The sequence below is a fragment of the Prunus persica genome, chromosome G6 (genome assembly GCF_000346465.2).
Source record: "Prunus persica cultivar Lovell chromosome G6, Prunus_persica_NCBIv2, whole genome shotgun sequence".
NCBI classification, from domain to species: domain Eukaryota; kingdom Viridiplantae; phylum Streptophyta; class Magnoliopsida; order Rosales; family Rosaceae; genus Prunus; species Prunus persica.
In genome coordinates, this window is record NC_034014.1 from 21469871 (window position 1) to 21541959 (window position 72089).

The 72089-nt window shown below is 37.7% G+C and overlaps 3 protein-coding genes and 3 pseudogenes across 3 annotated transcripts; 1 reads left to right on the plus strand and 5 right to left on the minus strand.

Annotated features, from left to right (window-relative positions):
- Window positions 21673-24074, minus strand: LOC18773263 (probable mannitol dehydrogenase). The gene is made up of 5 exons (XM_007206480.2): window positions 23983-24074; window positions 23594-23722; window positions 22920-23433; window positions 22663-22816; window positions 21673-22541 (listed from the first exon to the last, which is right to left on the minus strand). Exons 1-5 carry the CDS (start codon window positions 24072-24074, stop codon window positions 22336-22338), a joined length of 1095 nt encoding a protein of 364 aa, XP_007206542.1. The 3' UTR covers window positions 21673-22335.
- Window positions 41146-42603, minus strand: LOC109949829 (annotated as a pseudogene).
- Window positions 43514-45387, minus strand: LOC18773562 (probable mannitol dehydrogenase). The gene is made up of 5 exons (XM_007206625.2): window positions 45145-45387; window positions 44859-44972; window positions 44251-44764; window positions 43986-44139; window positions 43514-43821 (listed from the first exon to the last, which is right to left on the minus strand). The coding sequence occupies exons 1-5, from the start codon at window positions 45243-45245 to the stop codon at window positions 43604-43606; spliced, it is 1101 nt and encodes a 366-aa protein (XP_007206687.1). The 5' UTR covers window positions 45246-45387; the 3' UTR covers window positions 43514-43603.
- LOC18773602 lies at window positions 54539-57555 on the plus strand (annotated as a pseudogene).
- On the minus strand, window positions 57485-59406 carry LOC18775625 (probable mannitol dehydrogenase). Its single transcript, XM_007208656.2, has 5 exons — window positions 59247-59406; window positions 58933-59046; window positions 58136-58649; window positions 57905-58058; window positions 57485-57812 (listed from the first exon to the last, which is right to left on the minus strand). The coding sequence occupies exons 1-5, from the start codon at window positions 59345-59347 to the stop codon at window positions 57607-57609; spliced, it is 1089 nt and encodes a 362-aa protein (XP_007208718.2). The 5' UTR covers window positions 59348-59406; the 3' UTR covers window positions 57485-57606.
- LOC18775594 lies at window positions 59922-61469 on the minus strand (annotated as a pseudogene).

The window sequence follows — 72089 nt, forward strand, 5'->3', positions numbered from 1 at the left end:
AGTCTCCCAGCAGTCTACATACATGGGCAACCCTTGGACTTTGTCGTGGTTTTGGCCTCCAACCACGTGCTGGAGACTTTCAGATATTTTCTTGGTCATTTGGGCATTCCTAGGGTGATGGGTTAGTCTACTAAGGGAATGTGCCAACTTCTTAAAGTGATGGACAATTTTTATTAATGTGATGAACCAATTTTCTAAAGTAATGGACTACCTTTTTATGTCTTTTATGCTTACCCACATATTTGGGCTCAAGAAATGAGCTCGAGTTTTGGGGCTCCTAGGTAGCCCAAAACTTCCATTTCTTGGCTCATCAATGGGCCTCATATACTCATTACCATCCATACCACAACCCACTTAGCAATTCGCATGACATGTCGATTGGTGTGCTCATGCGCGGATTTCATCGTATTGTAAAGGACTATGGTCGAGTCAAAAAGGCGCTTGGTGGGATAATTAGCATGGGTTCATAAAGCCGGTGCATTTTATAGGCTTGCTACAACTCTTAGCGTGACAAGTTACACATTTGCTTGGTGTGGCACGTCGATCGTGACTCGTGCCAGAGTGTATGACGAACTTTCGTGAGCCCAAATCAAATTTCCTCTTAGTAAGGTTCGCATTAGGCCGGGTACCTCATTCCGGCCTCGGTGAAGATGAGGATACCGAGCCCTGTCGAGTCCCTCAGTGACCCAGCAAACGGCGAAGTGACCTTCTTCACCGATGTTCTTCAGCAAGGGGTTCGGTTGCCGTTGCAACCTGCCGTACAGAAGATCCTTGCCCAGATCGGGTATGCTCCTGGCCAGTAAAACCCCAACTTCTGGGTGGCCTTGATAGAGGTAATTGCTGCGTTCGGGATTGCCGAGGAGGGGGAGCCTTCCTACGAGCAGTTCTCATACTTATACAGCATTACCAAGTCCAAGAGCGCCGATCATGGCGGCTGGGTTCAGGTGAACTGCCTGAAGGCTTCTGAGCGGGGGCACTTCATCAGCTCGGTGCCGACTTATCAAAAGTCGTGGAGGAATCGGCGGGTGCTGTTCTCTGGCGATTAGGAATCGCCATCGGGAACACCCCCCCGGTTCCCGTCCCCAAGACATTTCAGATTGCCGGTAGGTTTCTGAAATACCGATTGATAGGCTGACTTCTCTTCTCTCTTCTTTTTTCTTGTTTTATTTTACTAATTTTCCTTCTTCTGATAGGTAAACTCAAGCAGCCGAGCCCTAAGCAGAGTGAGATCCGGCAGCTCGACAGAGTGAGGCTGAGAGTACCCGCTGCCGAGCGAGTTTACCCACGCTTCCTCTTCACCGACAACCTCGTCAGAGCCGGCCTCATCAACCCTGCCGAGAATAAGTATATCTTTCCTCTTTTTTTTTTCGTGTATTGCTTTTGTCTGCCGATTGACCAAAAGCTTTTGACCAGTGACGGACGCCAGGAAGGCTGCCGAGGCGAAGAAGATGAACGAGTCCTCCAGGAGGCGCCTTACGATGGGCCTGGAGGGCAAGAAGAAAAAGAGGTTGCCCGAAGAGGCTTCCGCTCGGCAGGCGGTGGCGGATCCTGAGGATCAGACTCTCGCCGATCGTATGCGGCAGCTGGGTGCCGAGCCTGTGGCAAGGCGGGTCAGAGATGAGAACTCCGCACCGAGGCGGATGGGTATGGAAAACGCTGCTTCCAAGGCTGTCGGCAAACGGCCGGAGACGGGCTCGGTGGAGACGGTCGATCTGGAGGCCGAGCTAGTCTCCAAGCGCCCTCGCCAGTCGGAGGTCCCGAGGGCCGTCCTTGCGGTGGAGGACGAGGATGGTCCTTCCGAGGCTGTCACCATTGCCTGCCCGGCGAAGACGGTCCAGTTCGTCAACCATATGATCCTCGGCTCTCAGATGGAACTGCCGGAGATCGACGAACTACCGAAGAAGTTTTTTCGGGAGGAGGCTGGACGCGCCTTCCGGCTTCAGGCCTCGGTAAGATTGTCTTTCTTCCTTCGTCCTTTTATTTTTTTAAGTGGGGCACGCTTCTGACTTTGTTTGTTTTCTGCAGGCGTCCATGGACATGTGACTCTGTGTCAAGCGGGCCATTGCTGCTACCGAGCGTGCCAAGAAGGCGTACGAGGACGGTAGGGCCAAGGTTGCCGAGGCTGGCAAAGCGCTCCAGGAGCATGCCCACCTGCTGAAGGAGAAAGAGTCTGCCGAACGGCAGGTTCTCGCTTCGGAGGAGAAGGTGGAGGAGATGAGGGGTCTCCTGGAGGCAGCGCTGGCGATAGCGAGGGATGCCGAGGCCGCCAAAGAGGCAGTGTAGGTGGCCTTGGAGGAGTCGGAGAGGGCCAAGGCTGCGAAGATCGAGGCTACCGTTCAGTCAACCATCCGGGGGTACCGCTCGTCTGAAAAGTTCAGTGTTCTCCTGGATAAGGAAGTGGGCTCGGAGATGGCGGACCTGTTGTACCGATTCAAACGGTACAACCCTGGTAAAAGCTGAACCTGAACTTCATCGCCGACCCTCCCCCCCTACCGGAAGGGATAACTGAGGAAATGATCGAGGACTACGAGGGGGAGGACGCTGCCGAAGGCTATGGTTCTGCCGAGGCTGCCGCCGCCGAGGAATCTTTTGGCTCCCTGCCGTGTATTTGTAATAGTTGTATTAGTTTTTTTTTTCTTAATTTCATGTACTGAACATATTGATGCCAAGGGCATCTTTAATTCAAATGCATGTTTTTATCTACTGTTGTTTGAACAATCTGAGTTTGTTTCAATTGCCGATCGTACTTATTGCCGAAAGGTTCGGTATAGGATTTATAACGTTAAAGGGACATTTCGAAATTGATAAGTTTCGATGGAATCTGTAGGGTATCAATTTCGAAAAACATTTATTGACGTAGGCTAATAAAGATGCCTTAGAAAGTTAACTTGCCACTATTGGCAGCCGTGGGCTAGTAGAGCAATTTTATTAATCTCTGCCGAAGGGCAGATACATTCCAATCGGTTACAACTTTGTCCTACCGTAGGCTAGGTTACAACTTTGTCCTACCGTAGGCTAGGTTACTTGAAATAGTATTTGAGATGTTCCACGTTCCAAGGATGACCGAAGGTCTTGCCGTTGGAGTCTCTTAGGCAGTAGGTTCCCGATCGAAGGATACCGATGATCTCATAGGGTCCTTCCCAGGAAGGTCCGAGAGTCCCTTCCGTGGCATCCTTGATTGCTAGGGATACCTTTCGCATGACCCAGTCTCCGATTCGGAATGAGCGGTGTTTGACCCTAGAGTCGTAATACCGAGAGACACGTTGCTTGTAGGCTTCATTCCAAAGGTTGGCACGTGCCCGGTGCTCTTCAAGAAGATCGAGACTTAGAGAAAGTGCTTCTTCATTCGGCTTCGGTGCGAAGGTTTCCGTTCGGTACGAAGGTTTCCGTTCGGTAGGAAGGTTCGCCAATTTCCACAAGCACCACGGCTTCCGAACCGAAAGCCAAAGAGAAAGGGGTCTCTCCCGTGGACGTTCGGTAAGATGTCCGAATGGCCCAGAGTGCTTCGGGAAGCTTTTCTGGCCAGGCTCCTTTGGCTTTGTCCAACTGCCGTTTCAGTAGTTTCTTGATGATTTTGTTTATTGCTTCCACCTGACCGTTTGACTGGGGATGGGCCGGTGATGCGAAAAACAAGTTGATTTTTAGGCGGGTGCAAAATTGCCTGAAGAGTTCCGAATCGAACTGCCTGCCGTTGTCGGTAACGATTGCATACGGGATACCGAACCTGCAACAAATGTGAGTCCAGACGAAGTCTTCCACTCTTGCTGCCGTTATGGTTGCCAGAGGTTCGGCTTCTACCCATTTGATGAAATAGTCGACGACAACCACTGCGTATTTCACCTGGCCTTTGCCCTGCGGCATCGGACCGATCAAGTCCAGTCCCCATTGTGAGAAAGGCCAAGGACTCACGATCTGTGTCAGAGGTTCGGCAGGGATGTGCGGTATGCTACCGAAACGCTGGCATTTATCACACTTTTTCACTAGCGAATTAGCGTCCTGGTGCATGGTCGGCCAAAAGTATCCCTGCCGGAAGGCTTTGTGGGCAAGTGACCGAGACCCGGAATGGTCGCCGCACACACTGTTATGGATCTCCCAAAGGACGTAGTCCCCCTGTTCTGCCGTAAGGCATTTGAGATATGGAGTTGTGTAGCCACGTTTGTACAGGACGTCGTTGATGAAGGTGTACCTTGCTGATTGGTACCTAAGCTTTCGGGCCTGGGGCTTGTCTTCTAGAAGGGTGCCGTTGGTCAGGTACGAGTAGATAGGAGACATCCATGTATCTTCGTACCGTACGGTACATGTTTCGGAGGCTACCGTGCTCGGTTGGGCAAGAATCTCCACTGGCACCTTTCTTCCGATTTTGTCGTTGATTGCCGAAGCCAGACGTGCCAATGCATCGGCATGGCTATTTTCGCTCCTGGGATGCTTGATCTTGTAAGCTCGGAAGCTTTGGAGCAGCTGGTGGGTAGACGAAAGGTAGGCGTGCATGAAGGCGTCCCTGGCCGCGAAGTCTGCCGTTACCTGGTTCACAATGAGCTGGGAGTCGCTGTGAATTCTGATTTGTTTGGCATTCATGCTCTTGGCTAATCGAAGGCCGGCCAAGAGAGCCTCATATTCCGCTTCATTATTGGAGGTTCGAAAGTCGAATCGGAGGGCGTACTCGATCTTGAGTCCATCCGGTGTTGTCAGTACCAAGCCTGCTCCGCACCCTTATTGGTTTGCCGAGCCGTCGACGTGCAAACTCCATACGGGAGTTGAGGTGTCAAAGCGTTCGGTGTCAAGTTCCTCCGGCAACCCGGTCTCGGGTACCTCCTGTGCTGTTGATGGGGTGAGCTCGGAGATGAAATCGGCAATGGCTTGACCCTTTTCGGCGGGCCGTGGCATGAATTGTATATCGAACTCTCCGAGTTCGATCGCCTACTTGATCAATCGGCCAGAAGTCTCTGGTTTTTGGAGCACCTGCCGGAGCGGTTGGTTAGTCAGAACTTTGATCCCGTGTGCTTGGAAGTATGGCCGAAGTCTTCGTGCCGAGACCACCAGGGCTAGTGCAAGCTGCTCTAATGGGGGATACCGAAGTTCAGCACTCTGGAGTGCCTTACTGACATAGAAAATCAGTATCTGCTTTTTGTGGTTTTCGAATCAATATCGAACTGACGGCAGTGCTAGATACCGAAAGGTATAGGGAGAGAATCTCCCCAGGTAGTGGTTTTGATAGAATGGGTGCTTTGCTCATGTAGTCCTTTAAGTCTTGAAACGCTTTATCACATTCGGCAGTCCATATGATATTCCGTTTGCCCCCTTTCAAGGCTTTAAAGAACGGTACACATTTGTCGGTGGCCTTGGATATGAAGCGAGTCAAGGCTGCCACGCGTCCGGTAAGGCTTTGAATGTCCTTCATTGTCTTCGGCCTCTCCATGTCGATGATTGTCTTTATTTCTTCGGGATTCGCTTCGATACCCCTGTGACTAATCATGAATCCGAGGAATTTCCCGGAAGATACACCGAAGGCGCATTTCATCGGGTTCAGCCTCATCTGGTAGTCTTTCAGTATGCCGAACATGATTGACAAATTGTGCAGATGTTCTTCGGCAGTTCTGCTCTTTACCAACATGTCATCGACGTAAACCTCCATGATGCTGCCGATGTATTTGGCAAAAATTCTGTTGACAAGCCTCTAATATGTTGCCCCTGCGTTCTTCAGGCCGAACGGCATGACATTGTAACAGTACAACCCTCTGTCCGTTATGAAGGCGGTGTGTTCGCTGTCGGGAGGGTGCATGAATATCTGATTGTATCCCGAATAGGCGTCCATGAAGCTGAGCAGTTCGTGTCCGGCGGTGGCGTCCACGAGCTGGTCTATCCTCGGCAACGGAAAGCTGTCCTTCGGGCAGGCCTTGTTTATATCGGTATAGTCTTGGCACATTCGCCACCCGCCTGTAGTTTTTCGGACCATTACCTAATTTGCCAACCATACTGGATATGTAGCCTCCCTGATGAAGCCGATAGTTTGAAGTTTGTCAACCTCCTTACGCATGGCTTCGTATCGCTCGGTATCGTACTAACGGCGCTTCTGTCTTACAGGCTTATAAGCGGGAGAGATGCTGAGTTTATGGCTGATGACCTCTGGGGCGATGCCGAGCATGTCTTCGTAGGACCATGCGAATACTTCCGAATGGTTCCGCAAGAAATTTATGAATTGCGTTCAGAGGGCAGGAGCGAGTCTGGTGCCGATTCTAACCCGACGATCGGGCTGCTCCTCGCTCAAGGTTATCCTCTCCAGTTCTTCGGCGGGTTGTGTGTGAGGAGTCGGGGACTCATCTCTTGGGTCGTCAACTGGTCCTGTACCGTTCGGTACCCCTTGGACAGACATGGTTTCGCCAGGGAGTTGGAAAGAAGTTGACTTCAGGGCCGTGGCGTAGCAAGTCCGCGCGCTTAGCTGATTTCCCCGGACAGCCCCGGTGCCGTTGGGGGTCGGGAACTTCATCAATAGCCTGTGGGGGGAAAGATGTGCCTTGATCCTGGTGAGTGCCGTCCGTCCAACTATAACGTTGTACGCAGTCGGGCAATCAACGATCAGGAACTGATCGTATACTGTCGTTTTCCTTGGCGCGGTGCCGAAGGTAATTGGTAGTTTTACACTACCGACCGATTGGACCAGGTCCCCAGAGAAACTTAACAAAGGCGTCAACTGCCGGTTGACCTGGCTGTCCTTTATCCTCATTTCTCGGAAAGCTTCGGCAAATATCACGCTCACGGAACTTCCGGTATCGATCAGTACCCGTCCTACATCGTAGTCGGTAATTTCTGCTCGAATGATCATCGGGTCGTCGTGGGGATAGAGGATGCCCTCTTCCTCCTCTTCGCAAAATGTGATTGGTTCCCAATGAACTTTCAGTATTTCAGGGTGCCGATTCACCTCTATGCCGAATGCCTGCGGAAATTGTGCGGCGCGCACGTATTGCTTCATTGAACAGTTGCTCATTCCTGCGATGGTGGGGCCACCGCTGATAGTGCTTATCATATTTATCTGCCGAATTGGATTCGGCACCGTCGCCGGTGGCTGCCGGGCGATGTACTGATCTAGCTTCCCCTCTCTGATCAACCGTTCGACAATTTTTCTTAGGCTTATACAGTCTTCCGTATTATGGCTGTTATGCTGATGGTATCAGCAGAATTTACCGGTATCCCGATTGTCTTGCCGATTGGGTCTTCGTTGATTCGGCTTCGGTATTATCTCTTGTTCGTTCATCAAGACTATATGTTAGTGTTAATCAGTATATATAATGGATGTAGTGACCGAGTGACAGTCTGAGAAGCAGCAGTATTCCCAAGTGGCAGTATGAGGGAGTTTATGCGCTGTCTGTATAGAGAGGATGCGGCAGCAGGGTTTGGTGCATGCTGCTGAGCTGACGCATTTTTGGTGAAAAACAACAATGACAACAGGAAATTATCATAAATTTCCATGAAAGAGAAAGCTGTTGTTGATAGCCATGTCAGAATGATTGTGAGTAGAGAATGCCACGTTAGAGCACTTCCAGCGTCAAGGGGAAGTCTGGACAGGAGAGGGCTTAGGCCCGCGTGACAGTGCCAGCGTGTAAGGACAAGCTCGGGCAAGGTGTGGGGCTCATCAACCTGGACAAGCCCGCAGGTAAATTTAGCTTGTGTTATTGTCTGAGTAAGTGGCATAATGCTGACGTCAGCAAATTCATGACTAGTTGTTGACTAGTCATAATTATATTTGGTTAAGTTTTAAAGTGTGTGAATATTATTATATGTCTAAATAGCATTTAAATTTATCCCTCGTCACCTGAGTACCAATTTCAAAAAGGAACTCCTCCTCAAAATAAATAGGATTCTCACATTTGTTAAATTCTTTTAGCTGTTTTTAACTTTTGAATTCCTTTAATTTTTTTCTTTTGAAATTTAGTAAGTGTTAAAATTCCATTAATTCTAAAGAAGAGTTCCTACTTAATTTTAAGGTGCCAAACCATGCTCCCCGTTAATATATGCTCCTCATTACTACTGCCTCAGGTATGCTCCTCGTTACTAGTGCCTCAGGTGGATCAACAAACAATTGGCTCTTCAAGATCTCTGATTTGATAATTGGAAGCATTCAGATCTTAGGTTATTTGTGTAAGAATTATATATTCGCAGAAAAAATTGGCTAATTTGAGATATTTTTAGTTAAACTGTTATCTACACTCCAATAGAGAGATAAAGAACATAGCCCCAAAAAGGATTCTTGCAAACAATAGAATAAGATGCAAAACAATAAACACAACCATTGCAAACATACAGTGAGCAAAGTCAATTCTCATAAAGAAATTAGATATAAAAAATTCTTAAAATTCAACCTATATTAATATTTGAAATTGTAAACAAGATCTGTAAACGAGATCAGTTATCAATACTGTCCTCTCACAAAAGATTGTTTTTCAAACTATTGAATTGGTGGAACTGGAATCCTTGATTGGAACAAACCAAACCAAATTCCCAATCCCAAATCAGCAAACTTTTCCATTTATTCTCTCTTCAAACTTCAAACACAAATCGACTGATAGCAGAGTGAGAGTTTGTGTGAGGGACAGATTGTGAAAGTAGCAATTTACAAGTGGCACTATGAGACTTCATGCACGTATATGTAAAGATGATGTGCCAACAGGTTTGGTGCTGAGCTGACGCATCGGGTGAGCAAAGGGCAGAGAGGGAATCTTTCTTTGCTGACCAGAAAATTTTCTTGCAAAAGTACACGGTAATCTTCACAGTGCCTTTAAAATCTCTTGTATTCTTTATAAAAAGCTTGACTCCTTCAAAATGAGGTGCTCGTTCTAAAAATAAATGGAATTTTGTCATTTATTAATTTTTTTTTCTAAAATAAATGCTGCTCTTTTCATTTCTATTTTATTTTCCCATCTACCGTATTTTTCCACCTACAATATTAATTTGAAACAACACAATCTTATCTTTCCACTTATCATTATTTCTAAAATATGCTTTAATTAGATTCACTATTATACCCAATATAGGAGCCCAAATTATTTTTAAAAAAAACCCTATATAAAATAGACTTTATAACACACCCAAAACCCATTTAAAATATAACAAAAAGGCTTTTAACTTCTTTTAAATTATAAAACTACCATTGATTTCTTAAAACAAACTCAACTCCAAAACTTCATAAAAAGCCCAACACTCAATGGGACATCGAAGTCATTTAATAATCAAAATTAAATCCAATTGGGCCAGCTATCGTTTTTTGGGTTTGTTTATAGAAATTAAATGATGTAGGGTTTATCTATAATATTAGTGCTAAGAATGGGTATATGACTAAATATCTCTTATTTTTTAAACCTTTAATTATTAATTCAAGCATTTTCTATTTCCTAAAATAATTTTATTTGATAAAAGTTCAGTAGTGGAAGTGAAGGTGGTGGTGAAAGAGATAAAGGTGAAGGTGGCAGTGATAGTGGAAGTGGTTGTGGGTGGTGATGAAGCTAGAGGCGGTGGTTGTGGTAGTGATGGTGGTGGAGATGGTGGTTGTAGAGGTGAAAGTGGTAGCGGTGGCGGCGTGGTGGTGTAGGTGGAGGTGGAGGTGGAGGTGGTAGAGTTGCATGTGGAGGTGGATGTAGTGTCACTTAAAAACAATTATGATGGTATTTTGGGAATTAAAATAATTCATTAAAGACTTATCTCTGCTTCTTTTGAAAGTAGCTTTGAAAAGCAACCAAGAGCTTACTTTTAAAAGCTGCTGTCAAAAGGCCACTACTTTAAAAATAATCGAGATATTTTATTTTCACCAAACACCTTAAATTGCTTAACTTTAAAGTGAAGCAGGTTTTTGGCAATTAAAAGCAATCCTAAACGAGGCCTTACACTTTCTTCTTTTTTTCTTTTTTTCTTTTTGTCAAATGGTAAAATAGGTGGGTTACGCGAGTTTAGGTTTTTGGATTAAATCCTTAGAAGTCATTTTACAAAGGGATAAATTTGTCTTTAAATTTTTTAAGATTAGATGGGTAAGAAAATATGACAGGTAAGTGAAAATAGCAACACTCTTCTAAAATTCTTATAACTTTTTTTGTTTGTTTTAGAATTTCGTAAGTGTCAAAATCTTATTTGCTTTGAGGAGAGTCAAACTTTACTCTTATTTTTCTCTTGACTTATCATGAAAGTAAATACTCTTTCCCCCACAAGAATTAATATTATATATGCCTAAAAAATGTTTAGGTTCGTGACGAGCCTGTAAACTGAGGACAAAAGCTTTATAGGGGAGAATTGACAACAAAAAAAACTTTAGGGGAGAATTGACCAAAAAATAAAAACCTTTACAAAGGAATAAATTTGTCTTTAAATTTTTTAAGATTAGATGGGTAAGGAAATATGACAGGTAAGTGGAAATAGCAACATTCTTCTAAAATTCTTATAACTTTTTTTTTTTTTGGTTTTTGAATTTCGTAAGTGTCAAAATCTTATTTGCTTTGAGGAGAGTCAAACTTTACTCTTATTTTTCTCTTGACTTATCATGAAAGTAAATGCTCTTTCCCCCACAAGAATTATTATATATGCCTAAAAAATGTTTAGGTTCGTGACTAGCCTGTAAACTGAGGACAAAAGTTTTATGAGGAGAATTGACAACAAAAATAACTTTAGGGGAGAATTGACCAAAAAATAATAATAATAATCTTTAGGAGTTGTTTGTTATGCATGACTGTCTTGGCATGGACTAAGCTTAAATACTGTCATGGATTGACTTGGCTTGGACTAAACTTAATAAGGCTTGTCCAGCGTTTGGTATAATGCTGGACTAGGATTGGGACTTGAATAAAAATATGTTTATTTAATTAATTAAAAAAATTAAAAAACTAATAAAAATAATTTTTTATTTAACCCAAACCCACACTCACCCAAAACCATCAACAAGCAGCCACTGGATCTCTGCAAGGGAAGTGAGAGTTCCCCAAAAATTATTACCACTTTTTCTCTCCCTCTCTCTCAATTTTGGTTCTTCCATTCCATGGCGATTTCAGATTCGCCGAGGCATTACTGGCACTAGCACGAGCCCTCGCACGGACTCATATCCATGGGATTCGCTCGGCGATTGGGTCCGAGCTCGACGACACTACATTGTGTTCTGGAGTCGTTGTCGATCAAGAACTCGGCTGATTTGACGGATATGGGGAGTAGAAGGATGAGCATCCTCAATTTTGATTTCAATAAGTGAATGATGATGATGATGTTAATGGTAAAGCCAGTGTGTTGAATCGGAATGGGGATGATGGTGATTACATGACTTGAATTGAGTGGCTGAGTATGAGCTAGCACAAAATGCAAGGGATTTTTTTTTTTAAAACTTCTCCTGAAAATGCATAGGATTGTTCAATCCTCTCTTTTTGCACGGGATTAACTAACACCTTCTAAGGAGGTGTTTTTAGTGGGCCCCACATTAATAATTCCTGCTTAGAATTAGAATTAGGTGAACTAAACGTGGGCCTAATTTTAATCTAATCCAATCCAAGCTTGAGAGGTGTACCGAACGAGGCCTTAGGGGAGAGTTCGTATATGGTGCAGGTTTCATAGGTGAAAATTGGTACTTAGGTGACGAGGGATAAATTTAAAAGATATTCAACCAAGAACGCAACAAACTTCACACACTTTAGACCTTGACCAAATACTCTTATGACTAGTCAACTGTTATACATGAATTATACCAAACAATAAAATACACAGAGCATGCCAAGATGTACCTGCATGAAATGACCCGCCCCGAATTTCCCAAAACCAGAGGCGAATCCTGTGGAATTCTTGACATCCCCCTGATGTCGGGCTCACTTACTAAGGATCGAGACTTTCTGCCGAAATTTTGGCAGAGTCTCCCCTGTAAATTGAACATTTCCCAAAATTACAACCTGCATAAAACACAATTTAGTATTCCCAACGGGCAGCGTGCATAATATAATTTCATGCTACCAAGCATGCTAGCAAATCAATTCATGCTTTAAACAAGGCAAACGATAAATTCAAATATAAATTTATGACTACTAAATTTCAACATACAACATCTAACTTTTTCAATTTCAACATACGAGGTTTGAACCTCCTAACACAATCACATCTATGTCCGCGGCTGCACCTAATGACCTTAGGCTGCCTACGTATCCTCACTGAGGGATCAAGTCACACATAGTTCTTCCATAAAACCCAATTCCACACATAAGCAATACCTTATTTCATTTCTCTGTATTTCACATAATCTTCCCATACGCCGGTACTACCAATACCACGTATGGGGCCTGTCAACACGCCGGATAACCTACGCCACATGCGACCATACCATACTATCACAATATCTCCTCATACGCCGGTACAACCAACGCCACGTATGGGGTCTGTCTCAACGTCGGATAACCTACGCCAAGCGAGACCTGCACATCATATCACATATCTCCCCATACGCCGATACAACCAACGCCACGTATGGGGTCTGTCGACACGCCGGATAACCTACGCCACGTGCGACCTCAACATATTATCACAATATCTCCCCATACGCCGGTACAACCAACGCCACGTATGGGGTCTGTCTCAACGCCGGATAACCTACGCCACGCGAGACTTGCATATCATATCACATATCTCCCCATATGCCGGTACAACCAACGCCACGTATGGGTTCTGTCGACACGCCGGATAACCTACGCCACGTGCGACCTCAACATATTATCACATAATCTCCCCATATGCCAATACTACCAATGCCACATATGGGGCCTGTCCGCACGCCGGATAACCTACGCCACGTGGGACCTAACTTTCATAGGGTGGTATTTGTAGAGTAACTAAAATCCTGGGAGGTGCCTAAGGTAGTGTGTATAGCACTTCAAACTGACATTCTAGACTTCTTTTTTACCTTTACAAACGTATATAAATATATAATTTACTTCTAATATTGTGTAAGCCTCAACAATAGTGTAGCACCCGATAATCCCCCTAGAAAGGTGAGATTACTCCGGGAGACTCACGGTCAACCAAGGGTTAAACTACCCTACCCCTGGTCAAACGGGCCTGCGGGGCCCATGACCTCCCAATTCCGATCCGAAAGTTCCTATGGGTTCTACAAGGTATAGGACACTAGTCCTACAAGTTTGGTCCAGATCGGACGGTCAGATCGCTCACGATCGCACAATCTGACGATTAATATAAAACATAAACTTTATATTTATAAATCGGAACATCCGGGGCTCCGATTCACAATCCGTGAAATCTTACATGATCCTAGAAATACCTAGATTAACATATATTAAATTTAAGACCATCCAACGGTCCTAACCTATCGAACTCGGATAACGCGCAATATGCGATATCCGTTCGATAGCCAAACGACGTCCGAATTGAGATCCGCGAAATCCTTCACACTCGTGACAACCTAAGGATCTCATCAAGACATAGTGCGACTTCACTATCCTCTCCCACGTGCCGCCACACGCGTCGGCAGCGTTGGGTGTCCAAAGCGATTACGCATCGCCGGAAAATCTCAAAATCACGGCTCCAAACTCCTACCCTAGGTATACACCCTATTTGGAGTCACTTTTGTTCTTGGACCTACCCCCAAAAACTGACCAGAAGTGGCCGGAATCGCGATCCCAAAATCGGCCGAATTTCAATTCGAAAATCGAATTGCCTACACTAAGAATCGATCCAATCCTACCCAACAGGCAGCTCGGGCATGAAGAAGGGATGAATTTCCATACCTTGATCGCCAGAAATGGCGGCTGGAGGAAGGAGATCGGAGCCGGCGAAGTTCGAGCGAAAATCGGGCGAAAATCGCCTTTTTTCAGCGGCTGGAGCGGCGGCCAATGTCGGGGGAGGGCCAGGTCGTGATGCCGAGGCCGAGCCGGTCCTTTTGGCACCGGTCCCGTCCAAAGCCGCGGCCGGTGGCCGGAGAGACAGGAGAGAGAAAGAGACCGACGGGGAGAGAGAGAGAGAGCACGGGGGAGGGAGAGAGAGAGAGAGAGAGAAAAAAAAATCTGATTTTTATAAAAATCCCATTTCGAAGTAATTACGATTGTGCCACTAGGTTTCTTTTGACCATATCTCTCTCGTTACAACTGCGATTCGAGCCCACTACGTGTCTATGAACTCGTCTCAGTACGACCTATCCAAAAATACTTGCCACTGCCCCAAACTCTCTCTGGATAAGAAAATGACCAAAATGCCCTTATCTCAAGGGTAAATTTGTAATTTCCCTTAAATAATTTATATAAGGGGTTTAATTTGGAGTCGGGGTGTTACACTGCAAGCTTAGAGAATTACTAGTGACAACCTAGGCACTCAGAAGGACCCATCAATTTAGGCATCCCCTGTGCTAGCAACAACTATGGTGAAAGTGTGTGAAGACAACATAATCAAGCAAACACCAAACAGCAGAAAAAGATGACTAGTCAACCGCACAAATTTAGATGACTAGTCAACTATCAAGAACACAAACCCAGAAAATTTACAGAGATGGAAACCAGAAATTGTTCACCCAGAAACCCACCATTGGGAAAAACTGGGGGTCATCAACCGACCAGGCAATCCACTAAGCAAAAAGATTCTTACAAAGAACACTAGCAAGCTCAAGAAATTCTTAGGTCTATTTAGGAAGATGAGCTATACCTCCTTTGTGCAATCTTCTTCTCCAACTTAGCAAAGCTTGAAGCTCAGTTCTTCATGGCAATGGCAGCTCCTTCTCCAGCTCTTTCATCACATGGCACTAGCTTGCAAGCTCTAACTCAGACAGAAATGAAATTTGGATTCATGGAGAAAATGACAATTTCTTCAAGAAACCATACTCTCGAAGAAATCAATCTTGAATCTGACCTAGATATATATGATAGAGTGTTTGATCTAGCAAGAGGAAGTTTTCATATTTCAAATGCAGTTTTCAAAAAGAAATCATTTGGAAAACTCAAAGATGAAAAATATGAAGGTTACTCTTGAAGAAGAAGAAGTGAAAGTTTGCTATGAAACTTTCCAAAACTTGTCCCCCAAAGTGACGGCTGCCCAAAGAGGAATTCTTTGGTATTTACACACAAAAGTTCCTTAGGTCAGAAAGACACATGGTAGCAGAGAGAGAAAGGAGAATATGACAAAAAAGTTAGTTATCTAGCTGGAAATCCTATAGAGCAAGGATGATTAATCATACGAGAAACAGATGACTAGTCATCATTTTATGAAATCAATTTAATGCAATGTGATGCAATGCACAATTTACCTTTGCCAATTTGCTTCAACCTCTATAGGATAGTTGTTAGTTAAGAACACCTAGAGAAGCTATTCTCAATCTAAACTTGAGCTTGATAAATAACAATAGAAATTCTATTACAAAGTTGTCAAGGAAATCCAAAAGAAAAACTCAAAATGCATACATTAACAATAGGGCCATAAGACTTCTGCTTATGTTTTATTTAGGTTTATTCAGGATGTATGATGCTTCACATGTTAGTATCTTATTTTATTTATGAATATGTTTATTGGGACTTACAAATGGTCTAGAAATTGGTTAGAAACCTATGCATATTTTAGGGTTCTGGTTCATAACCAAATTAGAATTCTTTTGATATTGTTCGCTTGAGGATTGTTCAGGATTTTTTTTCCCTCAGTTTCGGATTGCTGGGCCATGCCATGTTCATGCATTTTTACATGAGTATAATAAGGCCACCAAAATCAATGCGAACCAGAGAAGTCATTCTATAATGAGGGTCTAAGGGTTTTAGATTTGGCTTTATCTCTTAATCATTGCATTAAACTAACTTTATTTATATGATTCAACAACTAAAAAGATAGGGCTGTTGTAAATGTGGAGCCCAAATGCCTATAAATAGGGCTTCTCCATTTGTAACAAAACACACATAAGAAGAGAAAAACTTCTCTCTCTCTCCATCTAAATTCTCTCTCAATTTCCTCTCCAATTTCTCTCTTGATTTATAACACGTTATCAGCACGATTTATCTCTAAAATACCAGCTGGGAAATTCGATCAAAACACTCTGCTTCATGCTTTTCTGTGCATCAATATAGCTTCTGTGTCACTCTCTATAGCTTCAAGCCATAGCCAGAACCACAGAGCAAAAGCCATCGGTTTGCAAACATTTCTTTTGCAAACTCAAAAGAAAGCTATTAGTTTACTGAAGCTCTCAGTTCATATCAGCAGACAGGGTTTGCATCAAAAAGTGCTGCTCCACTGCTTCAAAATAAATCCCACAGAAAAAGAAAAAGCCCAGAACCCAAAAGAAAAAAATAAAAAAAAAAAAAAGGATTTCTCGGTCTCTGTCTCTCTGTCTCCTCCGCTCTTCAGCCTTTAGCCACGGTTGGAGATTATAAAACAGCAGCAGCAGCAGCAGCAGCTACCACATGAAGCTGAAGCAGCCCTTTGGTGTTCATCAACACACCCAAAGCCAACGACTCTTGCAGACATGGTTGAAAGCTCTGCAACGTCTAGCTCCAGAAGCAGCAGCGGCAGCAGCAGCTACCACATGAAGCTGAAGCAGCCCTTTGGTGTTCATCAACACACCCAAAACCAACGTCGCCTCCGATGAGAACCCAGCAACCACCTCCTCGCCGTAGAGCTCGACGACTGCCTTTGCCTGCATTTTGATGGTGGTGGTGCTTTCTTCTTATTCTTGGGCTCCGTCACCATCATCCTCTCCGCCGACGCCGAGCTCCGCTCGAATCCGAACGAGTGCGACCGCTTCAGGACGAAATCTCCGCCGTTGATCCGATAATCCTTCCAGTGACAGGCGTGTTCTTGCCTCGCATATACACCAACCCTGCTCCTGAGCCTCGCAAGAAAACAGTTTTCCCAACTGTTCTGCTCCCAGCCAAGGTAGTTCAAGCCCTCAACTTGAACTTTGAGGACTGGTATTTCATGGTCCAAACCCTTCAAAGAACCCTGTGTCTGGGGCTAAGAGGGGCTTCTCTGAGACCATTGATCTCAAACTGAACCCTCAGTCCAAGGAAGATCTGAACGACAACGTCAAAAAAAAAAAAAAAAAAAAAAAAAAAAAAAAAAAGAGAAAGTTGTGGGTTGGCCACCAGTGCGATCATACCTGGAGGTTACTGGCGAGATGGTTGCACCAAATGAGGGGATGCCAAAATGATGAGATTCTCACCATCTTTTTTACTTATTATTATTCTATATTATTTAATATTAATATTAATGCATGTGCTAATGGCAGGTCAAATGAAAATACAGTGACAAGCATGATGCCTTCCACAAACGATAATAATATTATCTGCTACACTATTTGATCGTGGTGTTGATGAGAACTCACCAATAATTGCCTTTACTTTATCGCAAATTTACTATTATTAAAAGTATGATGTGGAATTAACCCTCATACTTTATGAATTTACTTTACTGCACATTTACTTTTACTTAAAGTATGATGAGGAATTACATACTTTATGAATTTACTTTACCGCACATTTACTTTTACTTAAAGTATGATGAGGAATTAACCCTCATACTTTATGAATTTACTTTACCGCACATTTACTTTTAGTATGATGAGGAATTAACCCTCATACTTTATGAATTTACTTTACCGCACATTTACTTTTACTTAAAGTATGATGAGGAATTAACCCTCATACTTTATGAATTTACTTTACCGCACATTTACTTTTATTTAAAGTGTGGTGCGGGTTTATCGTCCATACCAGTAATTTATTTTATGGATTAAATGTGCTGTATGATGAGTTTTTACAGTATGCATATCAGGACCAGAAGTTCCTTGATCCTCATCATACAATTACATCAGGACTTGAAGATCCTTGATGATGATGTTAATATGAGAGCTGGCAGTCTCTCCGGTACTATATTTGTAAACATGTGATTGGACTTGAGGGTCCTTGATCCCTGACATGTAAATAAGGACCTGGGGTTCCTTAATGATGTAACAGTATCGTATTGTTTCATAATGCCGTACACATGGATGATAACTGTACTGGCAAATGTACTGTCCACATGAATAGATACGTATTCATGACTTGATGAATAGTACCGGATATATGAATAGTGACGTATACATAAATATTAACCATTTTGGGTAAACCGTCACTATATTCAAAAAGGGAACCTGCAGTTCCTTCAACTCATGAATAAGCAATTAAATGAGATGCCAGAAGTTCCTCAAGATATGGACAATTATGTAAGGACTTGAAGTCCAGAAATATGTACAGAAAATTGTAAAAATGTTCATACCATGAGAATATGTAATTTTGGCTTGAGGTTCAAAATCTAACAATGTTGAGAATCTGAAGTTCCAACAATTAAATGGACAACTCTTGAGGTATTATTGCAAATTGTGGTACGCCACATATCTCTTTGGCATAAGAGAATGATGAATTGAGGCTCCCCACATATTTTGTTATATCTGGGCCGGAAGCTCATGAACCCAAATATATGAGATATTAACGTGGCTTTTACTCAATTCATATTTCATGACCATTTTGAAAAGGGCAAATAAATTCTGAGTTTTGTGTTTAGCCCAGGCCAAAAGTTCCGGGCTTCCATACATTGAAATATGAAATTTGGGAGAGTTAATATGGTTATTTGAACCTATAAGGCACAAGGTTCCAAACCGTCATTTTGAAAAGACGTAAAAACCACAGGTGCAAATTTTAAGAATGTGCGCAATTATTATAACAGGAAAGGAGCAAGTTGTAACACAGTTGCTCCAATCAAGTTTTGCAAAGGCCATATCTATAGGAGGAAATATGGCTACGGTTTCCAGGATCCCAATATTATCTCAGATCCCCATATTATCTTTTTCTTTCCCAGATTCCAAAACTTCACGTGGCCTCCATTAAATGTCTGTCGGCACTTTCGGCGTTTTCAAAGTATTATTTTCGTCAAAAGCCGATCTTGCTTTGCGGATTTCACGGAGCTACTTTTTCAAAAGTACCCCGAGAATCTCGCAATTTTCCTATGATTAATTTGAAATTCACCGGTTCTACCTATTCATTGTATTTGTGTATAAATGTGTTACTAACGAAATTTTCTTTGCAGAAGACATCCAGTTTTCTCCATACCTAGTGATGCGATATCTACTTGTTTTTCTTATCAGTGAGCACTTAATATGCCCGAGAACCAAGGCTATCTCTGATCACCCATTCAGGAAGCGAGACTATCCCTGATCACGTTTCCGCTACATCAGGAAACTGTGAAGGCGATCTTATGCTCTAATCTCCGGAAGTCCTTCTAGACTAGGAGATATGAGAGCTTATTGTCTGCTCCCACCAGCTTCCTTCCCTGATTGCTTACCTTCCCTTTTTGCATTTTTTCTCTTTCTGTAACTCTCTGAGGATTATTTGTTTTTGACAGAGAAAAGAGTTGTGATATTACTCTTGCAGGATATAACTACATCATCAAGCGCTACATTTACTGGGCCGATACAAGCTTGAATGATACTTGAGAAAAGTTTCTCCCACCTAAGGATGTAAGCAATACTTGTGTTATTTTATGCTTATATACTCATTTGATATTTTATCTTGAAAGGTAGCCAAATGGGAAGATAAGTCCGTTCCAACAGAATGGCTTGTATGTATCCATGAATTATTAATACAAATTTTACAGATTGTAAGTTGGATACATTGATAATACACTGCACAGATTAAAGTCCCATAAGAACAGAATATGGGTATAGCAGTGATCAATATGATGCACGCCTGTTGCGTAGCAAATGATATGGATTGAAGTCCCGAAAGGACAATCCTTTGACATGTCAATATTGATATTATGCACGCCTAATGCGTAGCAAATTATATGGGTTAAAGTCCCATAATATGGGTTAAAGTCCCAGAAATTAATTGACATGTATGTATTAATCTGTGGCATGCCTGCAGCATGACAGATATATGGGTGCACGCCTGTTGCGTAGCAAATGATATGGATTGAAGTCCCGAAAGGACAATCCTTTGACATGTCAATATTGATATTATGCACGCCTAATGCGTAGCAAATTATATGGGTTAAAGCCCCATAATATGGGTTAAAGTCCCAGAAATTAATTGACATGTATGTATTAATCTGTGGCATGCCTGCAGCATGACAGATATATGGGTTCTAAATGTTCCAACTCTCTAAATAGAGATTATCCACGCCCTACTGTAAAATAACGCTCCATTGGAGGTTATAACCCACATTCTCACATAATAAAAGCCCCATGAAGTGGCTTGGGTACCCAAAAGCAAAGAAATGCTTATAATTGATGCATGCGCATGCACATGAGAATGGTGGGATCATGAATTGATGAATGACAATTTTTAATTTTGGAGTAGCTACTCAAATCATCAATGGGCTGTGTTGATTGGAACCACGTTCAATTATTAAATGTCGACAATATCATTGGCCAAAATGGAACGAGGTAATTCCATTATAAATGAGAATGAACGTGAAAGAACAAACCCATAATACGAACCCCAAAATTTGTTAATACTGAAAGTTATACTTGGGTGTTCGGAATAAAAGGGAATATACCTACTTTGTATGACACACTGTTTCTGGCAGAAACAAGGAATGTTGGGTTTTCTCCATATTTACAGATTCAATTGTGCCCCCCCCCCCTTATTACACAATTACGGAGACCAACATATTATCTTTAAGGGTTATTAAATGCACGGAGCATATCGCCAGAAGCGATTCCCTAAAGATGTATAAATAGCTGGGTTAAAGCTATATAATGTGTCATAAAGCTTAATCCCTTTTAGACAAAATCCGTTGAGAGGATTGATATTGCATAAAGCAAGTCCCTAAAGGACATGTGCTTGAAGCACAAAATTTGTACTCAATATTAATATGCATAAATTACCTCAGTGAGTACATTGATTATAATGTGATTGCAACACATTAAAGCTTCTGCAGAATTCATGAAATATTTGTCTCGATCGAGCATTATACCAACGAGATTCTTGCTTATACTAAGAGAGTCTTATCTGTTGGTCCTTAAATGTTTTTTCCGGAAGTATACTAGACCAGATAAAGCTCAGCTCCACACTGTACTCTTTTTCCTTCATCCAGGTTTTTATCCCATTGGGTTTTTCCTGGTAAGGTTTTAACGAGGCAGTGTCGCTCAAGGGTTTAGGGTATACTATGAAAATTTTTATGGTCGCTTACTGGACAAAAGCTAGTCCTAAATTTTTCAGGGGGAGATATTCACAAAGGGGGAGCATGGTTTTAATAAAGACCTCCATACACTGTACTATTTTTCCTTCATCCAGGTTTTTATCCCACTGGGTTTTTCCTGGTAAGGTTTTAACGAGGCAGTGTCGCTCAAAATTGACTCACAGAAGCAGTGTCAACTACGATGGTCAGAAAGGTGATCAACAACATGACTTAAAGATATTTTGCCAAGCATCAGGGGGAGCGTGCTATCAATACAGATCTTCAAAACACTGTACTCTTTTTCCTTCGTCCAGGTTTTTATCCCACTGGGTTTTTCCTAGCAAGGTTTTAATGAGGCAGTGTCGCACGTGCGTCAATATACATGGAATTTTATGTTACACACTATTATGTACTCTTTTTTCCTTTGACTAGTTTTTGTCCCACTGGGTTTTTACTGGCAAGGTTTTTAACGAGACATATTCTGTATCATTTGTGGTCTCCAAGGGGGAGTGTTGTAAATGTGGAGCCCAAATGCCTATAAATAGGGCTTCTCCATTTGTAACAAAACACACATAAGAAGAGAAAAACTTCTCTCTCTCTCCATCTAAATTCTCTCTCAATTTCCTCTCCAATTTCTCTCTTGATTTATAACAAGGGCATATAAAACCATCAATATAGAATTCTACTATTTAACACATGCAAGTTTCATGGTCAAATAAATAAAGAGCCTTGTATTTGTAAGGCCGAAAACCTTGTTTGTATTTGTTTGTCTAGAACACTAAAATAATGAAGTAAAGAAATAAAGAGTAGAGGGGCGACTGATGAATAAGAATAGCTAGAAAATAAAAAAACACAAAAGCAAAAAACAAAAGTTGTCTGGGAAGATTAAAAAATGAAACAAAAAAGTTGTCAAGCAACATTAAAAAAATAGGATGATTGAGAGAAATCATGCCCTGGCTTAAATTTGTGAGACCACTGGTTTATTATGCCCTCGCTTAAACTGCAAGATTGTACATAGCACAAACCAAAACCTCATACGAAAAATTTAATACTGAAACAAGCAAATTAATCAAAACAATATTCATCTGATGTGATAAAACCAAAACAGATGATAGCAAACCTCAAACAATCGCGGCTACAAAAAACATAATTTAAATTTCGATATCCTCCCTGCCATAATAAGGGATGCAAAACTTAAGAGCTAGGCTTCAATGTGTTTCCAATGTCAATGACAAAGCGATATCTAACGTCTGTTTTAGCAAGACGCTCCATTGCAGTGTTCACATAATCAATAGGGATAACTTCAATATCAGCTGTAACGTTGTGCTTGGCCGCAAAATCAATCATCTCTTGTGTCTCCTTCATACCACCAACGCAACTACCAGCTACTATCTTCCTTCCTAGTAAATTTCAGAATAAATATAAATAGTTAGGTTAATTAATGGAGAAAAAGAGCCAAAAATATGTACATATATACTTAAACGCAATGAGACATTGAAGGGAGTTTCATCATATGCTTACCCATCAGCAGAGGAAAAACCGGAAGCTCGGGACGCTTCTCCGGTGCACCAACCATAACAAGCTTTCCATGAGACTTTAACAAATCAATGTAAGGTAAGAGAGGATGGTTTGCAGAGACTGTATCAATAATACCATCCATCGTGCCCATGGCAGCCTATGCATAATGAAGCAAAAATTTAAAAACTTGTCAGGTCATCTACTATTTTCTTTGTACGGTCTCAACTGATCATGTATTGTAATGAATCGTACGGTCTCACCTGCATCTGATCTTCATCACGACTGACCAAAAACAAGTCAGCATGAAGATGTTTAATAGCTTCCTCCTCCTTTCCAGGGGAGGTACTGATCACAGTAACCTTAACCCCCATAGCCTTGGCAAATTTCACAGCCACATGGCCTAGACCACCAAGGCCAGCGACACCTACATGCATACCGGGTTTGTCAAGTCCGAAATATCTCAAAGGGCTGTAAGTTGTAATCCCAGCGCATAGAAGAGGAGCAGCTCCATCAAGAGGTAGGTTATCTGGAATATTGACAACGAAGTGCTCATCAGCCACCATGATATCTGAGTAGCCTCCATACGTAGTCGTTCCGTCATGGTACTTGCCACCAAATGTGGGTATCCATCTGGGGCAGTAGTTCTCAAGGTTGTTTGCACAATTATCACAAGAATGGCAAGATCCCACCATGCATCCAACACCAACCTTGTCTCCAACTTTGAATTTTTCTACTTTGCTCCCTACCTCTGTCACGACACCAACAATCTCATGCCTGCATTGCCCAATTTATTAAAGTTCGCATTTTTTATTGATTAAAATGGATGTCATAATCCAAATTCATAACTTTTCAAATTGTTACTAAAATTTGTTTTTGAATTGATAAAATAAGTTCTCTCAATAAACATAATTTCTTCCTTGCATTTCATGCTTACCCAGGAACGAGAGGATAGGTGGAAGCACCCCATTCAGTGGACTCCAATTCATTCTTGATTAGGTGAAGGTCGGAATGACATATCCCACAGTATGCGACTTTGAATGTCACGTCTTTCTCTCCCGTTTCCCTGCCACCCAAATCAACTAATTAATTTCTCCAACATACTCAAAAACTGAGACTTGCTTTTAAGTAGAGGAACAAACTTTCTGTTGCTCCTAACTTATGAACAACTTAAATAGAAATGAATTTATTTTTTGATTTAATAGATTTATGTATATAATATTTCATCAGAAACTAGTAGAGACAAATACTTAGTTACATAATTCCACGACGAATAAAACGATAAATTGAATAAGAATTGGATAAAGGACATGATTGATAATGTACCTTCTTGAGAAATTGAAGGGAGAGAGAACACCTGATGAATCTCTGGCGGCCCATCCAAAGGCCTTCTTGGGGTGTTCTTGTTCTGTTGACATTTTCTCTCTAATAAGCAAATAATATTTGCAGGCACCGAGTAATAGTACTCTGAATTAGTATGAGAGTCTGAGGGAGTGCATGCATGATATGTAGCAGGGGGATTTGGTGAAGGCTGACGTACTGGGTGAGCCAATTTGAGGTCTCTTTCGAATGAACTAAATTTTGTTGGCTGACCAGACAACTTCCTCGGATAAAAGTACACTGATGATGTCGTCACAATGCGTAACAGCTTACCTACAGATGTTTTGGTTGATAATTAATTTTGGTGTCGTTATCACGGAAAGCGGAATACATTGACAATAACCATGCCTATATGCCTATGCGGGTGTGCTTGGTCAACAAGTATCTGCTCCTGCTAGAAAATGCCGTTTATACCATGCCCCACACATCTATCCATTCTCTCCAAATAATTATTTAAAATAAAGGAGCAATAATCACACTTTTAGGTCCTGTTTGGTTCACGGAATGGATTTGAAGGGAAATCATTTCCCATGTCATTTCCCAAGGAATGAGAATGAAAGATTCATTTCCCACGTTTGGTAATGTCGGGAAAGTAACCTGGAGATTTCACTTTGTTTCCTTTCCCATGTTTATTTTGAGTATGAATGGAAAACAAAGTTTGTATAATTTTCCAATTATACCATATTAAATCAAATAAGAAAGAATGTCTTTAATGATACGTTGTAATTATAAATTGTTCATAGGGACAAAATAGTCATGAAAATTGTGCATTGAATGTTGGCTCATTTTCCCAAACTTTCCCATGATGAGAGAAAACAAAACCCAAGTTAAGAGGAGGGCTTCACTTTCTCCCTACTTTCTCATGTGTCAAACAACCATTTTTCATACCTGGACTTACCAAATATGGGAAAGCAATTGAATTCTCATTCCCAAGCCTCCTTTCCCATTAACCAAACGGGGCCTTGTAGTAACCAAATTAACTTTGGTGACATGGGAAGGTTGGCTATGAACTCCTCACCATTATTGGTGACATTCAAATTGAATATAATAAATATAAAATTAAAAAGTAATATAATATAATGTATCCCACACAAAGTGTACTCAACTAAAAGCATTCATAATTGGCTTCCTAAACCACCCCCTTAGACAAATTTTAGGGAGGAAATGTAAAAATGCAACTTCAACCATGCTCCCTATCCACCTCTTAAAATAGGGAGTCTTCTAGGAGCTCTTAAATCTGAGGAGAGAGAAATGACTCCTAATGACTCCCTATAATTTAATGTTGGTTTATTTAATGAGTATTTCAAACCATTATTTAATGCTAATTATTTTTTTATTTTATTTTTTAATAAACATAGACCAATCAAAAAAGAGTTATAGCATTTGAACCAGCACGCGCTGACGTCAGCGCGACGCCAGCTCCAACGGGAATAAGCCACGTGTCGCCTCCCCAGCCCTCCGATCAGCATCTCCGAATCCATCCTATGGCTGAGGCTTTTTTGGGCAATAAAAATATGAAAAAAAATCGTAAATTTTTTTAAACAATTCTAAAAAATTCTGATATTTTTTTTCTATAAATACCTATCAATACCCTTCACTTTCAACACCAATCCTCATACATTTCATTATACTTCTACTATTATTCACTCTTTGCTCAACATTTTCCTCTTTTTCATCTAGTATTTTGATTTCATATTTTTATGGCTTCTTCTATCGAAACCGGAGAGGCTTGGAGCACCATGGAAGATGTTTCCTTGTGTGAGGCTTGGCTCCAAATTTGTCATTGTCTCGTGTCCGGCAATGAGATGAAATTTTTTCATATGTGGAAAAAAATTCATGCCGAATTTTGTGAAAAAATTCCGGGGTCTACTCGTACGGAGATGGCATTATCCAGTAGGTGAAAAATTCTCAATAAAAAGTTGGGAAAATGGAGAGCTGCCCTAGCAAAAGCGATGGACAACTATAGAAGCAAGGAAAATCGTACTAACGAGGTAAGTATTTTATAATTTTTGTTTTATTAAGTTTAATCTCCTAATATATATATATTTTGTTAATATTTGTTAATATTTCTTGCATTTTAAATATTTTGTTCATATTTCTTGCATTATCAATATTTTGTTAATATTTTTTGCAATTTAAATATTTTGTTCATATTTCTTGCATTTTCAATATTTTATTAATATTTCTTGCATTTTCAATATGTTGTTAATATTTCTTGCATTTCCACTTGTTTCTTAATTTTCTTGCACTTCTAATTTATTTGTAAGGTTAATTGCATTTTCATTATTAATTTTTTTGTTACTTATATATCCAATATATTTTAAATATTTATTGCATTTCTATTTTTTTGTTAAATAGATGATTCAAGCACAAATGTGGTTCGGTGCAACCGGGGGTGGCAAAAAAAGTTTCAACCATCATGAATGTTGGGAGGTGGTGAAATATTGCAAACGCTTCATAATTATTCTGACGGGTCCGGAGGTTGTGTTAAACGAGACGCCACTCCGTGATTCAATGACAACGGATTCACCTCTCGATTCTCCTATGAGTCAAGACTCACCCATCGAAAAGGACCCGAGGCTCATTGGCCGAAAGGCCGCGAAGGCAAAGAAAGCGGGTAAATCAAGCATGACTTTATTGAACAAATGAGGTTGCATTCTAAATCGCCTTCGAAAATCAACATCAGAGTACAAAGAAGTTGGGATAAAATAATCTTCCAAAAGATTCTTACCCTGAGAATGCCTATGTATTTCCACATTCCGGCGGCGGCCGACTTGTGAACCACGGCGGCGACCTTGGTTCTCTTCATCTTCCAAAGCCACTGCTATGAGAACTTGTTCATCGATTTGTCTCTGCAACTCATTGATTTCATCTGCTCTACGGTTTCTCTCATTTGTTTCTCGCTCTTGCCTCTCCAAGCATCTCCTGAATTCTTCCATTTAGAATGAATGAAGTATGAAATCTAAACTCTGAGAAATGAAAATATAGAAAGATGTGGTGTGAGAGGTATGAGCTGAGCCTCTGGTTTTATAGAAAATTTTGGCAAGATAGACATGCCACGTGGCTTGATTTGATTGGATGAAAATCTTATCTGAAATTTGAAATTCATCCGAAATTTGAACCCAAATTTATATGAATTTTGAATTTTGAAATTCATCCGAAATTTGAACCCAAATTTATTTGAATTTTGAATTTTGAAATTCATTCGAAATTTGAACCCAAAAATTTATCTGAAATTTGAATTTTGAAATTCATCCGAAATTTGATTCCAAAAATCTTATCCGAAAATTTTATCCGATTATGAATAGTCTTGACACGTAGGAACCCGGAAATCTTATCTGAAAATATTATCCAAATTAATTATTTTCATTAAAAAAGTTGTGAAAAAAAATAAAAAAATGAATAGTAATTGCCCTTAGCTATGACAATGGGTGAAAACACAAAATACTATTTGCAAGGGCAACCACTATTCACATGAATAGTGGTTGCCGTAACTCCTCCCTTACCATGACTAAAGACAAATGAGTGAAATTGCTCTTAGTGTTGCGCTTGGATTACGTATGGGGTGATCGAATGGAAGCTCAAAAACAGTATTTTCAGAATTCATCTCACTTTGGTTGACTAGTCAACTTGTCTTTAATTTTAGAGTGATGTGGTCCCAGTCCCAATGCGTAAGAGTTTACCTCCCCATAATTTTGGTTGTTTTATGTGCTTCCACAATATATTTATCTGCTTCCACTAAGAAAATTACATGTGGTTGCAACTTGCAGCATACTAAATGAATCTTGCATAAAGTTATTGGTATCTCTCTGAATAAATATAAAAGAGTGAATGAATGATTACGAGTGGCCTGGCCATTAAGTTAGTATTCTTGGTGGAGTGGTTACACGATGCCAAAGAACAGAAGCACCTAATAAAGTTAAGGTCCTGGCCATTAACCCTAAATTTAAAATTTGTATCACCTTTAGCATCTCCACCTTTGACTGATCAGCAAGCCAAGCCACCACATGCCAATATATTCACATATGCTTATAATATGGACAGCTCCTCCATTCAAAGACTGTTTTTATTAATAATTTTTTTATCAGTAATATTGTAGGAGGGGGGGTTTTTCACACACACTGTTAAGATGTCATGGTTATTTAAACATGAGACCATTGCCCTGCAAGTCAAGACTCTTTCCTTTAGGCTACCCGTTGGCTCATTCAAAGGCTTAGTCATTAGGCTTTCAGGTCCTTTAATCTATTTTCCTCACATGTATATACAATATTCTTCAAGTAACCAGTTAGTAAGTTAATATAGCAGTAAGCACTCGTTCAACTTACTCTTTAGTATAATTTTTTATGATGAAAATTGTTCCTTTTTTAGGTCCTCATTCAAATATTAGTCCTTAAAAAATTTCATTCAATTCAGATGTTTTTTAGCCATTAAATTGCTATCATGAATATTACTTATTTATTGAAAATATTATAGTCGGTTTAATCCTCGTATTTGTTGTTGTTGATATAAGTCCTTTGACTTTTCTACCAACTAGGATTACATTTTTTTTTTGTATTTTCTAATGTAGAGCTATTATTATTATTATTATTATTAATAAAAAATTATCTAGTCGTTCTTATTATGCCCATGAAGTATAAATCGTGTAGAAATTAATTTATAAGACCATAAATACGTTATTTTATTATTATTTTAATATAGGGATATAAATAGGTTAAAAAACCCCATAATTTTGGGACAATTTATTATTTTGGAGATACAACAAAATAGCAATTTTTTATTTTTGTTCATCCTATGATAGCGGTATATTATACACTTGTAGCCCATCCAATGGCCTTCTTAGGGTGTTCTTCCTCTAGAGATTTCGCCATTTTCTCTCTTCTAAGTATTTTCTTTCTCATTAGTTATTATTTTTTTCTGATAATGTATATTAACTAATTATATATATACATATACAGAGAGAGAGAGAGAGAGAGAGAGAGAGAGAGAGAGAGAGAGAGAGAGAGAGAGAGAGAGAGAGAGAGAGAGAGAGAGAGAGAGAGAGAGAGAGAGAGAGAGAGAGAGAGAGAGAGAGAGAGAGAGAGAGAGAGAGTGTGTGTGTGTGTGTATGTGTGTAGCAGCTAGCAATTGTGACGTGCTAGTCTTTCGGGAGTTTTTGCTTAGATAAATCCAACTTCCTTGGCTTCTTCTTAGTCTGAATCCAACTTTTTGGGTGGCATATAGCTTTCCTGGGAAAATACACTAATGTCATTACAATATTTTGTTTGAGGTTACCTCTGTAATTGTGATTGATGATTTTAAAGAAATTAAACATTTTAATTTACATATATGTTTTAACAAAAAAAACATTTGACTGCTTACAAAACAAATTTTGATACTTTCACTGAATTATTTATACATACAAACCAAACAAGTGTTCCGCTTTAAGCACTAATTTAAGTTATAATCCTCATTCACATTATTATACTAGCGCATTTCATTTTCTTGGAAAGGTATACTTATTCGTCATGCTTTTCATGTATGGACTGAAATGACATTTTCTTGATAAGCTGAGGTACAATTCAGGGATTTCTCAAATAAGGTCTCATTAAAATAAAAAACAGTAAAAAAAAAACTAAATTTTATTTTTACATGCCCAAAATAAAACAATGCTACTTTTTGGCCCCTCCTCCGCTTTTTTTTTTTTTTTTTTCTTTCTGTATGTGAATCAACGAGTGAAAGTTATTATGTCTCAGCGCAAATAGAAAAGATAAGAAAGACAAAGGTCATTACAAAAATACAACGAAGGTAGCATGACTAAAAGATTACGAAGCCTAGAAATGGAGCAATACAAATACAGAAAGGTCCAAATTCCACTTGTGCAACTGAATAGTCAATGTTGCTAGTTTTTACGGAGTTATCATGTCTGTGCCTCCGCATTAATTCATGAAGCTCCCCTAATATCGCTTGGATATAAAAATAAATAAATAAATAAAAGCATACAGAGACATAAAATATATTTATATTTTTAAAATTAAATGATGAAGGTGAAAGCAGTTGTGCTTGTTTCCATCTAAATTAAGAGCGAAAGGCTTAATTAGGACCACTAGATTGAATGGAGCCAGACAATATTAATGCCCATTTGGCATTGCTTATCGTTCCTTTCAAGATGCATGCTAGTTTAAAAAATTGGAGTCATTAATGTGCTAGAAATCAAGGAGTATCAATAAGAAATCAGGGAGTTTATAACATACTTTAAAATAAATTAAATACAAAACATGAAGGTAGATGGCATATATTGTAATTTAGTTAATAAAAATAGAGGATATATATCTTACCAGTTTAGGTTTTAGTTAGATGGTTAAAATTATGTGAGTTTATGTCTAAGATATAAAAGTTGTAAAGATATCTATATGAAGAACCCAAAATGGCACAGTGCAACAAAAAGCCTGAGCACACAAAAATGACAAAAAGCCAAGATAATTTTATTCAAATAAAGAAGGGTACATAAGCTTGAAATTGGAAATGACGATCTAGTGTAGTAGGGGAGGAGCCCCCATACTTAGCCAACTTAAGGATCTTAGATAATACTTTTAATAATTAATAATATTATGGAATAGGGTCGAAAGAAAATCAACATAAGCAATGGCAATGATGACGGTTGCCTAATAGTTTGCAGATTCCTCCTTTCTCACAATCTGAAGTGCAAAATGTCCAGCATTTTCCACCGTTTGGGTTGTCATCCGCACCAGGGACACAATTTCCAAGTTCAGGATGATCAGTACAACACTTAGACCCTTCAACAGTTGCAATCTTCCAAACTGAAATTAAGGAAAAAAAAAAGGACAATTAATTAATTCGCCAAAAAAATTATAGTCTTATTATGAAATGAACCAAAAATTGAAAAACTAAAAGCCTCTTGAACAAACTCTGCAATATATAAAATTATATTACAAAATATTTACAAGAAAAACAAGTGTAGACATGAGTTTACGAGCTTGAACAAACTCTAGATTCTTAGTTTAAAAGTAATTAAAATTGATCCAATTTGGGTTTTCTATTGACTCATACATTGATATGATCAACGAAAAAGGAAAAAAAACCCTAATAGCTTGCATGCATGGACATCTGTTTGACCATATATATAGGAGATTGTAAATACTTAATTCAAAAGCCTAACTAACAGGAAAAAAAAAAATATATATATATATATATATATATGATTGAAGATCATTGAAACAAACCATTGGTGGTTGACAAGAGCACCAAAATGAGGACGAAACAAGGGATTGTAAACTTAGCCATCGTTTTTAACTAGAATTCACTTCACTTGTTCTGCTAAAAAGTTGAGACGATGTGCAATTTATATAGAGAGTTAAAATATATAGTCATAAATATATAATTACGTTCAAAATATATATGGTATTTTTTGGCAAATAGTGGGATTTTTGTCTGGAAATGGGAAATTAAAAAAATTGTTTGCGGGTGGAAATGAGGCAATATCTACAATACCTAGTTTAATCAGATATGTTTGGCTTTTGATCTTTCATACCTAATACTGACCCAACATAAATAGAAATAAATCCAATAAAGATCCCAGGTGGTTGAGAAGATGGGTTCAGAGGCCTATATTCTTTTGCAATATTCTAGGCCCATATATGTCAACTCCAACATTGAGATTTTTATTCAAGTAAAGAAGGGTATAGATGCTTCAAAGCGAAATTCTATAGTGACTAATGATAAGAAGAACATGAGTTTACGCACTTCACTTCTTCTGCCAAAAAAGTTGTGGCGATGTGCGGTTTATATGGAGAGTCGAAACAGTAAAATATAAAATATATATGGTCTTTTTAGGGAATTAGTTGACCTTAATTACGTTGTTACAAATGCTACCAATATATAAAGCTACGTTAACTATTGAAACGTTTGAGAATTAACCCAGTCTTAATCTTTTATGGGGTTTTTATCATTATTTTGAAATCAATTATCTTTCCTTTTCAAGATGCATGCTAGTTATTCCTGGTATGATACTTTCTTTTTAAAAAATTGGAGTCATTAATGTGCTAGAAATCAGGGAGTATCAATAAGAAATCAAGGAGTTTATGACATGCTTTAAAATAAATTAAATACAAAACATGAAGGTAGATCGCATATATTGTAATTTAGTTAATAATAATAGAGCATATATATCTTACCAATTTAGGTTTTAATTAGATGGTTAAAATTATGTGAGTTTATGTCTAGAATATAAAAGTAGTAAAGACAGCTATGTGAAGAACCCAAGACGGCATATTGCAACGGAAAGCCTGAGCACACGGAAATGACAAAATGCCAAGATAATTTTATTCAACTAAAGAAGGGTACATAAGCTTGAAATTGGAAATGACGATCTAGTCTAGTAGGGGAGGAGCCCCCCACCTACCCAACTTAAGGATCTTAGATAAAACTGTTAACTAATTAATAATATCATGGAATAGAGTTGAAAGAAAATCAACATAAGCAGTGGCAATGATGATGATCGCCAAATAGTTTGCAGATTCCTCCTTTCTCACAATCTGAAGTGCAAAATGTCCAGCATTTTCCACCGTTTGGGTTGTCATCCGCACCAGGGAAACACTTTCCAAGTTCAGGATGATCAGTACAACACTTAGACCCTTCAACAGTTGCAATCTTCCAAACTGAAATTATAAAAAAAAAAAGAAAAAAAAAAGAGACAATTAATTAATTCTCCAAAAAATTTATAGTCTTATTATGAAATGAACCAAAAATTAAAAAACAAAAAGCCTCTTGAACAAACGCTGCAATATATAAAATTATATTACAAAATATTTACGGGAAAAACAAGTGTAAACATGAGTTTACGCACTTGAACAAACTCTAGATTCTTAGATTAAAAGTAATTAAAATTGATCCAATTTGAATTTTTTATCCACTCATACATTGATACGATCAACCAAAAAGGAAAAAGAAAAAAAAAAACCCTAATAGCTTGCATGCATTGACATCTGTTTGACCATATATAGGAGATTGTAAATACTTTAATTGAAAAGCCTAACTAACAGGAAAAAAATAAAATATAAATGATTGAAGATTATTGAAACGAACCATTGGTGGTTGATAAGAGCACCAAAATAAGGACTAAACAAGGGATTGTAAACTTAGCCATCCTTTTTTCTTGAATTCACTTCACTTGTTCTGCTAAACAGTTGAGACAATGTGCGATTTATATAGAGAGTCCAAATATATAGTCATAAATATATAATTACGTTCAAAATATATATGGTATTTTTAGGGAATTAATTGACCTTAATTATTTTGTTACAAATGCTACAAATATATAAAGCTGAGTTGACTTCTGAGAATTAAGCCTAGTCTTCAATCACGTCGGCTGCAAAACTAGGAAAGGAAATGCATACTGTCTTTCTTTTATGGGGCTATTGTTATGGAAAGGAAACGCATACTTTCTTTCTTTTATGGGGTCATTGTTATTTCGGAATCAATTATCTTTCCTTTTCAAGATGCACTAGTTATTCCTGGTATGATACGGCCCCTAGGATCATTTTTGTTCTTGTAATTTGCTTTATTTTGTTAATCAAAAAAGTTGTCGTTTCTTCTATAAAAAGAAAATGAAAATCAAGCATAAATTATATCTTTTCCATACACTACTATCAAATTTTACACATGTTATGCATGTGAGTTCCACATTAAAATCCGTAATCTAATATATGAAAATTTTAGAATTAGATTAACTAGAGAGGAGTAGTTGATTTCTCTCTCTCTCTCTCTCTCTCTCTCTCTCTCTCTCTCTCTCTCTCTCTCTCTCTCTCTCTCTCTCTCTCTCCAGTTTCTCACTTGCCCAATTCAAGACTTTCCCTATAGATAGATATGACCCATATAGATACAGAGAGCTTCAGTTGACGAATTCCTCAAAAAATTTTATTTGAGGGACACCCATATAGGTCCCACTAAACCCTCAATAGGAGGGGATTGTATATACACTGCTACAAAAAGGGAAAAAGACGACCACAAACAAATAACGGCAGGATAAAATACCGTCGTTGTGTTTAGAAAGACGAGGGTAACAGAAAACCGTCGTGGATAAGTAACATAAACACCTAAAAAATAGAGATCCGCTTGGGTATTTTTAAAACACAACTCATCGAACTAAAAAAACGTCATCTTATTAAAAAGGTTTTCTAAAATAATGACAGCAGGTATGAAGCCACCGACGTAGAAGATTAAGACGACGGTTTACCAAAACAGCCGCCATGTTAACTCCTAAATAAACACGACCATCTGTTCTTAATTTGCGTCGTATAATTTAAACGGAATCCACGTCGTTATATTACAAAGTAGCATTGTCATAAAGCAATGTTCCATGACGGTAAAGATAAATTTATCGACGTCTTATTTGGGAGTGTACTACAACAATATCTGTAACACTTCTATCGTAAATATTAGTGGAGAACCACGTCTTTTTTTACTATATCAAGACATATTAAGTTACTACACGATGACGGTCCATATAAGTTAGTACTAACCACGTTGGTATGTTCAATTGGAGTCGTATAATATTACTTTACCACGTCGTGAAGTGAAAGGTATCGTCGTATTATTTCAATTAATACATTTGCAAATTGCTAAAAGGGTATGTTCAGAATCGTACTCGTCCTGAAGGTTGCATTGCTGAGCGGTGTATAGCTGAAGAAATTGTAGAGTTTTGCACCGAGTATTTATCTGATGTTAGTACAGTTGGAGTGCCATCAAGCTAGAAGATGGGAGTTTCAAAGCCAGTATCAGGTTGCACAGTGAGCTTAATTGATCGAGACTTGTTGAACTAGGCACATTTATATGTCTTGGAGAATACGGAGGAAGTCCTACCTTATATCGAGTATGAGTTTTATTCTTTAAGATATATGATTAATTTGCAGGTTCAAAGTGAACTTAATGGGGAAGAAAATAACGGCGTATCAGAAAATTTGAGGTGGCTAGCAGCTAGTCCAAGCATGGCAGTGCCATCATATAGGAGCTATCTTATTAATGGTGTTAAATTTAACACTAAGGCACAAGATGATGTGCAAACTGTCCAAAATAGTGGAGTTTATTTACCTACACATACTATGCAAGTTGCTAGTGCCAAGGATAAAAACCCTATTGTCTCCAATATGGATTTTTGTGGTGTCATTCAAGAAATTTGGGACCGTGACTACCAAAAGTTTAGAATCCCAGTCTTAAGGTGTGATTGGATAGATAATACTTCAGGCCTTGTAGTCGATGAACCTAGATTTACTCTTGTAGATCTGAGTAAAATTGGATATAGGAATGACCAATTTGTTATGGCTTCAAAAGTCAAACAAGTATCTTTTATTGACAACCCAATGCATTGTGGTTGGTCGGTAGTGTTAACAATGCCTAATAGAGAATATAATGATGTTATTGGTGATGATGTGCTAGGTGATATTAGAATTGAGTGTTAGCCATTTACTAGAGGGATACCAAATGTTGACACATTTGATGACCTAATGGGTAAGTTTGGGAGTGAAAATATTAGAGATGAGTGTGAAGATATATGGATTGATTGATTGTTGTAATGTATGACATTAGTTATGCAGTTAATTATATGACATTAATTAATAGCTCTATATATCATTTTAATTCGGATAACATTTTCATTATGCAAGCTTTGGGCAAACAAATTAAAAATACTGGGTTAAAGGTGTACAATACAACAGTTCAGTTAAAAAATCACAAAAACAGATGTCTAAAACATAACCAACGTCGTATTTTTATAAATAACGTGGAATGACACTACAAAAGTCCGTAAAGAAATAAAAACCGCCGTTTGAAAAAGAAAACATGTTGGTTAATTAAAATTAAATTACACAGGTTAATAAATATTACCAAAAAAGATGGTCATGAAAATAATGCACATCGTAGATTTAAGAATACCACAACGGAACAGTGCTCCAACTAACGAATTTTGAAAAACACTACTTCCACCGATTAATAATTACCGTCGTCTAATGTTGGAAATAAAGGCAACTCAGTTTCATTAACTGTCGTGACACTCTTCTGCACGTCGGTTAGGCTAAAACAATTGACGTCTCAGAGAATACACACGTCAAAGAGGGTTATAAAAGCGACTTTTAAGAGGCCAACCACGTCAAGACCTACACAAAAACCGACACGGTAAGTAACATAACAACGTCGACAAATTGGATGCTTGGGACGTAGTGAAGAACATAACCATGATCGTTGTTTTATATTAACCATCGTACAAGCACTAATCCACGGCGTTTCTTTTCCTGTTCACGCCGTCAAAATAATTTTTAATCTCTTACCACAGGAGTCATGGTTAGGAGTTGTTACATCGTTTTTCAATAAAAGGTGTGTCATGTTAAATCTTTAAGATGTCAGTGTTTTTAAAAAAAAAAAACGTTTGCTAACTTTGTCCAATGGGCTTTTTTTACCATTTAAACGTCGGTTCTCGCAAGAAACGGACGTGGAATATATTTAAAAAGATGATTTTTTCCTCCCTAGCGACGTGGTTAATACATTTTACGTCAGTTATGGTATGATTTTTGACATGTAATATACTTTAGACGTCTATTCTTTTCTGTAAGTGTCGTCTAAGTTTGTCGAAGTTTTTATTTTTTTGCATTTTTATATATTTTAGACATCAATTTTTTATTTTATTTAGTCAACGTAGTATATGTTAACCACGACGGTTTCTACCACTACTACATTTTACACTTTGCGCGACGAAGAGAATTTCGTCGCGCAAAATACATTGTAGTCGCACAAATTTTAACGCGACAGAAACTTCGTCGCGCAGAATCCGTCGAGCAAAGATCGTGAAGAAAGACTTTGCGCGACCAAGTTTTTTCATTGGTCGCGCAAAGTGACTTTGCGCGACAAAAAAATATTGGTCGCGCAAAGTAACTTTGCGCGACGAAAACATATTGGTCGCGCAAAACTTTGCGCGACGAAACACATTGGTCGCGCAGAGGTTTGCGCGACGAAAAATATTTGTCGCGCAAAATTTTGCGCGACGAAACACATTGGTCGCTCAAAGGTTTGCGCGACGAAAAATATTTGTCGCGCAAAGTCTCAAAAAAATTTATAAAAATAAAAAATTCCCGCGTCTCATTTTTGGTACCCGCCTACATTTTTAGAGTTTTGTGCGACGAATACTAATGTCTCGCAAATATTTGCGCGACGAAATATTTTTTGTGTTTTAAATTTTTTTAATTAAAATAAACTAATTTAATAGTTTGCGCTACAAAATATTTTGTCGCGCAAGGTTTTTGACTTTTTATTTTATTATTTCTTTAATATTAATTTATTTATATTAATTTATTCAAATTTTTACTTTTTAAATTTAATTTAATTGTATGATTTTTTTTTAAATCACTTTAATTTAAATTGATATTAATTTTTTCAAATCTTTACTTTTTAAATTTAATTTAATTGTAAGATTTTTCTTAATTACTTTAATTTAAATTGACATATTCAAAATAAAATTACATATGAAAAATAGTGATCAAATTATCCAAGAAATATGTTTTGATAGCTTCCTAATCCTCAACTTTAGCCATCAAAGTCTCAATGATTACCTACAAAAAAATAAATATGGTCAAATAACAACAACAACAAAAAAAAGAATGCATAATCTCCTCTAAAATTGTTATACCACAAATCCAACCCAAACTCCAATCTCTCCCTTTTACTCAACCCCAAACCCCACACAAACTCAAAACTAACTCCAAAAACACATATTAATGAAAAAAATTTCAAATTTGGAGAGAATATATCTTTTGGCAAGATTGAGAAGGAGAAGTGAGTGTGAGAGAATTAGATAAGATAGTGATAGAGAGATGAGAGAGTGAGAGATAGTGAAAAGATAGATGAGAGAGTGAGTGAGAGTGAGAGATAGTGAAGAGAGATATGAGAGATTAAGTGAGAGGAGTGAGTGTGAGAGAAAGGGTGGAATTTGGGGAGAGGGAAAGAGAGAGGAGAGGTAAGAGTAGAGAAAGACATTGAGAAAATGGTGGATGAGTAATTTCGGTTTTAAAAATCGTATCACTTTGCGCGACGAAATATATTGTTGGTCGCGCAAAGTTTTGCGCGACGAAACGTATTGGTCTCGCAAGTTTTGCGCGACGAATATAGGAATATTGGTCTCGCAAAGTCTAAAAAAAAATTATTATTTTTTTAAAAAATTCCCGCATCCCATTTTTGGTACCCGCCACAATTTAACTTTGCGCGACGAAAAATATATATTGGTCGCGCAAAGTCTAAAAAAAAAAAAATTTTTTAAAAAAATCCCGCATCCCATTTTTGGTACCCACCAAAATTTAACTTTGCGCGACGAATATAGGAATATTTGTGGCGCAAAGTCTAAAAAAAATAATTATTTTTTTTAAAAAATTCCCGCATCCCATTTTTGGTACCCGCCAAAATTTTTAAATTTTTGCGCGACGAAAAGTACATATTGGTCGCGCAAAGTCTAAAACAATTATATACAAAAAGTCCCGCGTCCCATTTTTGGTACCCGCCCAAATTTTTGCGCGACGAAAAATATATATTGGTCGCGCAAAGTTTTGAGCAACAAAAAATATTGGTCGCGCAAAGTCTAAAGTTTTTTAAAAATAATTATAAAAAAAAAACCCGCGTCCCATTTTTGGTACTCGCCCAAATTTTTTGATTTTGCACGACGAACTGTTGGTCGCGCAAACTTTTGAGAGACGAAAACGTAGCACAATATTTATAAAAATAATTATTTTTGAATAAGAAAAAATAAAAAATAATTATGATTTAAAATATAATTAAGGTGAAAGCTACTTAATAAATGTATATACTATTCAATTTCTTAACACGTACAAAATAAATAAATTTAAAGCTATTTAATAAAAATATATATATACACACACCATTCAACGATCCAACCGTAAGACTTGTTTGTATATACTTCAAGATCGTATAACCCAAAAATCGCAAAAAACAAATATTCAGAGATCTAGTAACGGGACAAAACTTTTCGATAGTTATAAATGAAAAATCACGATTTAACGGTTATTTTAACTCCGATTTTGATGATTTTTTTACAGCTACACTCCTTGACCCTATATGAATACAATGACTGAATTTGATCTTCAATTTAAAACATTTGCACTAGTGGATACCACAAAATCTTATGTTATATTTAACGAAAGTATAAATAAACTCTTAATTGTTAGTGAATATATTGTTTTGATGGCATACACATTCTACGAAACTAGTTTCAACGATCCAACCGTCAAACTTGTTTGTTTATACTTCGAGATCATATACGCAAAAATCGAAAAAAATAAACATTCAGAGATCAAGTAAAGGAACAAAACTTTTCAACAGTTATAAATGAAAATTCATGATTTAACGGTTATTTTAACTCCGATTTTGATGATTTTTTACAGCTACACTCCTTGACCCTATATGAATACAATGACTGAATTTGATCTTTAATTTAAAATATTTACACTAGTGGATACCACAAAATCTTATGTTATATTTAACGAAAGTATAAATAAACTCTTAATTGTTAGTGAATATATTATTTTGATGGCATATGCATTCAAATAAACTAGTTTCAACGATCCAACCATCAAACTTGTTTGTTTATACTTCGAGATCATATACGCCAAAAATCAGAAAAAATAAACATTCAGAGATCAAGTAATGGGACAAAACTTTTCGACGGTTATAATGAAAAATCACGATTTAACGGTTATTTTAACTCCGATTTGGATGATTTTTTACAGCTACACTCCTTGACCCTATATGAATACAATGAACTAATTCGATCGTCAATTTAAAATATATATTTTCTAACAAAAACCCAATCCGAACAACAATAATATATTTTTCTAACAAAAATCCGATCCGATCTAAAATAATAAATTTAAAGCTACTTAATAAATATATATACCGTTTAATTTCTTAAGTGTTATGCATACAAAATAAAAAACAAAAATAAATTGGTTTAGGTGACAAAATGTTTGGATTACGTCATGCAAAGATTTTAAAAAAATAATTTTTTTATTTTATTTATTTTTATAAGGACTTTGCGCTACGAAGTTTACTTTTCGTCGCGCAAAGTCACTTTGAGCAACGAATTATTTTTCGTCGCGCAAAATTGGTCGCGCAAGACTTTGAGCGACGATGTATTGTCGTTGCGCAAAAGTTTGTCGCGCGAAGTGACTTTGCGCGACGAATTATTTTTCGTCGCACAAAATTTGGTCGCGCAAGACTTTGAGTGACGAAGTTTCAAGTTTCGTCGCGCAAAGTGACTTTGAGCTACGAATAGTTTTTCGTCGCGCAAAATTTGGTCGCGCAAAGGGTTTTTTTTACTAGTGTACGTTAGACACGAGGGTATTCCTTCAAATAGAGACGTGGATAACTTTTTTTATGTCAGCGTTTATGTAGTTCTTGATATGTAACATTCTTTAGACGTCTCTGTTTTTTAAAAACCGTCGTATAATGTTGTCGAAGTTTTCTTTTTATGCTATTTATATATTAATTAGACGTCGGTTATTATTTTGGTATGATGTTGAATGTCTTAACAACGTCGGTAATTTGCCGTCGTTGTTTTATGTATCAAAAGATGGCGGTCGATTTCATGACGGTTTGAAAACCTTCTTGACGATGAGAATTCTCGTCGTCTATTTCAATTTTTGTAGTAATGATATATATATGCATTTGAAAACTAATTAATAGAGCTTTTTAGTGAAATTTATATCTCAATTGGTTCATACTTAAAAAATTAATTGTGATTGCAGCTTTTATTGTTTTTGTCATGAATTACGAATGAAAGTACTATTTTTTATTTTTTTTTAGTGTTATTTTCATCTTAAACAAATTTCTGAACTTTTACACCACCAACTCTTGAGGTAACAATCAGGTATTGATGATAGTAAAGACTAGAAGTTAACATTCACCTGAAAATTTTAAGAGGACTAGAGAAGTTTATAAGGAGCTCTCATATCAAAGAATGAGTAACAAAGTTTGCCTAGAAATTAATAGCCCAAAATTTCATAAACATCGACTTTATTTCAAGAATAAGATACACACGACAAAAAATTAAGCATTCCCTTGTGCATCTTAAAATATATTCTTCGTCTCTATGGAATTAATAAGGCCAAACATCCCATGTGCGCGATGATGATCCTTAGCAATTCATCTTATTGCCAAACAAGGCATGTTGGCTAGGAAGTTATTTTCATATTAATATGGAGATTTTATGGTGTTTGCCACATCAATGACAAAGCGGTACTTAACATCAGCCTTGGCAACTCAAGGGCAGTGTTCACATAATCCATTGGAATAACTTCAACATCTGCTGTGATATTGTGCTTTGCTGCAAAGTCTATCATCTCTTGGGTCTCTTTCATTCCCCCAATTGCACTGCCAGCAACAAGCTTCCTCCCTAGTAATTAAATCACAGAATTTAGTTTATTTTGGTCTTAGAGATAGAGTTTAGATTACGCTGAAAAAAAATAGTAATGAGCAAAACTAGGCCGAAAATAAAATGAACTTACCCAACAGCTTCCTTCTTCTTATTGGGGGAGGTACTTATCACAGTAACTTTTGCTCCAACAGCTTTGGCAAACTTCACGGCCATATGGCCAAGGCCACCAAGCCCCACCACACCCAAATGCTTACCAGGCTCCATCAGTCCAAAGTATCTCATAGGGCTGTAAACTGTGATCCCAGCACACAGCATTGGGGCAGTACCTTGTAGTGGAAGGTTTTTGGGGATTTGAACGACGAAGTGCTCATCGACTACTATCTTGTCGGAGTATCCACCGAAGGTTCTTGATCCGTCTTCGTGGTGTTTGTTGTAGGTCCACACCATTTTGGGGCAGTAGTTTTCCAGGTCCTGTGTACAGTTGTCGAATGAGCGACATGAACCCACCATGCACCCAACTCCGGCTATGTCTCCTACTTTGAATTTTGTGACATTGCGCCCCACCTTTGTCACTTCTCCTACAATCTCGTGTCTGCAAAATTTCGATGAAAATGCATATTATTTTCCGAGTTATTTTCATGCCTTCTCATTATTTATAGGGTGACATTTGAGATTAAACTCCATGTACTAAGCTTAGTTGAACCAATAAGTTAAATAATGTACCCTGGGACAATGGGATATATGGTCATTCCCACTTCGTCCTTAGCGAGGTGAAGGTCTGAGTGGCAAATTCCACAATAGAGTATCTTCATGCTGATATCATTATCACCATTACCTCTGCAAGTACCCCAAAAAATAAAAAAACCACACAAGTTTGGTGAAGCCTATATCTTAAGCATTAATAATTCAAAATGAGGTCTATAGTAAGATTTAGCGAAATGGTGTGGAAAGGAAAGAACAAGTAACTCAAATACCTCCTGGTGAAGTGGAAGGGAGAAAGAACACCAGAGGAATCTCTAGCTGCCCATCCATAGGCTTTCACTGCTTGTTCTTCGGCCCCTGTTAATTCTTGAGACATTATTGTACCTTAATCAATATTGTGTATGATCTGTATGTGTACCTTGAGAGAATTGAAATGAGGCAGAGTGTTGTGGTGTCTTGGTTGGGGGTTTACGAAGAGATATGGTTGGGTAAGCTTCAAGAAAGAAAGTAATGCACCAGTTGGCGGAAATATTATATCATATGCATATTTGAAACTGTGAGAATCAGCAATGACGTAGTGCGATCGACTTGCCGGCCATGTATGAATTTTCTGCTCCTACTTTTCAAACCATTTTAAAAGTTTTTACCCCATCCTCAAGCCAAAGAACATGCGTTGACCAAATCAACGGAGCCACCAAGACAAAATTATGTAAGGGGAGAAGAAAAACCACAAGTCTTAATTGGAAGAGTCTTGCCTCTTGGAACATATTTGATTACCTTATGAAGATAGAGGCATCCACAGGGAGAGGATTAAATCGAGAGAGGAGATCAGTTTAGGAGGAGATCGGTTGGAGTGAATCTCATTTATTTTTTTTATCTGCTAAAAGTGTAACGTTGGATTTAATATCTAGTTTGGAGATTCTCTTAGTTTGTTGGCCTCTTGGAATCGGTGGTGTAGATGTCATGTTGATGTATTTGATTGTATTATTAAAGTTTATCTAATGAAATTTCTGTTTGATAAAAAAAAAATTGTTGGATCTGATCTTATTTCTAAAGGGGATTATTTATATACATACACACATATGTTATAACATCAATTTTTAAAGATATGTTATGTATAGGCATATATAACTCTCTCAATCTTGGTGAAAATTGATCCAACAATTATATATGCGAGCATCTTTAAGAGAATCTCCAAGGGAGATGTCAAATATGAAACATTAAATTTGAATTTGATGGCTTATGTTGTAATTTGATATATAATAAAGTTTTACATTCCACCTGATATCTCAAATTAAAATATTATTTTATTATATGAGGATTGATTGATTTATTATTTTCTAGTCATATTAATTAAAAATAATAATTAAATAATTAAATAACATCACAAAGTCAAACATAAAAAAAATTACAGCAGAATGGAGACATTATTCCACTTTGAATTTAAGGAGATGCTTCATCATGATTATTTATGGTTTTTGCCACATCAATGACAAAACGATACTTAACGTCACCCTTGTCAAGTCGGTCAAGGGCAGTGTTCACATAATCCATTGGAACAACTTCCACATCTGCTGTGATATTGTGTTTTGCTGCAAAATCTATCATCTCTTGTGTCTCTTTTAGTCCTCCCATAGCACTACCCGCAATAAGTTTCCTCCCTGTTTTTTTACCCACCAAAAAAAAAACAAACAAACAAACTCCCGATATCAATTACATCAATTTGAAATCACTATTTTGTGAAAAAAATAATAATAATAATAACCAAATAACAAGAAAGCAGAAAAAAATTAATAATAATAATAAGGGAAGGGAAATTACGTACCCATAATTATAGGAAAGACTGGTAGCTCAGGAGGCTGAATTGGAGCACCCACCAAAATTAGTTTTCCACTAGTCTTGAGCAAACCAATCAAAGGCAAGAGAGGGTGAGGGGATGAAACGGTGTCAATGATACCATCCATAGTTCCCATGGCAGCCTAAAAATATTATATGAAAATTAGTATTATACTGAACACATTGGCTTTTTTTCTTTGCGCTTGAGGGCAATGTAAACAATTTTTTAATAAATAAAAAAACTTATTAATTACCTCTAGTTGCTCCTGATCATGACTGACCAAAAAAGAATCAGCACCAAGCCTTTCCACTGCTTCCTTCTGCTTGCTTGGAGAAGAACTTACCACCGTGACCTTCACACCAAACGCTTTGGCAAACTTCACGGCCATGTGACCTAGGCCGCCAAGCCCGACCACACCCAAGTGCGTGGTGGACTTCGAGAGGCCAAAATGTTTCAGGGGGCTGTACACGGTAATCCCGGCACACAACAATGGGGCAGTACCAGCTAATGCAAAACCATTTGGGATTAGGACTGCATAGCGCTCCTCCACAACCATGTTATCAGAATACCCACCAAAGGCTCTTGTCCCATCTTCATGCTGTCCTTGGAAGGTCCATAACATTTTGGGACAATAATTTTCCAAGTCTTGTTTGCAGTTATCGCATGAGCCACATGAACCTACTATGCACCCCACTCCGGCTATATCCCCAACTCTAAATTTAGTGACATTTTTCCCAGTTCTTGTCACTTGCCCCACAATCTCATGCCTACAAAAATCATCAAAAAAAGAAAAGAAAAATTTATTCATTAAATTTTACAATATAGTGTAATCCAGCTTCATCACCTGAAAAGAAATTTTACCCGGGGACAGTTGGATAGAGGGTCGGCCATATTTTGTTCTTGACCAGATGAATGTCTCCATGGCAAATTCCACAGTAGAGTATCTTTACGGTGATATCATCATCGCTGTTAGCTCTGAACACAAAAGCATGCAACGATCGTCTTGTTAAGTAAAAAATTAAGCTAGTTTTAGCGCAAATACGATAAACCAAATTGCCCATCGTAGATAAAAGATTTCGAGTCTCTCCATCCATTAACAATTGGTTTTACGTACGTTGATTATGAAAAAAGAAAAAGTTTGAGTTACCTCCGAGTGAAGTGAAAGGGGGAGAGAACTCCCGAGGAATCTCTAGCAGCCCATCCATAGGCATTGACAGGTGATTTTGCTTCAGATGCTGCTTTAGTCATTGGCCCTATGTTGAGAGATTGATGAAAGACGTGAAAGCTAGCTCCAATTTACCGAAGATTAAAAGTTGTTTTGGATTTGAGATGAGTATATATTTATAGCAATAATTTCGCAGGATTAGAATGTAGAAGTATATGCAACAGATGTGTTAAGCAATGACGTTTTTTCTACCTACTTTTCAAAACCTTTACCTTCTTATGATGTGTATGAGAGATTCAAACTCCGAAAATGGACTTAAGTGTTGGATTTTGATATTTATTTTATTATAAGATTCAAACCTTTATTATTAGTTTAAATAATAATATGAAGAGTAATAACTGTTGGATTCAAAAGGACAGTAATAATCTTTTATTAAAGATTTTCGTGAAGTCATGTCTCATGTAAATGAGAAATTTTTGTATCCTTGTAGTCTTCTCTTACTTTTCTTCTATTAATGGACAATCTGATAAACTCTTGGCATCCCGGTTACAGTGCATCTCTTGACATCACATGTCAGATCTTTCTAGTTCGATTTTTGTTTTATATAATGGTTTATATTTTATATCAATAAACATTCACTGCAAACTGTATCATAAACATGTCACGTGGCAAAACACTTAGGTCTTGCTCATTAATTTAACTCGAGATATATCATCGTCATCATTCTCAACACTTGACACATATCCATGTATAACCATTGTTTTATAAATACAAAGTAAAAAAGTTAACTATGGTTATGCCTATGGACATATGTCAAGTATTAAAAAATGTGATAATAATACACCTTAGGTTAAAGCGGTGAACAAAAATATTTCAGTTTTGAGTTTAACTTGCTAAAACACCCAACCCTAGTACTCTTGGCATCCCGATTATTGTGCCCATTCTAATAGCGTACCTCTTAATTCTGAAATTTAGAAATTAGGGAGTATCAATAACAAATCAGGAAGTTAACGACTTGCTTTAAAATAAATTAAATACAAAATATGACGATAGATCGCATATATTGTAATTTAGTTAATAATAATAGGGCATATTGAAAATGGTACTCAGGTGACGAGGGGTAATTTAAATGACACAACCAGGACACAATGACCTTCACACACTTTAGAACTTGACCAAGCACACTTATGACTAGTCAACTGATAGTCATAAACAATCACAATCAAGATTGCACACAAATCATGCCACAAGGTACCTGCAACACTAGAAGATTACTAGTGACAACCTAGGCACTCAGAAGGACCCGTCAATCTAGGCGTCCCCAGTGCTAGCAACAACTATAGTGAAAGTGTGTGAAATCATCTTAATCAAGTAAACAGCAAACATCAGATACAGCTAACTAGTCAACTACCAAGAACATAAACCCAGAAAAATTACAGATATGCAAAGCAGAATTTGTTCACCCAGAAACCCACCATTGGGAAAAACTGGGGGTCATCAACCGACCAGGCAATCCACTAAGTAGAAAAAGATTCTTACAAAGGAAACACAATCAAGCTCAAGAAACACCTAGGTCTATTTAGGTAGATGAGCAATACCTCCTTCATGCAATCTTCTTCTCCAACTTAGCAAAGCTTGAAGCTCAGTTCATCATGGCAATGGCAGCTCCTTCTCCAGCTCGTTCATCCCATGGCACTAGCTTACAAGCTCCAACTCAAACTGAAACCAGAATTTGGATTCAAAAGAGAATGAACAATTTCTTCAAGAAACCATACTCTTGAATAAATCAATCTTGAATCTGACCTAGATATATATGAGAGTGTTTGATCTAGCAAGATGAGGTTTTCATATTTCAAATGCAGTTTTCAAAAGGAAACATTTTGGAAAACTCAAAGATGAAAAATATGAAGGTTACACTTGATGAAGAAGAGAAAGTTTACAAAGAAACTTTCCAAAACTTGCCTACAAAAGTGACGGCTCCAAAAGAGGAAATTGATAGCCTTTAAAGACAAAAATTCCCTTAGGTCAGAATACCCACATGGCAGCAGAGAGAGAAAGGAGAATAGGACAAAAAGGTTTGTTATCCAGCTAGAAATCCTACAGAGTAAGGATGACTAGCCATACGAGAAACAGATGACTAGTCATCATTTTATAAAAACAGTTTTAATGCCATGATATGCAATGCATACTTACCTTTGTCAAATTGCTTGAATCTTCATAGGATAGTTGTTAGTTAAGAACACCTAGAGAAGCTATTCTTAATCTAAGCTTGAGCTTGATAAACATAATAAAAATCCTATTACAAAATTGTCAAGGGAAGCCAAAAGAAATAACTCAAAATAAATACATTAACACATATATATCTTACAAGTTTGGGTTTTAGTTAGATGTTTAAAAATATGTGAGTTTATGTCTAGGATATAAAAGTTGCAGGGTATCTATGTAGAAAGCACACCATAAAAAACAGATGAACAATTTCATTTACGGCGTGCACTGAATGCACGTCACACCATAAATACTGATCTCATACGGCGAGCGTTGAATGCACTGTGTAAATGATGCGCCGTAAATACTTAGTTTTCTTGTAGTGTATGAGAAGAACCCAAGACGACACATCGAAATTGATGGTTTATTTCAAACACCGAAAAAAAAATAAAGAAATGAGCGTATGTAAGTGAATCGGGAAGGGATGCTTGAGCACACAAAAATAACCAAACAGCCAAGATAATTTTATTCAACTAAAGAAGGGAACATATGCTTGAAATAAGAGATGACAATCTAGGCTGGGTAGGGGGAGATGACGATCCAGGCTAGTGGGGGAGGAGCCCCCCTACCTAGCCAACTTAAGGATCTTAGATAAAAATGTTAACTAAATAATATTATGCAATAGGGTTGAAAGAAAATCAACATAAGCAATGGCAATGATGATGGTCGCCAAATAGTTTGCAGATGCCTCCTTTCTCACAACCTGAAGTGCAAAATTTTCAGCATTTTCCACCGTTTGGGTTGTCATCCGCACCAGGGACACACTTTCCAAGTTCAGGATGATCAGTACAACACTTGGAACCTTCAACAGTTGCTATCTTCCAAACTGAAAATAAAAAAAATAAATAAAAACACTATTAATTAATTCTTCAAAAAGATTATAATCTTAGCGCGACATGAACCAAAAATAAAAAAAACAAAATAGTAACATTGACTTGTGCAATATATAAAATTATATTACAAAATATTTACGGAAAAAATAAATGTAAACATGGGTTTATGCACTTGAATAAACCCTAGATTCTTAGATTAATAGTAATTAAAATTGATTCAATATGAGTTTTCTATCGACTCATACACTGATATGATCAACCAAAAAGAAAAAAGAAATAATAAAAAACCCTAATAGCTTGCATGCATGGACATCTGTTTGACCATATATATAGGAGATTGTAAATACTTAATTGAAAAGCCTAACTAATAGGAAAAGAATAAAATATATATGATTGAAGATCATTGACAAGAGCACCAAAATAAGGACGAAACAAGGGATTGTAAATTTGGCCATCGTTTTTTTCTAGAATTCACTTCACTTGTTCTGCTAAAAAGTTGAGACGATGTGCGATTTATATAGAGAATCAAAATATATAATCATAAATATATAATTACGTTCAAAATATATATGGTATTTTTAGGGAATTAATTGACCTTAATTACGTGGTTACAAATGCTACAAATATATATAGCTGAGTTGACTTTTGAGAATTAAGCCTAGTCTTCAATCACGTCGGCTGCAAAACTAGGAAATGAAACGCATACTTTCTTTCTTTTATAGGGTTTTTATTATTATTTCAAAATCAATTATCTTTCCTTTCAAGATGCATGCTAGTTATTCCTCGTAGTAGTATGATACTTCTCCGTAGGATAGGATCATTTTTGTTCTTGTAATTTGCTTCACAATAACGTTTCCGTTTCTTCTATAAAAAGTAGAAAAAGAAAATAGTACCAAAATCAAGCAGAAATTATATCTTTTCCAGCTCTTCTGGTACCAAAGAGGATGATGCTGCCGTCTAGCTTTTTCAAATCCCAAACAACCAACTATAATTTCAACCATTGAACAAGCTTTTTCAAATCTCAATTTGCAATATTGATAAATAGTTGTTTGGGATTATTGAAAATTGAAATTTTAAGAATTTATGTGTTTCGCATCTAAATGAGGATTGGATTGGCTCTAGTTTGGTTGTATTTATGTGTTCTGTAATTTTCTTGCTCTGTTGCTTGTTATTTTTGTTCTTCTTCTAGGAATTTTTGCGAGTATTTCAAAATACAAAAAGAAATTTTATTACTTAATTATGTTGAATTGAATTTTCCAAATGGTTTGGTTTGTTTATCTATTTAAAACTGAAATTATTTTATGTATTTATTATATATATGAATTTATTATATTATATGTGTTAATATCTATTTGATTGGGTTTTAATTTTGTGTTATTGTTGTGGTCTTATAATTGCTTTTAATATCACAGTCCTGATCTCTTGAACTACAGGAGTCCAAAAGATTTGTGGTCACTCACCGTTGGATGTAAATTCACCGTTGGATGTAAATTTAACAGTTCACTCACTCTTGCACTCTTTTTAAGAAACTTTTTTGAACCATTGGATTAATATCTAACGGTGAGTGATCACAATCTCTTGAACTCCTGTGGTCCAAGATATCGAGACTCTTAATATCATTTCCATACCGTTGGCATCTAAATATTTGAGTCCAAAAATTACTTGTGTCAGTTTTGGTTGACCAATTTCTGTTTTGCATTTGCTATATTGGTTTTGCCAACTAACTTAAAAATTTTATAGCTATTAATTTCTGAAAAATGGGCAGAACTTTTAATGTTCTTTATTACAATTGGTTTAATGCCTTTGAGAAGCAACCAACTATAAAAAGCCTTATTTTAGAGTATGAGAAAAACGTTGGAGCAACATTGGCACCTTTCTCCAATTTGTTTTCTTTTATCAGGAGAAAGATTTGAGTTGTTTATTCGATCCAAGTACATTGCGAGTGTATACATATGAGGGTCATAAGTTGTTGTATTCAGGAGGGTAGGCCGCCATACAACTTTGCTACATCGAGGCATTGTCTCTGAGGGGCAAAATTTACATTAAAATCCATAATTTAATATATGAAAATCCAAGAATTAGATTGATTATGTGGTTTGGATCATTGAAAAAAATTTCGTAGGGAACCTTATAAAGTGTCCCTCAAAAGAAGGGGACTATATATATATAGTTCTTTTGTATCGGTGTGTATTATTGTTGAACTTTTTTTTGAGATGTTTTTACTTGTATTGATAACAAAGCTATAATGCAACGTTTTCATGATTAGAAAAATTAGTTGTGGTTATAGCTTGTATTGTGTTTATACCACGTGACTATAATTACCCGATGATGACAGTAAAATGAAAAATTAATACTTAATAATTACCTCTAGTTGCTCCTGATTATGACTGACCAAAAAAGAATCAGCACCAAGCCTTTCCACTGCTTCTTTCTTCTTAATGCAAAACCATGGGGTAGTACCAGCTAATGCAAAACCATTTGGGATTAGGATTGCATAGCGCTCTTCGACAACCATGTTATCTGAATATACCCACCAAAGGCTCTTGTCCCATCTTCATGATGTCCATTGAGGGTCCATAACATTTTGCAATGTATATCATTTCAATAGATTTACAATCTTTTGTATTGATTGATATATTATTCCAATAAATTTGCAATGTAATTTTTTTTGGGTTCAAAGAGTAAATAATAATAAAAGGTTGTGGGGGCTTTTTCTTTTCGGCAACTATGGATGGGTCTGGGTTGCTGTAAAGAGCAAATAGATGGATCTGCCCTTGTGTCTGAGTTCAAGGATGAGAGGTGATGCTTGCTCTCTCTGGATGATGTGTGTTGTCACATCCCGGGATCGACTCCGCCGTAGCACGATATTGTCCGCTTTGAGCCACCCTCTCTGCCCTCACAGTTTTGTTTCTGGGAACTCACGAGCAACTTCTTAGTGGGTCACCCATCTTGGAATTGTTCTAGCCCCAACTCGCTTAACTTCGGAGTTCCCATGACTCCAAAGCCAGTGAGCTCCTAAAAGGCCTCGTGCTAGATGGAGGTGGGCATTTACATATAAGGCACATCACCCCCTCTCCGTTGGTTGATGTGGGATGTTACAATCCACCCCCCTTAATTATCACATCCTGAGATCGACTCTGCCGGAGAACTATATTGTCCATTTTGGGCCATCCTCTCTACCCTCACGGTTAGTTTCTAGGAACTCATGGGCAACTTCCTAGTGGGTCACCCATTTTGGGATTGCTCTAGCCCTAACTCGCTTAACTTCGGAGTTCCTATGACTCCGAAGCTAGTGAACTCCCAAAAGGCCTCGTGCTAGATGGAGGTGGGCATTTACAAATAAGGCACATCACCCCTCTCCTTTGGTTGATGTGGGATGTTACAATTTACCCCCCTTAATTGTCACATCTCGATATCGACTCTGCCGGAACACAATATTGTCTGTTTTGGGCCACCTTCTCTGCCCTCACGGTTTTGTTTTTGGGAACTCACGGGCAACTTCCCAATGGGTCACCCATCCTGGGATTGCTCTAGCCCCAACTCCCTTAACTTCGGAGTTCCCATGACTCCGAAGCTAATAACTCCCAAAAGGCCTCGTGCTAGATGGAGGTGGGCATTTACATATAAAGCACATCACCCCATCTCGTGCTAGATGAAGGTGGCCATTTACATATAAGGCACATCACCCCATCTCCGTTGGTTGATGTGGGATTTTACAATCCACCCCCTTAATTGTCACATCTTGAGATCAGCTCTGCCAAAGCACGATATTATCCGTTTTAGGCCACCCTCTCTGCCCTCACGGTTTTGTTTCTGGGAACTCACGGACAACTTCCCAGTGGGTCACCCATCCTGGAATTGCTCTAGCCCAACTCACTTAACTTCAGAGTTCTTATGACTCCGAAGTTAGTGAGCTCCCAAAAGGCCTCGTGCTAGCTAGAGGTGAGCATGTACATATAAGGCACATTACCCCCTCTCCGTTGGTCGATGTGGGATGTTACATGTGTGATGATAGGTAGGAGATGCCCTTTTTTTATAGGGGTTGGAAGCTCCTTCTTCCCAAGAAACCCTAGCTGGTTCCTCCCCAATCTGCCAAGTCTTCTCTTCCCTTTCTCTTTTCCTCCTTCGATTCATCCTCATTTTTGTGAAATCCTTCTCAGTCCAAACACACATAGACAAGATTTTTGGGAGCTCTAGAGCCTTCATGCAGCTGTTCCAGTGGCTATCTCCTATCTTTGGCTATTACCTTACCTTCTTTCCTCCCATATTTCATGGCAAGAGCTAGTGGGAGAAATAAAATGGGTAAGGGCGTTGGTCTAAATGGTGCTTTTTCTCCTAACAACCTGCGCGCGCTAATATCCTTTGGTTTTTTGAATGATCTACCTTGAGGTTTGCTTTGGCCACGTGTTGGAGTCTCCCAGCCGTCTACATATATGGGCAACCCTTGGACCTTGTCGTGGTTTTGGTCTCCAGCCACGTGCTGGAGACTTTCAGATATTTTCTTGGTCATATGGGCATTCTTAGGGTGATGGGTTAGTCTACTAAGGGAATGTGCCAACTTCTTAAAGTGATGGACAATTTTTATTAAGGTGATTAACCAATTTTCTAAAGTAATGGACTACCTTTTTGTGTCTTTTATGCTTACCCACATATTTGGGCTCAAGAAATGAGCTCGAGTTTTGGGGCTCCCAAGTAGCCCAAAACTTCCATTTCTTGGCTCATCAATGGGCCTCATGAATGCTCATTACCATCCATACCACAACCCACTTAGCAATCCCAGAGCATTTGCGTGGCTTGGGCCCACTTAAGTTTGTAGCGTGGCTAAGTGTAAAATAAAGGGTTTTTCGCTTTGCATGACATGTCGATTGGTGTGCTCATGCTCGAATTTCATCGTATTGTAAAGGACTATGGTCGAGTCAAAACGGCGCTTGGCGGAATAATTAGCATGGGTTCATAAAGCCGGTGCATTTTATAGGCTTGCTACAACTCTTAGCGTGACAAGTTACACATTTGCTTGGTGTGGCACGTCGATCGTGACTCGTGCCAGAGTGTATGACGAACTTTCGTGAGCCCAAATCAGATTTCTTCTTAGTAAGGTATCGCATTAGGCCGGGAATATATTTGTACCTAGCTTTGGATTTTTTGGGCCTCAACAAAGGTAAATTGCCATAGAAAAAGGTGAGTAGCATAACTTATACTTTAGGGACATTGCAAGTCAAAAGTTCTTATCTCGATAGTTAATAAATTTCACCAGCCTTGTCTATAATTTTTACCCGGGGACAGTAGGATAGAGGGTCGGCCATACTCTATTCTTGACCAGATGAATGTCTCCATGGCAAATTGCAAGAGTAGAGTATCTTTATGGTGATATCATTATTACCGTTAGCCCTGTACACAAAATACGCAACAATCCTCATATATCAGAAATTACAAGTCATGCATAATACATAGTTTAAAAGATTTTGAGCCTCTCCATTTATTAGCAATTGGTTTTATCTTATGTAGTTGAATGTCAAAAAAAAAAACGAAGAGGTTGAATTTATTACCTCCTACTGAAGTTAAAGGGGGAGAGAACTCCTGAGGAATCTATAGCAGCCCATCCGTAGGCATTGACAGGTTGTTTTGCTTCAGCTGCTGCTTTAGACATTGTCCCTAGCTCCAATTTTCCGAAGATATCAAGTTGTTTTTTATTTGAGATGATGACATGCATATATTTACAGAATGAAAGATCGATACATCTTCAATGAAATCATATTATTTTTTGAGCTAAGAACTAGTACAAAGATTAGGTCAAAATGGACTCTTTTACCAAACTGTCGGCAATAATTGGCCAAATTCTGATACAAATGTTTCAGTTTTTTTTTTTTGGTTTGTTAAAATAATAATAACGAGTGCAATATGTTAAAATCAAGGTGAGACGGTTTATAGTTAGCTTGTAAGTTTCATTAGACGTGAGTTAGGCCAGTTGATGAATGCAGTAAACCTATTCCTTTGCACTCAACTTTAATTTAGAATAGTCTAGCGCTTGTATTTAAAGTAAAATAAAAACCACTTAAGTTTAATGCAAATTGCTACTAGGTCCAGATGCTTCTACAATTTGGTTTGTTTCATTTGTCAAAAGCAGCCCATATGGAAGATGCCAGTCCAAGACGCTGCGTTTTGCGTGCTGTTTTATTTTGTCGCAAAGTGCCACGGAACGGAAGAGAGGCTGGGTGAGCCTTCTAATTTAAAGCTGCTACTACCACAATTAATTAATTTTCCGTTTGGTTCCACGGAAAGAAACTAAAGCAAAATTTAGAAAACCAATTATAATAAACCAAAACTATGGTTTTGACGCCTGTTTATGATTCACTTATGTATATTCTTAATGCTTCTTTCATTGTTTGTTCATATATGTATCTATGCATTTGTATTTCAGTTGTTATTATGACCTACTCTTGCTAGTTCTGTGTGAAAATTGTCGTGTGGTTACAATGCACACCAACTGTTCGATGAAAAGAACTTCTATAACAACACTAGGATACATGCATGCATGGTATAATTGAATGGAAGTACGGTATATTGGAAAATAGAATTCCTTTTTTAAAAAAACCCTTTTGAAAGTAATGAAATCCTAATCCCTGGATAAGATAAATGCTCTGAGTTATCAAGGGTAAAAGCAGCAGCATTCTTGTTGAAAATGGACTCTGCGTCTGTTAACATGAAACATTTTGTTCCTTTAGATATTGGTTAAAGTTAATTATTACATTTCATAATCTTCATTCCCCTGTTATTTAGGTGCTCTGATTGAGATTGGTAGAGGGTGTTTCTGCAGCCATGTCTGCGACCAAGATTCGGACAAGTTGCTTCTCTCCCAACTTTGTAGCTGCAAACTCACCTCAATTCCCTGGACTCATGCGTGGTCCTAATGGCACAATGTTCATTTCATCTGGGATACTGGAACTTGACAGTAATCTTCTATCACTAATAGTTTATCGGCAATAGTTAAACCAAGCTGAGGTGATTAAATTGGATTTTGTTTTTTTAAAATTATTGTACCCTTTTATTTATTTTATTTGTAGAAGTTTTATAAGGTTGTCTTTGGTTTGTAGAGATTTTAGGTGATGGAAGATGCAGAAGTTTCTCATCATATGCTTTTGATTAGAAATTTTATGTCTCAAGGACTCGTTCACAACCAACCCCTTCTCTGTGCAAGCCCATCCAAGGACCCAAGACAGTTTCTCGGTACTTTGCCTTGTCCAGCTTTACCCAAAGATGATAAGTCTAGTCATCGAGATCCTGATCAGGTTGTTCTCTTCTTCCATTCTTCTCTCCATGTATTTGTTCAATAATTCTGTTTGTAGGTGAACATTAGGAAATTTATAATTTCTTTTATTAATTTTCAGGAGAAAGGGTTGAGAATAGCTTGGCAATATAAGAAGTATTTTTGGGAAAATCAGCAGAGTTTTGATAGTCAAGGTGGCAAGTTTGTCCTTATTTTATTTAGTATGAGATATGCCTCCTTCGCTCATCATAACTAGTTTAGATTTCAAGAGCGGTTTGTTATGTTGTCGTTGTCCAAATAGAAAACATGAGTTCTGCAACGAATTTGATTTTGGGAAGCCATTGGAGAGGTAATTTCTAAGCGGGACGCGTATTGATTGGTTTAGCATTCAAAGAGTCTCCAAATCTTGTTGCCCTTCATGACCATTGCGCCACATTTTAATCTCAATTTCCAAGGTATGCTACTGTTGTCTTATGTTTTCCTGCCTAGAGATATACTTATAGGATGTGACATATCTGGTTAGTAAAATTATATGCATGCCAATTGGTTTTTCACAATGTCAAACTAGCTTTGTTCATTGTGGAGACGAATTTTCAGTGATTCTATGTCATGTTTATGCGTGTGTACGTGTATTTTATGGTGGGACCAGTACAGATTTCATGAAATTGAATGTCTTTGGTATTCATTTTTGCAGCTTGTGCGAGGAAATGAAACAATTACATTTAACCTTTTATTTCTAAGAACTGTTTATAACCTCTTTGATCTTAAAAAATCAAATGAGATTGCGGCCGGATGTTGTAATTCTCTTAGTTTCTTTTCTGTTTTTTTAATGGTTCTTGTATATTTTAAGAAAATCTGAATTTGAGTCCTCAAGAGTTGTCATTAAGACTCCACTACTTGGCGTGTAATGAAACTAATAATCCATAAGGTATTTTTGGTGGCCATGGTCATATGGTTTGTTTTCCTTTTTTTCTTCCTTTTCGTCTCTTTTTCTCTTTTTAAGTTTGATCATACATTATCTCCTTCTTTTGGCTGAAAATACAGAACTGATGACAGCATTTCTTCTGTTGGTCGTATTGCAATTCAATCATTCTGTGTTCCACAATGTGAATATTCCAACATGGTTAGTGGAAATTGTTATTTGCTCTTCAACTTTATATTTGATTTAGCCTCTGAGTCACAACTGCTTCTTGTTTCCCTTGCTTCAGTTTTGTTGTTAGGGCTCTGAATAACTTCTCATTTCATTGCTGTTGGTCAAAGCAATTCCAGGTTAATATCAGCTTTAACATTTGTTTTTGTGCTATCGAATATTTTGACAATAATAATCTATAAAGAAACATTCATTCAGACGGGGACAAGGAATTGGAAAAGCTCCTTAACGGTAACATGGTTGGCCTTCTCAATGTGCACAAAGTTGCACGTATTAATACACAGGTAATGTAAAACTGTACTTCACCCATATGAATCAAATTTTCCGTCTCTCTTTTTTCGTTGGATGAAGTTAGCATGTGAACTTGCCATGAATGTGTAAACATGCACCTGCATGACCCACCTTTTCACTTAGTCATCCTTAGAACACCTTTGGTACTATAGCTTTTTCTGCTAATATTTCCATTACTATGAACTTTTGGTTGATTGTTATTCATAATTTCTAATGCGTCATCAGGTTCATGTGATTCTTGAGTCAACAACCTTCTCAATAAATTTGAAAAAGCGGAGGTTTATGGTTTTAGAATGTCTAAACCAAGTCCCTATCGATGGTTCAAGTGGAAGTTCGTATGGCACTTCTAGTAGTTGTTCTGTGTCCTCTAAAACTGGGACGCTTGATTTTTAGCTCTCAACTTATGACATTCATTTTAGAAATGTCATCGATAAGAAATGTCATCTGGGAATCATCCATCAGCCATGATTGCATATAACTCTCTGTGTGTTTCTACAAGATGTTTGATGAAGCAGTAGGAACAATTAGAATATAGGAAGTTTTTATTTCCCAAATAAAAGTACGAAAACAAGGTGTTTGCTTTTCTCTAATTTAATACACCGCCGTTATGCATTATTTACATCTCTCTCTCTCTCAAAAAATTAAGATGTAGACTTTAGTGTGTTTCCAATATCGATTACAAATCGATATTTGACATCGGATTTGGCAAGACGTTCCATGGCAGTGTTCAAATAATCAACCGGGATAACCTCAATGTCAGCTGTAATGTTGTGCTTGACTGCAAAATCTACCATCTCTTGTGTTTCCTTCATACCTCCAATCCGACTCCCAGCTACCATCTTCCTGCCTGTAATTGCACCACGTGCAAAGGGTAAGACAAAAAATATCAACAGGTAAAAGGCAGTCAACTTGTCATTCGGAGTCAAGATAGATGCTTACCCATGAGCAAAGAAAAAGCTGGAATCTGAATATTTTTCTCTGGTGCAGTAACCATCACAAGCTTTCCATTGGACTTTAACAAACCAATTAAAGGCAAAAGAGGATGGGCGGCAAAAACCGTATCAATGATACCATCCATTGTTCCCATGGCAGCCTACAAATTACCAAACAACTAAATCAATCTGCTGAAATAAAGTCATCATCACCATGGCAACTTGTTCAAACAATCACCTGCATCTGATCTTGATCATGGATAACTATAAACGAATCGGCATGAAGATGTTCAATTGCTTCCTTCTCCTTATTAGGGGAGGTGCTGATCACTGTAACCTTCACCCCCATGGCCTTGGCAAACTTCACCGCCAAGTGCCCTACTCCACCTAGGCCAACCACACCCACATGCATTCCAGGTTTGTCTAGTTCAAAATATCTCAAGGGGCTATAAGTTGTAATCCCGGCACAGAAGAGAGGAGCAGCACCATCAAGGGGAAGGTTGTCCGGAATACGAACTGTGAAGTGCTCATCGACCACCATGAAGTCGGAGTAGCCTCCATATGTTATGGTTCCGTCGTGGTACTTTTCACCATAGGTGAGTATCAGTTCGGGGCAGTAATTCTCGAAATTATTGGCACAACTATCACAAGATTGGCAAGATCCCACCATGCATCCAACACCTACCTTGTCTCCAACTTTGAATTTTTCTACTTTGCTTCCTAGCTCTGTCACTACACCAACAACCTCATACCTGAATTCAATCAGTCAGTTCCACATTTGGTTAGTTAAATGGACATCACAATGAATTCCACATACTAAGTTCAATAACATAAAAATAATGGTAAAAAATGTTGTTCTGTTGACATTCAAACCATTAATTTCGATGGATATCAACATGAGATGAAAGTAATTAACTATTAGTCTAATGATATTTCTTCTTTCAGTGTCAGAAGAGGTTGGACCTCACTTCCACGTCGTTTATCGAGATTCCCAAAAAATAAAATTAGTATATTTGTGAGACTTTGTATACGTACCCAGGAACAATAGGATAGCTAGTGGTCCCCCATTCATTTTTGACCTTGTGAAGGTCCGAATGGCATATCCCACAGTACAAAACTCTTAAAGCCACGTCTTTCTCTCCCGTTTTCCTGCAACCAAATACCTTCAAAAACTGAGTTCATTGGAAGGAAAGATTGTACCAAACACAAAATAAAGCATGGAGCTTATACGAGTTCAATATAATATTTTGTTTTAATTTTTGAAGAAACCAAAGAAAGACTGGTATTCCTAGAGTGAAAAGAAAACGGCAAATAAATAACAGGGGAGAAGATATAGAATATATAACAACCTTCTTGAGATTTTGAAGGGAGAGAGAACGCCAGAAGAATCTGTGGCAGCCCATGCAAAGGCCTTATTTGGGTGTTCTTGCTCTGGAGATACCATTTCCATGATCTCCCTCTTACAATATAATATACAGTGAGAGTCTGAGGTGGGTAGAGAAGAGATTGTGAAAGTAGCAATTGCGATGTTGTTCATATATATATATATATATATATATATATATATATATATATATATAAGGAGAGAGGGAGGGGGGGCCTACCTACCTCAATTTGGATAGGGACTCGTCCAAAGTAAACTGCTTTCATGACGCATTGGGTGAGCTAAGGATGATAAGTCAAGAGATTAATTAGACCAGAAGAAAAACTCCTCACCAAATTTAAGAAGACATATTTTAATGTTTTGGCAACTCTTTTTAAGAAGACAAATTTTACTCGTCAAAACCCTTGTGGCGAGGCAAATGTGAGTTTCCTTCCAATTTTCTTCTCCCTTGTGTTAATCGTCGTCGATCATGTTGTTGCCATGATAAATAGTTTTGAATGATAAAATGAATGTTCATTATTGAAAAGTCCTAATAAGATCTGTTCATCTAATAAATCACCTTTTAAAAATCATGAATCATCATTTAACGATCATCTCTTCAAAAAATCACTCGTACCTCATCCGAAAATTTGATTCCAAGATTCACACACCATTCCATTTTATTTAAGATCCATTCTGTCACATATGCTGACAGACCGTCTGATATGTTTACACAACAGCCACAAACGACCACAAAATCGAACTTTTAATTTCGATTGCATGAGTCAGGAGGCTTCAATGTATTTCCAACGTCGATAACAAATCGGTATCTGACGTCCGCTTTCGCGAGGCGCTCCATAGCAGTGTTCACATAGTCAATAGGTATAACCTCAACCTCGGCTGTTATGTTGTGCTTGGCTGCAAAATCAATCATCTCTTGTGTCTCCTTGACACCTCCAATGTTGCTACCACCTACCATCTTTCTTCCTATAATTGCAAAATAATGTTAATACACACTCATCAAATTCTCTCAATCAAAATATAGCTTTCTTTTGTCTAATCCAATGTTTGAACTTTGAAGAGAGTTACGCCATTTATATGCGCCTTACCCATTAGCAAAGGAAAAACAGGAAGCTCATGGGGCTTCTCTGGTGCACCAAGCACCACAAGTTTTCCGTTAGTCTTCAACAAACGAATCAAAGGCAAGATAGGGTGAACTGCAGAAACCGTGTCGATTATACCATCCATTGTGCCCATGGCTGCCTACAAAATTAAGGTGACAAAATATTAGATCATCCTCCTATATACATAAATGAAAGTCATTAATGCAACTTGACAATACCAGCATCTGATCTTGTTCGCGGCTGACCAAAAACGAATCGGCTTTTAGACGTTTAATAGCTTCCTCCTTCTTACTAGGGGAGGTACTAATCGCTGTAACCCTAACCCCCATAGCCTTGGCAAATTTCACTGCCACATGGCCTAGACCACCAAGGCCAACCACACCGACATGCATGCCGGGTTTGTCGAGGCCATAATATCTCAACGGGCTGTAGGTTGTAATCCCGGCACAAAGGAGAGGAGCAGCACCCTCAAGAGGCAGCTTATCCGGAATACGAATCACGAAGTGCTCATCGGCCACCATGATGTCGTAGTAACCTCCATACGTGGTGGAATTCCGTCGTGATACTTGGCACCATAGGTGAGTATAAGTCCGGGGCAGTAGTTCTCAAGATTGTTTGCACACTTATCACAAGATTGGCAAGATCCCACCAGGCACTCAACACCTACCTTGTCTCCAACTTCGTATTTTTGCACTCTACTTCCTACCTCTGTCACTACTCCAACAATCTCATGCCTGATTTCCCATTTAAATTGAGATAACATTTGATTAATTACATGGCTAGCATAATCAGATATCAAAGTTGATTAGCATAACCATGTGCAGAGTATGTAGCAAAGTGTGTATGTACCCGGGAACTAGGGGATAGGTAGTAATCTCCCATTCCAAATAAAAAACAAAAAACCAATATATCCAAGATTGAAATGAAAATGTAAATAAAATGAAACAAGATTTGAAGGAGAATATAACCTTCTGGAGAAATTGAAGGGAGAGAGAACACCAGATGAATCTCTGGCTGCCCATCCAAAGGCCTTCATGGGGTGTTGCTGCTCTTGAGACTTGGCCATATTTTTTTTCCTCTTACACTTAAACCACACACCGACTATATGTTAGTGTTAATCAGTATATATAATGGATGTAGTGACCGAGTGACAGTCTGAGAAGCAGCAGTATTCCCAAGTGGCAGTATGAGGGAGTTTATGCGCTGTCTGTATAGAGAGGATGCGGCAGCAGGGTTTGGTGCATGCTGCTGAGCTGACGCATTTTTGGTGAAAAACAACAATGGCAACAGGAAATTATCAGAAATTTCCATGAAAGAGAAAGCTGTTGTTGATAGCCATGTCAGAATGATTGTGAGTAGAGAATGCCACGTTAGAGCACTTCCTGTTGGAATTTTAAAAGGTTTTAAAAATTTAACCGTTTTATTTATTTAATTATTTTGGCGGTTTTATTTTATTTATTGTGGGGGTTATAAATATTTAATATTTAGGTTTTATTTCTGGTTGGTGAATGCCTTAATTTTTTGGTTGGTGAAGTTTTATGGTTGGTGAAGGTTACATGTTTTTGGATGCCTATAAAAGGCCACTCCTCCTTCACATTTGACACACACAAAAACACACAATAACACACGATATATACAATACACTATCAGAATATCACATACACATTCTAATTCTCTCCTTTTCTACTTTTACATATATTCTCTACTTTATTATTATTATTTTGGGCAATGGTTATGTGACTTGGATACCTATATCTGTCTGTGAACGTGCTCATAGCGGATCTTGAGTTTGTGTACAAGGGGTCGTATCTTGGAGTCTTGTAGACCGTCAGTACCTGCACGTAGGGAGGCTACAAAGGCTTTAGGACAGCGTCTTTGACGTGCTTCACCGTACCAAACTCACCTTCTTACTTATTATTTATTTTCCTTTTACTTACCTATTATTTTGTTTTCTTTTTATTATACCTTCAAAGCTTTCCAATTTGTTTATATGTTATTTATAATATAAATGTTTTGTATTTGGCTTTACGGAAAGAGGAAAACTATTATTTTTTATAACAATCTAAAGCCTTTGTATGTTAAAGTTGTTTTCTTCCCGTATTGCTAGCTTTAATATATTTTAACTCTTTGACTGAAGCTTTTACATTTGTATTGGATTTTCAAAATGAAAATTATGATTTATTTTGGGTAGATGCAGTTTGAAGCTTTTATGTTGTCTATACAATTTCAACTGCTTTAAATATTGTTGGTACATTTATATGTTTATAATTTGTTGCTAACGTTTGGGAAATTACTGCTAGTGTTTGACAATAAAACCTACAGACTAACTTATGTGGTATTATTATTATAGCTCAACGTATTATTATTTTATGTGGTGTGTCCGTTTTCTAAGTTACTGTTTTTTTTTAAATAGCTTGTATTGTTTTATTACCGATTAATTAATTATTACTCATTAATCAATTTACGTTGAAACATCCAATATTGAATGGTTGAAGTGTTTAAAACCGAAATGTTGAAGTGTTTCAAAATCTTTGTTCTTTTTTTTTTTTTTCCTTTTAATTGAAATTTCAAAGCAAGTATATATATATTTTTAGAACAAGTATATATATTTGATTTTATTGTGTTGGGCCTTTTTACATTTGCCTTCATTCATTTTGGTTGCCATCAATCTTCTTTTATATAACGGTCCCTTATATTTTTTTGTTGGACTTAATATCATTTTATTGTTCTTACTTTTGGAAGTCCTTCATACCAACGTAAGAAGTAATTATAATATATTCTTAGCACTAAAGTTTAGTGTTTGAAATTACTGTTTTAATGTTGGGTTTCTATGCACTATCTTTATGTGGTTTAATGAATTATGAATTAATATTGAACAGACAATTTAGTTTTCCTTTTATGAAGATAAATTTGATTTGAATATTCAATTGTTGCATCTTTGCAAATCTGTGTAGTATACTACTTACTTTGGTTTCAAATTCTTGAAAGAAAAAAGGTGCAAACAGTTCTTTTGTAGTTTAATTTTGAATTCAAAATCTAATATTACGTCAGTTTTAGATTTGGGCTATTTGTGTATTCAATTTTATAATTGATTCTTATTTTCATTTATATCTACTAATTTTGCGAAAACATGCAGAGAGTTTATGTGACATTCTTGCAAGTTTTATTGAGCCTAATTATTCTTTATTTTGATGGCTGTCATTACTTTGAATTTGGGAGAAAAACCTACGGTTTTTTTTTGGTAGTATAAATGCATCACTGTAACACCTTGGACGTTAGCTTCTTTTGATTCCAGAATTAGTTAATTGCTCTTAACTTCTTTTGGAAGCTTGTGCATTTCACATTCAATTACGAGATTTTATTTACTTTTAATTTATGCAGCTTTAGTTTCAAAACTTTAATGTCAATTTCATGACATTTAGAGCTTTTATTTTGGCAGTAAAATTGTTGATATTGTTAGGTGATTATTGCCTTTAATGTTTTGAACATTTATGCAATTTAATTACATCTTTGTTTTAATGCCTTGGATTCCTTTTAAAGTAGTTGCCAACGCCTATATATTTTGATTGTGCAATCCTTCATATTAGTTTCTTGAGTTAATCTAATGTTCTTTTGATTATAAAGTCTTGACAGCTGCCACATTGAGTTAATTGACATGAAGTGTACATTGTGGAATTCTCCTGAGAAAACTGAAATGAAATAATAAATTATATCATTGTAAGTGGCTTTAATTTTGAGTTTTGGTGTAAGGCTTTCAAACCCTAAATTTTTGAGGCATTTTTTTCTTTTGAGGCTTTCGATGGTTTTGTTATATTTACAGTGACTATCAAAATGACTGTGAGTACATATCTTATGAATTTAAAATTAGATCAATTTTGGTACCGTCTTCATATATTTTGAGAATTCCCTAATTTGTGGGGGTTGAGTTTTTCCTTAAGTATGTGGGTATTTGTTGGAATTTTTGTGGGTATTTCAAATACAAAATTAATATCAATACTTATTTTTTTAAATTTAATATTCCAGTTTTTGAGTGATTTGATTACCTCTTTAAAACTAAAGTTATTTTGTACATTTATTATATAAGTTTTCATATCTCCTTTATTCAGATTTATTCTATTTTAATTAGCGCTAAAATGCTTATGTTATTTGTGTTTTGATAATTATTAATATATTTTTTTTAAAACGTGTGGACCAATTTGTGGAAGTTGAATTTTCCTAAATGGGAACTTTAGTACTGTAATTTAATTTGTTAGTAACATTAAGCAATTTTTGCTTTTATACTGAAAAATATTAGATTCATTTCCTTCTCTCTTTCCCATAATTTTGTGTGCTTTCAATTTCTTTATGTTCTAATGGGAAAGATTCATTATATTCATTTAGTGACATAATAATTTCTATATTTCCTTGGCAAACATATTGTGTCTGTATGAAATTTGTTTCATTATACAAGTTTTTTATGAGACTAATTTATCTTCAATTTGATATGAAAATATTTGCAACTAATGCTGATTTTGGCATAAAATTTTGGTAGAGACTTCTTATTGTCTTATAGGTTCATATTGAGAATCGATAAGATACAATTTCAACTTGGATATGTGATCATGATTTCAGCCATTTGGAGTGCACAAAAGGGAGTAAGGGTATCCTGAAATACTCAGTGTTTATAGTTAAATTTATTTAATGAATTAATTGTTATATTGTTGTTCATAAGTGGTAGCAGGTGTACTCAAAGTTTCATGGACTTGAGAGGTACTCTTGATCAGAAGATTTAATGTATGATGTATTTCCATTATACTTAACTGTATGCCAATGCGTATTTAATTTACAATTATACTGAGGTGAAATCCATTAATTATTTGTGTGCAAGATTGTGTAGGAAATATTTTAATAACATGCAGGTTTAAAGCGCGCTAAAATGGAGAACAAAGACATGACCTACATTATATATGCCTTGTGAAGGCTAGTTTTGATATGCATGCCTTGTGGAGGAGGTTATTAATGCAAAATGTCGAGGGGGATGTGCTTAAGCCCATAAGGGAGTCACCTAGGGAGGTAACCCAACTTCTGTGATTGGAGATCCCATGAAGGAAGTTCAATGTGGTAGAAACAATCCATACTGCGTGACTCATATAGCACTCATAAAACTATGGAGATATCCTTGAGATATTCTTCTGCTCATCCCTAAGGCAAAAGTGCTATTTTATGTGACGTCAGGAAGGGATTTATCCCTGAATGAGTTTCGAGGCGGGTAAACTCCCGCAGGGTGCAGGTCACATGTACTCTTGGAGAACTCACCTAAGTGAGGGACGTCGTGAGGCCGCGACTATGAGAATTGGGCTATTCTCTAGTAACTCTCATGAGAATCAAGATTAGCGCATGGCCATAAATAGCGCTACCCCGCATCCAAGTCTCAACTAATACTATGTGTGGGATATGTTGAAGTTTGGTCAAAGGTGCCGAGTTCAATACTGTGTACACTCAGGTTCCTCAAATGGAGACTATCATCACTAAGTGAAGGTTCAAGCCCGGAAGGCACCTACACCTATTACATAGTATTATATTGCCCATATATATATTATATATTTTTCACTGGTGGGGGATTGTTGGAATTTTAAAAGGTTTTAAAAATTTAACCGTTTTATTTATTTAATTATTTTGGCGGTTTTATTTTATTTATTGTGGGGGTTATAAATATTTAATATTTAGGTTTTATTTCTGGTTGGTGAATGCCTTAATTTTTTGGTTGGTGAAGTTTTATGGTTGGTGAAGGTTACATGTTTTTGGATGCCTATAAAAGGCCACTCCTCCTTCACATTTGACACACACAAAAACACACAATAACACACGATATATACAATACACTATCAGAATATCACATACACATTCTAATTCTCTCCTTTTCTACTTTTACATATATTCTCTACTTTATTATTATTATTTTGGGCAATGGTTATGTGACTTGGATACCTATATCTGTCTGTGAACGTGCTCATAGCGGATCTTGAGTTTGTGTACAAGGGGTCGTATCTTGGAGTCTTGTAGACCGTCAGTACCTGCACGTAGGGAGGCTACAAAGGCTTTAGGACAGCGTCTTTGACGTGCTTCACCGTACCAAACTCACCTTCTTACTTATTATTTATTTTCCTTTTACTTACCTATTATTTTGTTTTCTTTTTATTATACCTTCAAAGCTTTCCAATTTGTTTATATGTTATTTATAATATAAATGTTTTGTATTTGGCTTTACGGAAAGAGGAAAACTATTATTTTTTATAACACTTCCAGCGTGAAGGGGAAGTCTAGACAGGAGAGGGCTCAGGCCCGCGTGACAGCGCCAGCGTGTAAGGACAAGCTCGGGCAAGGTGTGGGGCCCATCAACTGGACAAACCCACAGGTAAATTTAGCCTATGTTTTTGTCTGAGTAAGTGGCATAATGCTGACATCAGCAAATTCATGACTAGTTGTTGACTAGTCATAATTATATTTGGTTAAGTTTTAAAGTGTGTGAATATTACTATATATCTGAATAACATTTAAATTTATCCCTTGTCATCTGAGTACCAATTTCAAAAAGGAACTCCTCCTCAAAATAAATAGGATTCTCACATTTGTCAAATTCTTTTAGCTGTTTTTAACTTTTGAATTCCTTTAATTTTTTTCTTTTAAAATTTAGTAAGTGTTAAAATTCCATTAATTCTAGAGAAGAGTTCCTACTTAATTTTTAAGGTGCCAAACCATGAATTAAGGAGCCAAACCATGCTCCCCGTTAATATATGCTTCTCGTTACTAGTGCCTCAGGTATGCTTCTCGTTACTAGTGCCTCAGGTGGATCAACAAACAATTGGCTCTTCAAGATCTCTGATTTGATAATTGGAAGCATTCAGATCTTAGGTTATTTGTGTAAGAATTATATATTCGCAGAAAAAATTGGCTAATTTGAGATATTTTTAGTTAAACTGTTATCTACACTCCAATAGAGAGATAAAGAACATAGCCCCAAAAAGGATTCTTGCAAACAATAGAATAAGATGCAAAACAATAAACACAACCATTGCAAACATACAGTGAGCAAAGTCAATTCTCATAAAGAAATTAGATATAAAAAATTCTTAAAATTCAACCTATATTAATATTTGAAATTGTAAACAAGATCTGTAAACGAGATCACACTACTACAAAAAAGAAAAAAGACGATGGTAAATCACCGTCGTGTATTCGGTTTTTCAATGGTCGTGGAATCCATATGACACATATTAATAGAACAAGGCCGCAAGATAGACATACAACGACGAAAATTAAAACAAGACGCCGTTAAATATCATTTTCATGACAATAAAAAATATGACGTCTTTAAATACATTAGAAGACGACGTTATTGATACCTACTACGTCGTCTATATAAAAACAACCGTCGTAAAATAAATTTTCCACTTCGATTTTTCTATAAAAGATGACGTGGAAATAGTTGTCAGTATCATTATTTACGACGTATGTATTTATAGAGTAGATGTTGAACAACGAAACAACGTCGGTTACAAATATATGAGAGTCGTATTACAAAATTTATACATCCTATTTTCAGAAACAAACAACGACGATAAATATTAGACGTTGTTAAATAAAACAACGTCGAAAACAAATAAAAACAGACGTGTTTAGTCTACTAAAGTTCTAAAAAATAGTCAAGGATGAGAATAGACGACCAACTCAAACAAATCACCATCGTTAAAAGGGAAAAATATAACACATATTAAAAGAACAAGGCCGCAAGATAGACATACAACGACGACAATTAAAACACTACGCCGTTAAATATAATTTTTACGACAAGAAAAAATATGACGTCTTTATATGCATGAGAAGACGACGTTATTGAAATCTACTACGTCTCTTATTTACAAACAACCGTCGTGAAATAAATTTTCCACTTCGATTTTTCTAAAAAAGATGACGTGGAAATAGTTGTCAGTGTCATTATTTACGACGTATGTATTTATATAGTTGACGTTGAAATGCGAAACAACGTCAGTGGCATTTATATAGTCGACGTTGTATTTATATGTATTCATTACTCACGACGCACTTATTAATATAGACGACGTTGAACTTCTAAACAACGTCGGTTCCAAATAAATGAGAGCCGTATTACAGAACATATAGACGGCGTTGATTATGATGAGAGCCGTATTACAAATAACGTCGTTTAATTGATATTAGACGGCGGTTATAATGAATTACCGTCGGAATTCATTTCGTTCCTCTTCGTTTATAAAAGAACTTGCGACGTGGAAAATGTATGATGACGTCGTATTTTTTAACGTTCAGATTATATATCTCGTTTTTTAGACGTCGGTATTATGGGATTGGAGTCGTGTTATTTTGAATTACGTGGCGGTTCTTAATCCTTCCCCGACGTGATATCCTGAATAATTGCTTCACAATAGCGTCGTGGTTGAAAGGACCCGCCCCGAATTTTCTCAAAACCCGAGACGAACCCTTTGGAATTCCTGACATCACCCCGATGCCAGGCCCACTTACTAAAAACCGAGACTTCCTGCCGAAATTTATGCAGAGTCTCCCCTATAAATTGGACATTTCCTAAAATTTCAACCTGCATAAAAACACATTTAATATCCACAACTGGCAGCATGCACAATATAATTTCATGCAAATTCTCATAAATGGCCTTCGGCCTTCCAAAAATTCTCAAACAACTACCAAACAATTTAAATACAAATTATGACAAATATTTAGTCTGCGGCTGCACCTAATAACCTTAGGCTGCCTACGTACCCTCCTTGAGGGATCAAGCCACACGTAGTTCTTCCCTAAAACCCCGTTCCCCACTTGGGCGATACCTTATTTCATTTCTTTGTATTTCATATAATCTCCCCATACGCCGGTACAACCAACGCCACGTATGGGGCCTGTCAACACGCCGAATAACCTACGCCACGTGCGACCATGCCATACTATCGTTATCTCTCCCCATACGCCGGTACAACCAACGCCACGTATGGGGTCTGTCTCAACGCCGGATAACCTACGCCACGTGAGACCTGTACATCATATCACATAACTCCCCATACGCCGGTACAACCAATGCCACGTATGGGCCTGTCCCAACGCCGGATAACCTACGCCACGCGGGACCTCAACATCATATCACAAATCTCCCCATACGCCGGTACAACCAACGCCACGTATGGGTCCTGTCTCAACGCCGGATAACCTACGCCACGTGAGACCTGAACATCATATTACATAGCTCCCCATACGCCGGTACAACCAACGCCACGTATGGGGCCTGTCCCAACGCCGGATAACCTACGCCACGCAGGACCTAACTTTCACTTGGTGGTGCATGTAGTGAATCCAACATCCGAGGAGGCACCTAAAGTAGTGCGTATATCACTCCAAACTGACATTCTAAACTCTGTTGTACCCTTGTACAACCATATATAATTATAATTATATAAATAAATTCTAATATTGTGTAATCCTCCACAATGGTCTAGCACCCGATAATCCCCCCTTAAAAAGGTGAGATTACTCTGGAAGACTCACGGTCAACCAAGGGTCAAACTACTTTAACCCTGGTCAACCGGACCTGCAGAACCCACGACCTCCAATTTCCGATCCGGAAGTCCCTATGGGTTCTACTAGGTATAGGACACTTGTCCTGCAAGTTTAGTTCAGATCGGACGGTCGGATTTCTCACGATCGCACGATCTGACAATTAATATAAAATACAACTTTAAAATTATTATTCGGAACATCCGGGGCTCTGATTCACAATCCGTGAATTCCTACACGATCCTAGAAATACCTAGATTAACATATATTAAATTTGGGACCATCCGACGGTCCCAACCTATCGAACCCGGATAACGCATAATATGCGATTATCCGTTCGATAGTCAAACGACGTCCGAATTGAGATCCGCGAAATCCTACGCACTCGTGACAATCTAAGGATTTCATCGGAACACATCGCTACTTTTCTACAGTGCCCACGCGCCGCCGCACGCGCCGGCAGCGCGTGGGTGCCCAAAGCGATAACGCTTAGCCGAAAAATCTCAAAACCACGGCTCCAAACTCTTACCCTAGGTATAACACCCTATTTGGAGCCACTTTTGTTCTTGGACCTACCCCAAAAAGTGGTCGAAAATGGCCGATCATGGCGGCCGAAGTTCGGCCGATTTTCAATTTGAAAATCGAGTTGTCTACGCTAAGAATCGATCTAATCCTACCCAACCATTATCTAGAGCAGCTCGAGAGGTTCAAAATCCATACCTGGGTCGACGGAATTGGTGGCCGGAGGAGGAAGATCGACGGCGTTGAAACTCCGGCGACATCCGGACGAAAATCGCCATTTTCCGGCGGCTGGAGCGGAGGCCGATGGCGGGAATGGGCTGGGTCGTGACGCCGAGGTCGAGCCGGTTCTTTTGACACCGGCCCCGTCCGCAGCCGCGGCCGGTGGCCGGAGTTACGAGGAGAGAGAGAGAGAGAGCCAACGGAGAGAGAGAGAGGTCGCGAGAGAGAGAGAGAGAGAGAGAGAGAGAGAGAAACCAGATTTTATAAAAAATCCCATTTTGAAATATTTACGATTATGCCACTGGGCTTCTTTTGACCATATCTCTCTCGTTACAACTTCGATTCGAGCCCACTACGTGTCTGTGAACTCGTCTCAGTACGACCTATCTAAAAATATAAGTCGCGGTCCCAAACTCTCTCCGGTTAAAAATATGACTAAAATACCCTTAAATAATTAAATAAGGGTTAAATTTGGGGTCGGGGTGTTACAGTGGTTCTTCATTGTTACGTTGCTTTAAGACGTCGGTAAATATGCTGAATAACTGGTTCACAATAACGTCGTGTTTTATTTGAACGTAGAAAGTGAAGAAATCACATTAAAATATATTACAAAATTAATGTCATACACTGCCAATTACATAAGCATCATTCAATCCATATATCTTCACACCCATCTCGAATATTTTGACCGCCTAACTCACCCACCAGTTCATCAAATGTGTCAACATTTGGCATCCCTCTAGTAAATGGCTCACACTCAATTATCACATCACCTAAGACTTCATCACCAATAACATCATTATATTCTCTATTAGGCATTGATAACACTACCGACCAACCACGATGCATCGGGTCGTCAACAAAAAATATTTGTTTGACTTGAGAAGCCAAAACAAATTGGTCATTCCTATGTCCAATTTTACTCAAATCTACAAGGGTAAATCCAAGTTCGTCGACTACAAGACCAGAACTATCTATCCAATCACACCTAAAGACTGGGATTGTAAACTTTTGGTAGTCAAGGTCCCAAATTTCTTGAATGACACCATAGAAACCCATATTTGAGATAATTGGGTTTTTATCCTTGGCACTAGCAACTTGCATGGTATGTGCAAGTAAATAAACTCCACTATTTTGAGTTGTCCGCACATCATCTTGTGCCTTGATATTGAATTTAATACCTTTAATAAGATATCTCCTATATAATGGCACTGCCATGTTTAGAACAGCTGCTAGCCACCTTAAATTTTCTGATACGCCATGATTGTCTTCCTCAAGTTCACTTTGAACCTGCAAATTAATCATATCTTAATTCAATCTAACATAGAAATAAGAAGAAAATTAAAAGAGAAATATGTTATTCAACAACATATACCTTGAAGCGTAGC

Bases quoted from the DNA above. Each gene is read 5' to 3' on its own strand.
- LOC18773263 (XM_007206480.2), bottom strand. From the start codon at position 24,074: ATGTCAACAGAACAAGAACACCCCAAGAAGGCCTTTGGATGGGCCGCC. The intron at 23,434-23,593 runs GTAAGCATGAAA...TGGGCAATGCAG, and splicing joins ACCTATCCTCTCGTTCCTGG to GCATGAGATTGTTGGTGTCG. The intron at 22,817-22,919 runs GTGAGACCGTAC...CATTATGCATAG, and splicing joins GTGATGAAGATCAGATGCAG to GCTGCCATGGGCACGATGGA.
- LOC18773562 (XM_007206625.2), bottom strand. From the start codon at position 45,245: ATGACTAAAGCAGCATCTGAAGCAAAATCACCTGTCAATGCCTATGGA. The intron at 44,973-45,144 runs GTAACTCAAACT...TTTTGTGTTCAG, and splicing joins CCCTTTCACTTCACTCGGAG to AGCTAACAGCGATGATGATA. The intron at 43,822-43,985 runs GTACGTAATTTC...GTAAAAAAACAG, and splicing joins AGTCTTTCCTATAATTATGG to GGAGGAAACTTATTGCGGGT.
- LOC18775625 (XM_007208656.2), bottom strand. From the start codon at position 59,347: ATGGAAATGGTATCTCCAGAGCAAGAACACCCAAATAAGGCCTTTGCA. The intron at 59,047-59,246 runs GTTGTTATATAT...ATTTGGTTGCAG, and splicing joins CCCTTCAAAATCTCAAGAAG to GAAAACGGGAGAGAAAGACG. The intron at 58,650-58,932 runs GTACGTATACAA...GATTGAATTCAG, and splicing joins AGCTATCCTATTGTTCCTGG to GTATGAGGTTGTTGGTGTAG.